This window comes from Solanum verrucosum, unplaced genomic scaffold (genome assembly GCF_900185275.1).
Source record: "Solanum verrucosum unplaced genomic scaffold, falcon-dt-bn FXZP01000181.1, whole genome shotgun sequence".
Classification (NCBI taxonomy): Eukaryota; Viridiplantae; Streptophyta; class Magnoliopsida; order Solanales; family Solanaceae; genus Solanum; species Solanum verrucosum.
The window spans coordinates 2,866,584-2,938,672 of NW_026020407.1; positions in this window are offsets into that span (position 1 = coordinate 2,866,584).

Below are 72,089 nucleotides of genomic sequence, written 5' to 3' on the forward strand. Positions count from 1 at the left end.
TTAGTGAGAGAAGAAATAGATTTATCATGGAGATGGCAAGATGTATGTTGCACGAAAAGAATTTGCCAAAGATGTTTTTGGCAGAGGCAGCAAATAGAGTTGTGTTCCCACAAAATCGACTTCCCTCAAAAGTTGTGAAAGATTAAACTCCTTTTGAAGCATGGTATGGATACAAGCCTCCGCTGCATGTTCTTAAAGTGTTTGGTTGTCTTTGTTTTACCGATGTACCTCAGGTCAAATGAGATAAACTAGATAAGAAGGCTGCCCCGGGCATTTTTATTGGGTACAGTAATGTTTCAAAAGCGTACAAAATCTTTCAACCTGAAAGTGAGAAGATAGTTATTAGCAGAGATGTCTGATTAACGTTTCAAGGACACTTAATCCAGTTCTAAGTGTCAACGATCGTCAGTCAGTATAATAACCCAACTAAATGAGTTGGGGTCGAATCCCACAGGGAGTGGTACGTGTTTAAAATTCAATAGGAAAGTACGAATATGTTCAAGTCAATCATAGGAATAGACATTTACGAATAAAAACATAATGTAAATCAGGGGGTGACACGAATGTCAAATAAATAGGGTTTTGGTTTTAACTATCAGCTACAACAACAGCAAATAACACGAAGATGATAGTAATGAGATGGGTTCTTGGGATGTGATTGGATTATAGGCTAAGGTAGATAAATGGGTAATTGCAACTGTTAGTAAATAGCTGTAAATTAGAGAATAAGCTAGACTTTAGAGGGGATAAACTTTCTCTCGAACAATTAACCCCAAATCAAGTCGGTTTCTCTCGAATACCAACAAGTATGTAAATAAGAACAGCATTCGCTTTAGTCCATTTACTCTCTCAAGTTGAACCCATGACAACCCAATACCCACATACCATCAATTCAGTATCTTGATTTTAAAACCTCTCTCTCGAGCAAGCCAAAAACACGAAGGTAGAACTGCATTTGCAACTACAATTCTTTAAATTGAACCATAATTATTGAATGAAATCACTTCTAAACAACATTTAAACTAACAATTAGCAATACCCACAAGTTAAATCAGCCCATAATCACATAATCACACCCCAAGAATTGGGGTTTTAGCTTGACATCATAAAAAGATAAAAATCGTTACCAAGTTGTGTCTCCATCAACTGGGTAAGATTAATTTCGTCTTTACAAAGGTCCAAATTGAAGAATCTCAAAGACCCACTTCCAATTTCTCAAAAATGGAAAACTTCAATTCTTCAAAGCTAAGGAAAACTTACTCTCAATACTTAGAGTTCAAACTCAAAAATTACTCTAATGAATGTTGAGAATAAAATTTGATACTAAACATAATGTTTGAAAATGTATTTATAGTCGCCAAAAATATGTTGCGAAGGGCCATTCGGCGTAGTAAGTCGGGCTTGGCGATCCGCCCTTTAGTCAGTTCTATCGCCTTTTTTCTTTGGCCTTCAGCTTCCTCAAGTTCTGTAACTTTGGGCGATCCAACACTACATCACGGAACCACTTGGCGACACGCCGACTGCTCCTTTCTCTCGCCAACTTGATTTTCTCCTTCAGGGCTTGGCACACTGGAACTTTAGGCGATATGGTGGCTATTCGGCGACTCGCCAAAGGGACTTGGCAATCACCAGGCCTTCAATTCTTTGCTCTTTCAGCTCACTTCGTTCCTTTTGCAAGTTAGTGTCCATGCGTTGTTCCTCAATCAAAATACCTGGAAATCAAGGATTTTACATTAGTTATTAGCACAAAAAAAGCATTTGAGGACACATAATCTATCCAAATAAATCCCTAAATGAGTCCAAATCTTGGACTCAACAATGTCCACTTCATAGAGAATGAAGAATGGGACTGGAATGACTCAAGGAATTTCGTCCAGAAAACAAGATCGTGGTTAAATGAAAGGGATGATGATTCACCAGTTAGGGGAACTCGATTGCTCTCTGATATATATGAGAGATGCAATGTTGCGATTCGTGAACCTGTTAACCCTAAAGATGCTCTCAAAGACCCCAAGTGGAGAAATGCGATGGAGGAGGAGTTGTTTATGATCGGAAAAAATGATACGCGACAGCTTGTTGACAAACCAGAAAAGTAATTGGGGTAAAATGGGTGTTCTGAACTAAGATAAATGATGATGGTTCAATCAACAAGCATAAAGCAAGGCTTGTAGTTAAGGGTTAGCGCATATTTTTGGTGTAGATTATTCGGACACTTTTCTCCAGTTTCTAGGCTCGACGCAATGAGATTGCTTATAACTGTTTATGTACAACGTGGCTGGAAAGTGCATCAGATGGATGTCAAACCAACATTTCTTAATGTCATTCTTGAAGAAGAAATTTATGTTGAGCAACCTGAAGGGTTTGTTATAAATGGAAAGGAAGATAAATTCTATCAACTACATAAAGCTCTTTATTGCTTAAAACAGGCACCAATAGCTTGGTATAGTCGAATAGATGATTATTTGCTTGGTCTCAATTTTGAAAAGAGTCTTTCAAAATTCACATTGTATGTTAAACATAATAGTAGTGAGATTCTTGTTGTTTCTTTTTATGTGATTGACGTTTTGATTACAGGGAGCAGTGAAAAGGTAATTGATGAGTTCAAGCAGATATGATGCAAGCTTTTGAAATGTATGATCTTGGTCTTATGACATATTTCCTTGGAATGGACATTACAGAAGGAAAATATGAGTTTTTCATTTGCTAGAAAAAGTACGCAAAGGAAATTCTCAACAAATTAAAAATGAAAAATTGCAAAGAGATTAGAATTCCTATGAAGCAAAAAGAGAAACTAAGTAAAGATGATGGAGCCAAAAAGGTGGATGAGACATACTTCAGAAGTTTCATTGGTTGTTTAATGTATCTTACAACAACAAGACCCGATATATTGTATGATGTAAGTGTTTTATCAAGGTTCATGTATTGTCCTAGTGAAGTACATTTGCAGGTAGCCAAAAGAGTTGTGCGATACATCAAAGGAACCATCACCTATGGAGTCAAGTTTTAGAAGAGTCAACCTGTGAAGCTATGTGTGTATTCCGACAGTGATTGGGGTGGTTCCGAGGATGATGCAAAGAGTACTTCAGGGTACTGTTTTAGTCTTGGTTCTGGAATTTTCTCATGGAGTTGTAAGAAACAATATATTGTAGCTCAATCTACTGTCGAAGCTGAGTTTGTGGCAGTTGCAGCAGTAAATCAAACATTGTGGCTGAAGAAAATTCTGGTTGATTTGCATATGGAACCAATTGGAAGCATCAAAGTGTTCGTGGACAATGAAGCAGCAATAGCTATATCTCACAATCTGTGTTTCATGGAAGAACTAAGCACTTCAAAATCAAGTTCTTTTTCTTAAGAGAAGTGCAAAAAGATGGAGATATAGCTCTTGTCTACTGCAAGACGAAAGAACAATTGGCTGATATATTCACTAAGCATTTACCAGTCAGCAAGTTTCAGCTTCTCAGATAGAAAATTGGAGTTTGCAGTTTCCTAAGCAAGGAGAAGTGTTAGGAATTTGCTTTTTCAATTGTAGTTAATTTTACTTTTACTATTTTATATTAGATAAGACTGAGTCAATTAGTTGTTAGCCATCTATTCCTTCTATTTATAAGGAGTAAGTTAGTGAGTTAGGCATCTTCTAGTCGTGGGTTTATTGCTTTCTGTTTTTCATTCCAGTCTTATAAAGTTAATTTGAAGACATCAATAAAAATGTTCTTCTACCGATATTCTTCTCGACTTCTCTTCTTTCTAATAACTCATACTTCTGAAATTTACCAACATTATCTTATTCTTTATTCAATTTCTTTGTTCATATATTTGTTATTAATTTTATAATTATTAGTCTTGGACTGAACATATATATAATTGTATTTTTCTCACTTTGCACCTTTTTTCATTAAAGCCCATGCTTTAGTTGCGCTTAAAGCCCTTACCGACTTTAAAGCTTTTTTGTGCTTTCACCTTTGATAACATTGCCACCCATTCATCAGCAATTAAAATGTGAGTTTAGACTTCATTGGTTATGCATTTATGATGGCTTGCGGGGGATTGAAAAATGAAAAAAAAAAGTTCCTATTTCATTATACATTTGTATTTTAAATTTTATCCTCTATCTTATGACGATTATTAGTAAAAGAGAAAGGAAGTCACAAATAAAGTATTTCTATTTTGTGTATAACATTCCGTAATACAACTTGTCAAGTTGTACCCCACTGGTAATAACTTGTATAAATGTAGAAGCGTTTTAGACTACTTACAAAGACAGAATAGTTTAGCATGTTATGATAGCAAAATTTAGACTCACTGTGTTGATAAAAGTCATTCGTTTCCCACTTAAAGGGATAACGCAATCGAAGGGACGATTTGTTCCTCTTAGAGAGAAACCCAACAATCCAAGCGAGGGAAGCCATGCCCTTCAAATGAAGACGGAAATAATATATATATAGTAAGCGTAACTTAATTATAGAATTAATTAATTAAATTCATACATGTTTTTTTAAATTTTCCATAGTTTGTGTGTTTTACTTCATTATGTACTTTATGTTCTATCATATGACAATTATTATTAGGAAAAGAGAAAGGAAGTCAGAAATGAAATATTTCTATCCAGCATTACTTGTACCATGTTTACGTTTGAAATCTCTAGTAATAACTTGCTTAAAATGGTATGACCTAGATAAAAGGGTTTTAGACTGCTTGCAAAAGAAAAGAATGATTTAAAATATGTTTATTTTATAGCAATTAGCTACTTGCCGAAGGGATAAAAGAAATTGTTGGACATGTTATGATGGTAAGATCAACTAAGTTTCACAATGTTATTAAGGGTCAGTTTTTTTGCCACTTAAAGCGATTAAGCAAGCTAAGCGATGATTTATTTCTTCACGATTAAAGTGAGAAAGCTTTAGAGAAGTGTGTACGTACTTCATATGATGATGCGCAAAATAATTGTAATGATAAGCGCTCAAGTTTTCGCTGAACTATGAAGAGTTGGATTAATATTAGGTTTAGTATAGCGTAATATTCATACATGTTTGGTCTTTTTTTAGTTTTCCATAACTTGTGTAGTTTACTTCACAGGACTGTATGCACTTTGGTTCTTGCTTTTTCCTTCAAGCCGATAGATCTTATTGCTTTTTTGTGCAATTAACATTAAAGAAGTGTGTGCTTTAGTTCTAGATTTTTGCTTCAATCCCATTGATCTTGTTTCCTTTTTGTACTTTTCACTTTTTAAAACATTGAAGCATCATGGTTTAAGCTTGTTTGATAGTGTGATCACTACATAAAAAATTATCAATTTCTCTAATATTATTTGGAGTCTAAGTCGCAAAAGCTTAACTACCATCAGTATAATGTTACTTCAAGCATTGGCAATCAAGGCTGCTAATATAATACAAGATATTTGCCTATGCTTACCTTGAATCACTAATGTATGAATAGGGGTGGCAATGGCGGGGTGAATGCGGGGTGGGGTGGGTTTAAGGCTATGCGGGGCGGTGCGGGTTGAAGTGGGTTGCAAAAACTAATGCGGGGCGTGTTGCAAGTATATGAAGTTTTATGCGGGTTCAAACTTAATTTTAACTTTTTACATGTTAGAAGAGTGATAGAGCATTATCTACTAATATATTTCTTTAACGTTACTAAAATGTTCAAGATAGTAAATGAAAATGATACTATAAAAAATAATATAATTTCTTACATGCTTCCCAGTTGACCTCTATCTATTAAACTAATATAATTTGATGAAAAAGTAAATTTATTTTTATGAATTTTATTTTTAGTATCAAACTTACCTAGAAAAGGAAAATATTAAGCAATTCATGCGGGGCGGGTTGAAAATGAAAACAATTGTTATGCCGGGCGGAACGGGGCGGCTTAAAATTTTTGCGGGTTAAACTCAACCCGCCCCGCCTCCGCCTTGCACCACCCCATTGCCATCCTTATGCGCATGAACTTGTCGACATTATATTCTCTTCAATGTTGAAACCTAAACCCCTATGCTGCATATAAAGGTGTTAGCAGCTTAAAATTCACCATCTAGGCACTGTACTTTAACTTATGCACTACAATACCGTCATCTTTCCTACTTCTAGGAAAGGTAAAGAGATATTCCTTGAAGAACTATTTCTCCTAAATATATGTATTGGTTTTTTTTCCATGTTTATTAATAAATATGTAGAAGCTATTAGTAAATTGGTAGCAAGCAAAAACATCTAATTTTATTCTACTCATTATTGAGTACTCATGAGCACAACCTGGATTAGAAAATGAAAATTTATAAAATGATGAAGAAGTAACCAAATTCATCTATTTTCATCCATGGCTATAGCCTACATATATTGTATAACAACTATTGAATTGTGATCTTTCTCAAGCTATCCCCTTCTTAATTCCATGCCAAGAGTTTGTTGATTAGATTAGGGAGTTTGTTGCGTCCCAGAGTCGAAGCCGATGGAACAGCCTGATAGGAAGATCAACAGATAATCTGATCATATGACTTTCTACTAAAATATAAAACGATTTAATTGATCTTCATGAGCTAATAATAGACAAATGGATCATCCATAACATTTTCACACGCTAAAAAAAGTTGACATTAGTATTTTGGTTCAGAATGCATTCTTTTATGAGTTAAAAAAAAGAATTTATTCACTTTTGTGATGACCAAATAATCTAGGCTAAAGAAACATTCAATTATGTTTCGAGATTTCTTGTATACTCCAAATTTAACCCCATCTTAGCGTAAATATTACATATCCTTAGAAATGGACATGAATGAGGATGAAACTTAATCCAAATACAATATTTGATGTTCATGATTAAGCTCATTTTGAATAGTATGCAACTAATTCCTCTAACAAGGAACTTTTCTGGCATAATTTGGATATCATCTTAATTCATGTTAAGTCAACATATATGAGTATACACTACTTAGGTGAGGTCACATGTGTTATGAAGATCAAAGACAACAGATTCTAAAACATAAAAGCAAAGTATTTGATACCAATACAACGAACCTGCTTCAGAAGGCTCAAGTACATGAAGAAGCTTAATCTTTTTAACGGTACCAGGATTTGGTTCCAATTGCATAGTTCGTCTAGAGCAAACCTCTTGCTCATCCTGGAAGGATAAAACCTTGTCAGTTATGTCACAAATTTAAAAATAATTGTTGTCGTCTTGTAAATTTAAACATACTTTGTCGTTCAACTGTTGAGGCATATTTGAAATCTTCTCCAACTGTTGAGTCATATTTGGAATCATCTCCAACTGTTGAGGCATATTTGGAATCATCTCCAACTGTTGAGGATTATTTGGAATCTTCTCCAACTGTTGAGGCATATTTGGAATCTTCTCCAACTGTTGAGGCATATTTGGAATCATCTCCAACTGTTGAGGCCTATTTGGAATCATCTCCAACTATTGAGGCATATTTGGAATCTTCTCCAACTGTTGAGGCATATTTGGAATCTTCTCCAATTGTTGAGGCATATTTGGAATCATCTCCAACTGTTGAGGCATATTTCGAATCTTCTCCAACTGTTGAGGCATATTTGGAATCTTCTCCAATTGTTGAGGCATATTTGGAATCATCTCCAACTGTTGAGGCATATTTAGAATCTTCTCCAACTGTTGAGGCATATTTGGAATCATCTCCAATTGTTGAGGTATATTTGTAATCATCTCCAACTGTTGAGGCATATTTAGAATCTTCTCCAACTGTTGAGGCATATTTAGAATCTTCTCCAACTGTTGAGGCATATTTAGAATCATCTCCAACTGTTGAGGCATACTTAGAATCTTGTCCAACTTTTGAGGAATACTTGGAATCATCTCCAACTGTTGAGGCATATTTAGAATCTTCTCCAACTGTTGAGGCATATTTGGAATCATCTCCAACTGTTGAGGCATATTTAGAATCTTCTCCAACTGTAGAGGCATATTTGGAGCTTTAATTTCTCCATTAAGCGGCTGAATGATACATGAACATCAAAAAGAGTTAGAGATCTTCTTACTTAGCAACTTCAACAATCAAACTGATACTTTTATTATGTAATATCTATTATCTAAGCAATAACTAGTCATCAAGAAAAATAACAGAGAGAATTTGATAAATTCAAGAGACTTCATAGTCATAACTGCTTTACATAAAAGACCATGACACTTTACTTTATGCTTTTCCTCTCTCTCTGGCCCTCTTTCGTATTCACTCTCCCTTTTCAGCCCTCTGAGTACACACACACTCCCTCTCTCTCTCTCTCTCTGCTAGTGACCTAGCTCTCTTGTGACCTAAACCCTACGATGACAAGTAAGTGACATCTTTCTATCTTCTTCAATCCTTCTTCCATTCAACTATACCATTCATCCGTGCAGTTTTCTCTTTCCCTTTTGCCTTTCCCCTGCCTTTCACCCTTCCAACCAGACCCAACCAACACAACCACTATCCTGGGCGGAAAGTATGGGAGGCCATGTAAGCATCAGATCTCTCCAGAAAGGGCCAAAAAATTTTAGTGACTTCTAACAAGTTCTAGCCAACATTGAAAATATCCACAATTAAGTTTCTTCGTCACACTACCAGCTAGGTTCTATTGTTCCTCCTTTTCTCTTTATTTCTTGATTTTCAGTAGTTAATTCCATAAATATTTCTTGTGGATTATTTATTCTTTTATTCTATGTGGTTATTGTTATTTATAAATCATGTTGCCTATTTCTGCCTTGCTACCCTACAAGTAGGGTAATTCAGAATAGAGTTTTGCTCAATTTATGCTCTATTTCTTATTAATTTGTGCATACCGTCAAGAATAGATTTTTGAGACATTTCTTCTTTCTTAACTCATTGATTCTTGCTTACTTTTTACAATTCCCGACTTTTAACCTTAGTTGCTCCCTGTTTAGTTTGTATCTACTTTAGTGTCTTTGGTAAACGATATCGGATTAGGGTCATATCTTTGGATAGGACCGAGGGTAAGGAAAAGGAGTGGTGAGTGGGGTAAGGTGTCTTCAAGGCTATAGGTGGGGTCTTGGAACATACGGTAGTCGATGGGGAAATCCATACAACTAGTGAAGATCCTAAAGAAAAGGAAGATTAATTTACCTTGTGTCTTGGAGACCAGATGGGAGGTACCAATGAATGGGATGTTGATGGATTTAAGTGTGATACTCAAGAATCTCCAGGTATAGGAATGAAGTACGTATTTTTGTAGATGAGGACTTAAGGGATCAAGTGGTGCAGGTTATTAGGACTAATGAGATGATGATGACAATTAAGCTAGTCATTGAAAGGCATAATTTGAACATTATTAGTGCTTACGCACCTCAAGTTGTCTTGGACGAGGAGGTCAAAATATACTTTTCGAAGGAGTTGGACAAGGTAGTAAGGGGTACACCACGCACCAAGAATATAGTCATTGGTGGAGAGTTTAATGCCCAAATTGGAGCAACGCTTAGTAGTTTTGGTGATATATGTGCATGGAGGCTTTGGTTTTGGCGATAGAAATTGAGGTGGAGCATCACTTTTGGATTTCACTAAAGCTTTTGCATTGGTGATAGCAAACTCGTGCTTTCTAAAGGAGTAGAACTAATTGGTTACCTTCCATAGTGTGGTGGCTAAACCTTAGATAGATTATTTACTCTTTAGGAAAGGTGATAGACGCTTTTAGAGGACTGCAAGATGATCCCGAGTTACAATCTTACTACCCAACATAAAATATTTTGTGATTGACCCAGAGATTAAGAGAAGAGGAGGAAGAAGACTTTGTATGATCGATTGAGGAATAAATTGGTAGTTTGACCCATGTCCTGTCAGGAGATGACAGAGAATTTAATGATGATTGGGGCTTAGAAGAGGAGTGGGAATGCAAACTATATGTGGGAAAACTCAACAAACTACATTACGAAAGTAGCTAAAGAGGTGCAAGGAGTTTCAAGGGGTAACTTTGGTGGTGACTGAGGGTATTGGTGATAAAAATGGAGAAGTCCAAGGCAAAGTAGAAACGAAGAAGGTTGCTTGTGTAAAATTGGTAGAGTGCAATGATAAGAGGGGGGGAGGGGTTAAATGTATGAATAAGAAAATATATAAGGCATCAAAGACAGGGGCTATGTTAATAGTTACAACATAAAATATGGAAGCTTTCGAACTCTTGTATGTTGAACTAGAGGATAAGGTAGATAGAAGAAATTGTACATGCTTGCAAAGGCAAGATAGAGAGGAACACCTGAGACCTTGATCAGGTGCATCAATGATGAGGAAGACAAAGTGTTGGTTTAAGAGATCCTCATTAGGTACAGACGACAAACATGCTTCCACAAACGCTTGAACGAAAGAAGGGATAGAGACATTATGTTGGGTGATTTGGACCACTCTAAAAATCATTGAGAATTTGGGTACAATAGGTTTATTAAAGTAGAGGATTTTAAGTGTGCTATTAATAAGATGACTAGGGGAAGATCCATCTAACTAGATGAGATATCAATGGAATTTTGGAAGAGCATAGACGTAAAAGGTATAAAGTGGTTAACTGGGTTGTTTAGTGTCATTTTTAAGATGACGAAAATTCCCCAAGAATGGAGGTTGAGTACAATTGTCTCGTTATGTAAAAACAAGGTTAATATCCAATACTATAACAATTACACATGCATGAAGCTTCTAAGCTTCTACAAAAGTTTTGGAGAAGGTGGTGAAGATTAGGGTGAGAAGGGGTGTATCCATTTTTGTGAATAAATTCAGATTCATGATGGGGTAATCGACTATAGAAGCCATCCATTTGGTGAGGAGACTGATGGGGAAACATAGGAAAAGGAAAAAGGACTTACATATTGTGTCGCCTATTTATGTTATGCTGCCTTACAAGTAGGGTAATTCAGAATAGTGTTTTGCTCAATTTATGCTCTATGTCTTATTAATTTGTGCTTACAAGCAAGAATAGATTTTTGATCAAAACTTTCTTTATTAACTTATTGATTTTTGCTTACTTTATACAATTCCTGACTCTTATCTTTAGTTGTTCCCTATTTAGTTTGAATCTACTTTAGTGTCTTTGGTAAACGGTATTGGATTAGGGTCATCTCTTCGGACGGGGCTGAGGATAAGGGAAAGGAGTGGTAAGTGGAGTAAGGTTTCTTCAAGGCTATATGTAGGGTCTTGGAACATATGGTAATTGATAGGGAAATACCATACAACTACTGAATATCCTAAAGAAAAGGAAGATTAATATACCTTGGGTCCAGGAGACTAGGGGATCGAGAAATGCTTTCGGGAGGAGTTGGAAAAGGTAGTAAGGAGTATACCATGCACCAAGAAGATAGTCATTGGTAGATATTTTGATGGCCACATTAGGGAAACACCTAGTAATTTTGGTAATATATGTGCATAGAGGCTTTGGCTTTGGGGATAGAAATTGAGGTGGAGCATCACTTTTGGATTTCCCTAAAGCTTTTGCATTGGTGATAGATAAATCGTGTTTTCCAAAGGAGGAGAATCAATTATTTACCTTCTATAGTGTGGTGGCTAAAACTTAGATAGATTAGTTACTCTTTAGGAAGGTGATACAGGCCTTCATAGGACTGCAAGATCATCCCAAATGAGAATCTTTTTATCCAACATAAGTTTTTGGTGAATGACCCGAAGATTAAGAGAAAGAGGAGGACGAAGACTTTGTATGATTGACCGAGAATTAAATTTGGTAATTTGACTAGTGCCCTCTCTCAAGAGATGATAGAGACGTCAATGATGATTGGGGCTTGGAGGAATGCAAACTACATGTGGGAAAACTCAACTAATTACATTACGAAAGAAGCTAGAGAGGTTCTAGGAGTTTCAAGGGGTAACTTTGGTGGTCATCAAGGGGATTGGTGATAAAATTGAGAAGTCCAAGGAAAAGTTTAAACGAAGAAAGTTTCTTATGTAAAATTGGTAGACTTCAATGTTGGGGAGGGGGGGGAGTATGAATAAGGAAATATATAAGGCATCAAAGACAGTGGCTATGTTAACAGTTAACACATAAAAAATGGGAGCTTTAGAACGTTTGTATGTCGAACTAGGGGATAAGGTAGATAGAAGAAATCGCACATGCTTTTAAAGTAAAGAGAGAGAAAGGACCAAGACATTGATAAAGCGAAGTGAATCAACAATGAGGAATACAATTTGTTGGTGGAAAAGACCCTCACTAAGCAAATATTGCAAGCATACTTTCACAAACTCTTGAACAAAGAAAGGTACAGAGACATTATGTTGGGTAATTTGTAGCAATCTAGAAAACATTGAGAATTAGTATTGTCACGCCCCGAGCCTACACCCTGGGCGGGACCGGCACCTGGAGACCATTGCTGGCCCCAGGCGAACCCTTGGCCTGACTTTCTTAACTCAGCGGAAACCTAACTCAACAGAATAACTCAACTTCATGCAAAGACATAAACAATTTAACTAATAAGATATATGGCCCAAAGGGCAACTCGAGCCTCAAAAATAGAATATTTACATATATATATATACATATACATGGATGAGAGACTCAAAACTAACTGACTGACTGACTGTCTGACTGTCTATTGAAGCCTCTAATATACTGAGATGGATGTGGGGACAGACCCCGCAACATCCTAATAGAACAAAACTAAGTACACAAAATAATTGAGTCCTCCGGAATGCAAGGAGGCTCACCACAGACTCTGGAGTGCTCAGCTGGATCAACGACGTGCAGGATGCTGATCCGGGGTACCTGTATCTTGATAGGGATCACCCCCGACGAAAATCCACAATGGTCTTGACAAATCTCCTCTTTCTTCTCTTCTTCTTCTTCTCCTTCTTCTCTTCTTCAATCTCAAGAACCCTAACTCTTTCTCTTTCAAAAATGGGACAAAAATGATCCAAAGATCATCCTAATACAACAATATGAGCTCAAAAGAATTGGCTAGGGAAAAGACTAAAATGCCCTTAATGATTCCCGGACGGATCTCCTTGTCAACTGCCCAAATTTCAAAGGTCATAACTCCCTCATACGAACTCGGAATCGAGCAAACTCGGTGGCGTTGGAAAGGTCGTTCCACGAACTTTGCAACCATAAATGGAATTCCACCTAACTCATCCAAAGCTAGAATTTGTGGCTGTTCAAAGTTGGCCAAAATTTCACATTTTCCATACTTAGCCAAAATTTCCAAAACTTTAAATTCTTTCCAAAAAAATGAAAATTTCCAATTCTAAGCCTCTTCAATTATTTCACATTGCCGGATGTTACAATATCTCCCCCTTGGGAACATTCGTCCTCGAATGAGGTTACTTTTACAAAACTAAGGGTGTAACATCAAACTCAAACACCCAACGAGCAATCATGCAAACAACAACAACAACAACAACATGCCCATTATATATTAAAGAGCACTAAGAAGGATTAATACCTTAATCCGCATTCCCTCCGGATTCAAAAAGATGAGGATATCTCTTCTTCATGTCTTCTTCGGCTTCCCAAGTGGCTTCCTCAACAAATTGGTTCCTCCAAAGGACCTTGACTGATGCCACATCTTTCGTTCTCAACCTACGAACTTGGCGATCTAAAATCTGAACCGGCACCTCCTCATAAGATAAGTTATCCTTGATCTTAACACTTTCAGTCGGTAGGATCAATGAAGGATCACCTATGCACTTTTTCAACATAGAGATGTGAAATACCGGATGGACCGCTGCTAGCTCTTGTGGTAGCTCTAACTCGTAAGCCACACTGCCGACCCTCTGGACTATGCGATAAGGTCCGATATACCGGGGACTAAGTTTCCCCTTCTTACCAAACCTCATAACCCCCTTCATGGGTGAAACCTTCAAATATACCCAATCATCTACTTCAAACTCTAACGCCCTTCTCCTAACATCAGTGTAGGATTTCTGGCGACTCTGTGCCGTTTTCAACCTCTCTTGAATCACTTTCACCTTCTCCATAGCTTGGTGAACTAAATCTGGTCCTATCAACCGTGCTTCACCAACTTCGAACCATCCAATAGGAGATCTACATCTTCTCCCATATAGAGCTTCGTATGGAGCCATCTGGATGCTAGAATGATAACTGTTGTTGTAGGCAAACTCAATGAGAGGTAGGTGATCATCCCAGTTGCCTTTGAAATCGATCACACAAGCTCTCAACATATCTTCTAAGGTCTGAATAGTGCGCTCTGCTTGCCCATCAGTCTGAGGATGAAATGCAGTACTTAAGTTCACCTTTGAACCCAAACCCTTCTGAAAAGATTTCCAGAACTGTGCAGTAAACTGTGCGCCTCTATCTGAAATAATGGAGATTGGCACTCCATGAAGTCTCACTATCTCTTGAATGTACAACTTGGCATAATCTTCTGCCGAAAGGGTAGTCTTTACCGGTAGAAAATGGGCTGACTTTGTCATTCTGTCGACAATCACCCAAATAGAATCATGATGTCTGCGAGACCTTGGCAACCCTGTTATGAAATCCATATTGATCATCTCCCACTTCCATTCCGGAAGCTCTATATTCTGAGCCAAACCACCGGGCCTTTGGTGTTCAACTTTCACTTGTTGGCAATTTGGACACTTAGCAACGAACTCTGCAATGCCCTTCTTCATGCCATTCCACCAATAAAATTCTCTCAAGTCACGGTACATCTTCGTGGAACCCGGATGAACGGAATATCTGGAGCTATGAGCTTCCTCCATAACCCTTTCTTGGAGTCCATCTACCATAGGTACACACAATCTACTTGATATCTCAAAACGCCATCTCCCCCTTGTTCAAATGCTAATACTCTTTGCTTTTGAACATTTGCCTTCAACTCAAGCAAAATGGGATCTTGATCTTGCTTCTCTTTCACTTCTGACATCAACGATGACTCGGCCTTGCTCGTCACCGCAATTCCTCCTTCTGCGGAATCTGTAAATCTGACTCCCAGATATGCCAGTCTGTGCACATCTTTTGCCAACTCTCTCCTTCCTTCTTCAATATGGGTGGTGCTACCCATAGACAACCTGCTCAAAGAATCAGCGACAACATTAGCCTTACCTGGGTGGTAAAGAATACTCAGGTCATAATCCTTGAGTAACTCTAACCACCTCCTCTGTCTGAGATTAAGCTCTTTTTGAGTAAGCACATATTGAAGGCTCTTGTGATCAGTGAATATGTCGACATGCACACCATACAAGTAGTGACGCCATAACTTCAAAGCAAATACTACAGCAGCTAGCTCTAAGTCATGGGTTGGGTAGTTCTTCTCATGAACCTTCAACTGTCTGGAGGCATAAGCGATAACTTTGCCATTCTGCATTAAGACACAACCCAAACCAACTCTAGATGCATCACAATACACCATAAAACCTTGAGTACCTTCTGGTAGCGTCAAAACTGGAGCTATAATCAATCTCTTCTTCAATTCCTGAAAGCTTTTCTCACAAGCTTCAGACCATTGAAATTTCGCGGCCTTCTGAGTCAAATTTGTCAAAGGAGATCAATAGACGAGAACCCCTCAACAAACCTTCTATAATAGCCAGCTAAACCCAAGAAACTCCTAATTTCAGTTGGAGATGTGGGTCTAGGCCAATTCTGCACTGCCTCAATTTTCCGAGTATCAACTTTAATTCCATCACCGGACACAATATGACCTAGGAACGCCACATACTTAAGCCAAAACTCACACTTAGAGAACTTGGCATACAACCCTTGTCTTTCAAAGTCTGAAGAACTATTCTAAGATGGTTAGCATGATCTTCTTCATTCTTTGAATAGATTAGTATGTCATCAATAAAGATAATAACAAACATATCTAAATAAGGTCTGAAGACTCTATTCATCAGGTCCATGAAAGCAGCCGGCGCATTGGTCAAACCAAAAGACATGACTAAAAACTCATAATGACCGTATCTGGTTCTGAAAGCTGTCTTTGGAATATCACGTTCCCTTACTCTTAACTGGTGATAACCTGATCTGAGGTCAATCTTCGAAAAACAGGTGGCACCCTGAAGCTGATCGAAAAGATCATCAATCCTCGGAAGAGGGTACTTATTCTTGATGGTAACCTTATTCAACTGGCGGTAATCTATACACATCCTAAGGGAACCATCTTTCTTTCTCACAAACAAAACCGGAGCACCCCAAGGTGAGACACTCGGTCTAATGAAACCCTTCTCTAGAAGATCTTTCAACTGCTCTTTCAACTCTTTCTAATCTGCTGGTGCCATTCTATAAGGCGGAATAGAGATAGGACGAGTATCTGGTATGAGATCTATGCCGAAATCTATTTCTCTCTCGGGAGGAATTCCGGGTAGATCATCAGGAAAAACTTCTGGAAACTCTCTTACTATAGGAACCGACTGAAAATAAGGTATTTCAACACTAGAGTCATGAACTCGGACTAAGTGATAGATACAACCCTTTGAAACTAACTTTCTTGCCTTAAGGTACGAAATAAAACGACCCTTGGGCACTGCTGAACTACTGCTCCACTCTAAGATTGGCTCACTCGGAAACTGAAACTTGACCACTCGAGTTCTACAATCTATCGATGCATAACAAGCATGAAGCCAATCCATACATAAAATGACATCGAAATCTACCATGTCTAACTCAATCAAATCAACCATGGTGCTCTTGTGATTGATAGAAACAGGACAATCACGATAAACTCTTTCAGCTAGAATAGATTCCCCAACAGGTGTAGAGACACAAAAGGGTTCACAAAGTCTTTCAGGAAGAACATCAAACTTATTCGCAACATAAGGAGTTACAAAAGATAAACTTGCTCCTGGATCTAACAAAGCATATACATAAAAAGCAAAGACTTTGATCATACCAGTGACAACATTCGGAGAGTTCTCTTGCTCATAGCGACTGGTGATAGCATAAAGGCGATTTGCTCCTCCACCGGTACTAGAAGTAGCTCCTCTAGGTGCCATCCTGTCTGGGGGAGCAACTGATGAAGATTGGGTCCTACTACCCAAACTTCCACTACCTTGATTATTCTTAGGGCACTCCTTCACGAAGTGACCCTCTTGCCCACACTTAAAACATCCTGTCTGGCCATCACGACATTTGCCTGGGTGGGTTCTACCACACCTAGCACATGCAGGAAACAAACTGCTTCTTTGTGCCACACTACCTTAGGACTGTACTGGTCTAGCCTTGAAGTCCTTCGAATTCTGGCCATTATGACCACCTCTGTACCTTGGTGGGGTGCGCTAACAGATGATGGAGCAGGTCCCTTTTGCCTTTCTTGGAAGGACGGACGATTCACATTACCTTTCTGCTGCCCAGGCTCATTACCGGTCTTGGCTCTCTTACTCCTGAACTCTTCCTATCCCTCAGCTTCTCTTCCTCAACCTGCTGTACATAGACCATTAATCTGGATATGTCCATGTCCCCGATAAGCATTGCAACCCTACCTTCCTTACTCGACAACCGAGACAGCCCAGCAACAAACAAGCTCATTCTATTCCTCATGTCCGCAACCATCTCCGGAGCATAGCGGGAAAGTTGGGTGAACTTCAGACTGTATTCGCGAACACTCAAGGGCTCCTGCTTAAGGGTAAGGAACTCACGTACCTTGGCCTCTCTCAATTCTCGAGGAAAGAAATGCCCCAAGAAATCTTCCTCAAAATCGGCCCAACTCGCCGATGGTGCATTCTCAACTCTACCCCCTTTCCACTGGTCAAACCATGTTCTAGCAACATCCTTCAGCTGATACGCAGCTAGTTCAACCCGCTTAGTGTCTGCTACATGCATTACATCAAAAATCCTCTTCAACTCCTCAATGAAGTTCTCTGGGTCCTCAGTAGTGCTTGATCCCATGAAACTCGGAGGATTCATCCCCAAGAACTCACGGATCCTTGAAGTGTCAGCTCCTTCATGTCGAACTCCCCTTTGCTGACCCACCTGATTGGCTACAGCTTGACTCAACATCCTAATTGCCTCTCTGAACTCGGCATTAGAAACTTCCCCTTGATCTTGCACTCCCGGTGCATAGGGTAACTCTTGCTCATCAACATAGCGTCTAGGAAGACGCCCTCTACCAACTCTTCGTGGAGGCATGACTATCTGAAACACGCGCAAGAACAGATTAAAAGGAAACTCTTTAGAGATCAACTCTAGCGTACGAGATGAGTATGGAAAAAAATGGGAAACCTTCCTAAATGCTGTAGCCTCCCAATTATAGATGTGGCGCGCTTCACACCGATAACTAGGACTCTACAGACACGGCTTCATAGACACCCTAGGACTCTTGAACTCTGTGCTCTGATACCAAGTTTGTCACGCCCCGAGCCTACACCCTGGGCGGGACCGGCACCTGGAGACCATTGCTGGCCCCAGGCGAACCCTTGGCCTGGCTTTCTTAACTCAGCGGAAACCTAACTCAAACAGAATAACTCAACTTCATGCAAAGACATAAACAATTTAACTAATAAGATATATGGCCCAAAGGGCAACTCGAGCCTCAAAAATAGAATATTTACATATATATATATATACATATACATGGATGAGAGACTCAAAACTAACTGACTGACTGACTGTCTGACTGTCTATTGAAGCCTCTAATATACTGAGATGGATGTGGGGACAGACCCCGCAACATCCTAATAGAACAAAACTAAGTACACACAAAATAATTGAGTCCTCCGGAATGCAAGGAGGCTCACCACAGACTCTGGAGTGCTCAGCTGGATCAACGACGTGCAGGATGCTGATCCGGGGGTACCTGTATCTTGATAGGGATCACCCCCGACGAAAATCCACAATGGTCTTGACAAATCTCCTCTTTCTTCTCTTCTTCTTCTTCTCCTTCTTCTCTTCTTCCAATCTCCAAGAACCCTAACTCTTTCTCTTTCAAAAATGGGACAAAAATGATCCAAAGATCATCCTAATACAACAATATGAGCTCAAAAGAATTGGCTAGGGAAAAGACTAAAATGCCCTTAATGATTCCCGGACGGATCTCCTTGTCAACTGCCCAATTTCAAAGGTCATAACTCCCTCATACGAACTCGGAATCGAGCAAACTCGGTGGCGTTGGAAAGGTCGTTCCACGAACTTTGCAACCATAAATGGAATTCCACCTAACTCATCCAAGCTAGAATTTGTGGCTGTTCAAAGTTGGCCAAAATTTCACATTTTCCATACTTAGCCAAAATTTCCAAAACTTTAAATTCTTTCCAAAAAAATGAAAATTTCCAATTCTAAGCCTCTTCAATTATTTCACATTGCCGGATGTTACAATATCTCCCCCTTGGGAACATTCGTCCTCGAATGAGGTTACTTTTACAAAACTAAGGGTGTAACATCAAACTCAAACACCCAACGAGCAATCATGCAAACAACAACAACAACAACAACATGCCCATTATATATTAAAGAGCACTAAGAAGGATTAATACCTTAATCCGCATTCCCTCCGGATTCAAAAAGATGAGGATATCTCTTCTTCATGTCTTCTTCGGCTTCCCAAGTGGCTTCCTCAACAAATTGGTTCCTCCAAAGGACCTTGACTGATGCCACATCTTTCGTTCTCAACCTACGAACTTGGCGATCTAAAATCTGAACCGGCACCTCCTCATAAGATAAGTTATCCTTGATCTTAACACTTTCAGTCGGTAGGATCAATGAAGGATCACCTATGCACTTTTTCAACATAGAGATGTGAAATACCGGATGGACCGCTGCTAGCTCTTGTGGTAGCTCTAACTCGTAAGCCACACTGCCGACCCTCTGGACTATGCGATAAGGTCCGATATACCGGGGACTAAGTTTCCCCTTCTTACCAAACCTCATAACCCCTTCATGGGTGAAACCTTCAAATATACCCAATCATCTACTTCAAACTCTAACGCCCTTCTCCTAACATCAGTGTAGGATTTCTGGCGACTCTGTGCCGTTTTCAACCTCTCTTGAATCACTTTCACCTTCTCCATAGCTTGGTGAACTAAATCTGGTCCTATCAACCGTGCTTCACCAACTTCGAACCATCCAATAGGAGATCTACATCTTCTCCCATATAGAGCTTCGTATGGAGCCATCTGGATGCTAGAATGATAACTGTTGTTGTAGGCAAACTCAATGAGAGGTAGGTGATCATCCCAGTTGCCTTTGAAATCGATCACACAAGCTCTCAACATATCTTCTAAGGTCTGAATAGTGCGCTCTGCTTGCCCATCAGTCTGAGGATGAAATGCAGTACTTAAGCTCACCTTTGAACCCAAACCCTTCTGAAAAGATTTCCAGAACTGTGCAGTAAACTGTGCGCCTCTATCTGAAATAATGGAGATTGGCACTCCATGAAGTCTCACTATCTCTTGAATGTACAACTTGGCATAATCTTCTGCCGAAAGGGTAGTCTTTACCGGTAGAAAATGGGCTGACTTTGTCATTCTGTCGACAATCACCCAAATAGAATCATGCTGTCTGCGAGACCTTGGCAACCCTGTTATGAAATCCATATTGATCATCTCCCACTTCCATTCCGGAAGCTCTATATTCTGAGCCAAACCACCGGGCCTTTGGTGTTCAACTTTCACTTGTTGGCAATTTGGACACTTAGCAACGAACTCTGCAATGCCCTTCTTCATGCCATTCCACCAATAAAATTCTCTCAAGTCACGGTACATCTTCGTGGAACCCGGATGAACGGAATATCTGGAGCTATGAGCTTCCTCCATAACCCTTTCTTGGAGTCCATCTACCATAGGTACACACAATCTACCTTGATATCTCAAAACGCCATCTCCCCCTTGTTCAAATGCTAATACTCTTTGCTTTTGAACATTTGCCTTCAACTCAAGCAAAATGGGATCTTGATCTTGCTTCTCTTTCACTTCTGACATCAACGATGACTCGGCCTTGCTCGTCACCGCAATTCCTCCTTCTGCGGAATCTGTAAATCTGACTCCCAGACATGCCAGTCTGTGCACATCTTTTGCCAACTCTCTCCTTCCTTCTTCAATATGGGTGGTGCTACCCATAGACAACCTGCTCAAAGAATCAGCAACAACATTAGCCTTACCTGGGTGGTAAAGAATACTCAGGTCATAATCCTTGAGTAACTCTAACCACCTCCTCTGTCTGAGATTAAGCTCTTTTGAGTAAGCACATATTGAAGGCTCTTGTGATCAGTGAATATGTCGACATGCACACCATACAAGTAGTGACGCCATAACTTCAAAGCAAATACTACAGCAGCTAGCTCTAAGTCATGGGTTGGGTAGTTCTTCTCATGAACCTTCAACTGTCTGGAGGCATAAGCGATAACTTTGCCATTCTGCATTAAGACACAACCCAAACCAACTCTAGATGCATCACAATACACCATAAAACCTTGAGTACCTTCTGGTAGCGTCAAAACTGGAGCTGTAATCAATCTCTTCTTCAATTCCTGAAAGCTTTTCTCACAAGCTTCAGACCATTGAAATTTCGCGGCCTTCTGAGTCAACTTTGTCAAAGGAGATGCAATAGACGAGAACCCCTCAACAAACCTTCTATAATAACCAGCTAAACCCAAGAAACTCCTAATTTCAGTTGGAGATGTGGGTCTAGGCCAATTCTGCACTGCCTCAATTTTCCGAGTATCAACTTTAATTCCATCACCGGACACAATATGACCTAGGAACGCCACAGACTTAAGCCAAAACTCACACTTAGAGAACTTGGCATACAACTCCTTGTCTTTCAAAGTCTGAAGAACTATTCTAAGATGGTTAGCATGATCTTCTTCATTCCTTGAATAGATTAGTATGTCATCAATAAAGATAATAACAAACATATCTAAATAAGGTCTGAAGACTCTATTCATCAGGTCCATGAAAGCAGCCGGCGCATTGGTCAAACCAAAAGACATGACTAAAAACTCATAATGACCGTATCTGGTTCTGAAAGCTGTCTTTGGAATATCACGTTCCCTTACTCTTAACTGGTGATAACCTGATCTGAGGTCAATCTTCGAAAAACAGGTGGCACCCTGAAGCTGATCGAAAAGATCATCAATCCTCGGAAGAGGGTACTTATTCTTGATGGTAACCTTATTCAACTGGCGGTAATCTATACACATCCTAAGGGAACCATCTTTCTTTCTCACAAACAAAACCGGAGCACCCCAAGGTGAGACACTCGGTCTAATGAAACCCTTCTCTAGAAGATCTTTCAACTGCTCTTTCAACTCTTTCAACTCTGCTGGTGCCATTCTATAAGGCGGAATAGAGATAGGACGAGTATCTGGTATGAGATCTATGCCGAAATCTATTTCTCTCTCGGGAGGAATTCCGGGTAGATCATCAGGAAAAACTTCTGGAAACTCTCTTACTATAGGAACCGACTGAAAATAAGGTATTTCAACACTAGAGTCATGAACTCGGACTAAGTGATAGATACAACCCTTTGAAACTAACTTTCTTGCCTTAAGGTACGAAATAAAACGACCCTTGGGCACTGCTGAACTACTGCTCCACTCTAAGATTGGCTCACTCGGAAACTGAAACTTGACCACTCGAGTTCTACAATCTATCGATGCATAACAAGCATGAAGCCAATCCATACCTAAAATGACATCGAAATCTACCATGTCTAACTCAATCAAATCAACCATGGTGCTCTTGTGATTGATAGAAACAGGACAATCACGATAAACTCTTTCAGCTAGAATAGATTCCCCAACAGGTGTAGAGACACAAAAGGGTTCACAAAGTCTTTCAGGAAGAACATCAAACTTATTCGCAACATAAGGAGTTACAAAAGATAAACTTGCTCCTGGATCTAACAAAGCATATACATAAAAAGCAAAGACTTTGATCATACCAGTGACAACATTCGGAGAGTTCTCTTGCTCATGGCGACTGGTGATAGCATAAAGGCGATTTGCTCCTCCACCGGTACTAGAAGTAGCTCCTCTAGGTGCCATCCTGTCTGGGGGAGCAACTGATGAAGATTGGGTCCTACTACCCAAACTTCCACTACCTTGATTATTCTTAGGGCACTCCTTCACGAAGTGACCCTCTTGCCCACACTTAAAACATCCTGTCTGGCCATCACGACATTTGCCTGGGTGGGTTCTACCACACCTAGCACATGCAGGAAACAAACTGCTTCTTTGTGCCACACTACCTGAGGACTGTACTGGTCTAGCCTTGAAGTCCTTCGAATTCTGGCCATTATGACCACCTCTGTACCTTGGTGCGGGTGCGCTAACAGATGATGGAGCAGGTCCCTTTTGCCTTTCTTGGAAGGACGGACGATTCACATTACCTTTCTGCTGCCCAGGCTCATTACCGGTCTTGGCTCTCTTACTCCTGAACTCTTCCCTATCCCTCAGCTTCTCTTCCTCAACCTGCTGTACATAGACCATTAATCTGGATATGTCCATGTCCCCGATAAGCATTGCAGCCCTACCTTCCTTACTCGACAACCGAGACAGCCCAGCAACAAACAAGCTCATTCTATTCCTCATGTCCGCAACCATCTCCGGAGCATAGCGGGAAAGTTGGGTGAACTTCAGACTGTATTCGCGAACACTCAAGGGCTCCTGCTTAAGGGTAAGGAACTCACGTACCTTGGCCTCTCTCAATTCTCGAGGAAAGAAATGCCCCAAGAAAGCTTCCTCAAAATCGGCCCAACTCGCCGATGGTGCATTCTCAACTCTACCCCCTTTCCACTGGTCAAACCATGTTCTAGCAACATCCTTCAGCTGATACGCAGCTAGTTCAACCCGCTCAGTGTCTGCTACATGCATTACATCAAAAATCCTCTTCAACTCCTCAATGAAGTTCTCTGGGTCCTCAGTAGTGCTTGATCCCATGAAACTCGGAGGATTCATCCCCAAGAACTCACGGATCCTTGAAGTGTCAGCTCCTTCATGTCGAACTCCCCTTTGCTGACCCACCTGATTGGCTACAGCTTGACTCAACATCCTAATTGCCTCTCTGAACTCGGCATTAGAAACTTCCCCTTGATCTTGCACTCCCGGTGCATAGGGTAACTCTTGCTCATCAACATAGCGTCTAGGAAGACGCCCTCTACCAACTCTTCGTGGAGGCATGACTATCTGAAACACGCGCAAGCACGGATTAAAAGGAAACTCTTTAGAGATCAACTCTAGCGCACGAGATGAGTATGAAAAAAATGGGAAACCTTCCTAAATGTTGTAGCCTCCCAATTATAGATGTGGCGCGCTTCACACCGATAACTAGGACTCTACAGACACGGCTTCATAGACACCCTAGGACTCTTGAACTCTGTGCTCTGATACCAAGTTTGTCACGCCCCGAGCCTACACCCTGGGCGGGACCGGCACCTGGAGACCATTGCTGGCCCCAGGCGAACCCTTGGCCTGGCTTTCTTAACTCAGCGGAAACCTAACTCAACAGAATAACTCAACTTCATGCAAAGACATAAACAATTTAACTAATAAGATATATGGCCCAAAGGGCAACTCGAGCCTCAAAAATAGAATATTTACATATATATATATACATATACATGGATGAGAGACTCAAAACTAACTGACTGACTGACTGTCTGACTGTCTATTGAAGCCTCTAATATACTGAGATGGATGTGGGGACAGACCCCGCAACATCCTAATAGAACAAAACTAAGTACACAAAATAATTGAGTCCTCCGGAATGCAAGGAGGCTCACCACAGACTCTGGAGTGCTCAGCTGGATCAACGACGTGCAGGATGCTGATTCGGGGTACCTGTATCTTGATAGGGATCACCCCCGACGAAAATCCACAATGGTCTTGACAAATCTCCTATTTCTTCTCTTCTTCTTCTTCTCCTTCTTCTCTTCTTCAATCTCAAGAACCCTAACTCTTTCTCTTTCAAAAATGGGACAAAAATGATCCAAAGATCATCCTAATACAACAATATGAGCTCAAAAGAATTGGCTAGGGAAAAGACTAAAATGCCCTTAATGATTCCCGGACGGATCTCCTTGTCAACTGCCCAAATTTCAAAGGTCATAACTCCCTCATACGAACTCGGAATCGAGCAAACTCGGTGGCGTTGGAAAGGTCGTTCCACGAACTTTGCAACCATAAATGGAATTCCACCTAACTCATCCAAAGCTAGAATTTGTGGCTGTTCAAAGTTGGCCAAAATTTCACATTTTCCATACTTAGCCAAAATTTCCAAAACTTTAAATTCTTTCCAAAAAAATGAAAATTTCCAATTCTAAGCCTCTTCAATTATTTCACATTGCCGGAAGTTACAAGTATATTGTAGGTGTATTAAAGTAGGGGAGTTTAAGTGTGCTATTAATAGGATGACTAGGGGAAGATCCATTTGACCATGTGAGATTCCGGTGGAATTTTGGAAAAGCACAGTCATAAAAGGTATGCAGTGGTTAATTGGGTTGTTTAATGTCATTTTTAAGATGACAAAAGTTCCCTAAGAATGGAGGTTTAGTACAACGGTCCCATTGTTTAAAAACAAGGGTAATATCCAAAACTATAGCAATTATAGAGGCATCATGTTGCTAAGGCACACTGTAAAATTTTGGGAGAGGGTGGTGAAGATGAGGGCTAGAAGGGGTGTGTCCATTTTTGTGAATAAATACGGATTCATGTTGGGGGGATCAACTAAAAAAGGCAACCATTTGACAAGGAGACTGATGGAGAAATATAGGCAAAGGAAAAAGGACTTACATATGTTGTTCATTGACCTTATAAAGTCATACGACATTCCTTTTGGAAGTTCTTTTGAGATGTATGGAGGCTAAAATCATACCGATGGTTTACACTAGGCCAATAGAGGGCATGAATGACGGATCCAACATTCGCAACACTTTCCAATTGAGATGGGGTTGCACTAGAGATTAGTTCTTATCCTATTTTGGTTTGCCTTGGTGATGGATGAATTGATTGATGTACTCATGATGATGTTCAATGGTTTGTGCTATTTAGGGATGCCACAATATTGATTGGTTAGAAACGCAATGGACTTAATGTTAAGATGGAGGTGTGGAGTAAAACTGTGGAGTCTAAAGAATTCATGTTGAGATGGACCAAAATGGAATATTTGGAATCCATATTTAACAATATAGTGCACGAGGTAGGTGGGAAGTGAGGTTTGACACCTAGTCTATCCTCAAGAGGGTTAACTTAAAATATCTAGGGTCAGTAATAAAGGGAAATGGAGACATCGACAACGATGTCACAAATCGTAGTGGTGCAACATGTACGAAAAAAGAGGCTTGCCTCTATTCTCATATATTATAAGAAGGTATCATGTAAACTGAAAAGTAAGTTCTTCTAAGTAGCAGTTAGATCGATGTTGTTGTATAGGGTGGAGTTTAACAAGTCAAGAAATCTTATGTTTAGAAGATGCAAGTTGCTGAAATGAGGATGTTGAGATAGATGTGTGGGCACACTAAGAAAGATAAGATTAGGAATGAGGATATCTGAGGCAAGAGGGAAGTTACCTCTAAGGTGGGAAACATGAGGAAAGCAATACTAAGATAGTTTGGACATATGATGAAGAGATGCAAAGATGCCCTAGTGATGAGGTACAATACATTGGATATAGTGGATATAAGGAGAGGCAGAGGTAGAACAAAAAAGTATTAAGGAGAGGTGATTAAAAAGGACATGGATTAGGTCTAGATTATCAAGGCCATGACATTAGATAAGAGGGTGTGGAGGTCACATATTAGGATAGCAGATTCATAGGTATGGAATGTTGTCTTAATTTACAAGTGTTTGATAGTATTCTTATAATGTCTTGCTTTTGATTCCACCATCACCGGTTGTTAATTGTATTTTGGTTATTACAATATTTTGTGGTTGTCTCTGTTTCCTTATTAGTTACTTTGTTTCTCCACTACTGTTTTTTATTCTTCATTCCTATTTTTATATGTTGTACTTGAACTGAGGGTCCTCCAAAAATTAGACTATTTACCTCTACGAGGTAGGGGTATATGATTCTTACACTATTCCCTCCCCATACCCTACTTGTGAGATTTCATTGAGTATATTTTTGTTGTTTGTTCTACTTGCATTGCATAAAACCCAGTGAAAACATGAATTTGTTCAAGAAAATAATGTAGAATTGTTATAACATTAAGTTAAGTGAACAAAACTCTATAAAATTCATCAAGTGCAGAATTGTTGGTCCACTTCATCAAAAAACCATAACATGTTACAACCTCTAACATGGACAATCCATTTAAAAACTAACCTTAAATCAAACATCAGTTCACCCTCAGGTGTCGTCGGGTGGAAGGCCAGTGCCACAGGAGAAGAGGTTGATATATCAGAAGGGAGATGATATACCTCATTGTGAGTAGCCTCTGCAGCCTGAGAATTTAAAAGAATGATGCATTAAGATTAGCATAATCTCTGGAAAAGATGAATTTAGCTTTGAAAGGTTTACGTAACACCTCAGCAAAGGATCATTGGGCCTTCTCAGCTTGATAAATGTTGTACATATCATACAAACCATCCCACCATTCCATTAGAAATCCCTCTGGAGATTCGATAACTAAAACAAATAATTACATTAGCACATTACCACAAATGATCAGTCAATTTCATAAAATTTCAGAAACACAAAAAGCACATTAGAGAAAAAAACAATTGACTTGAAATATATAGGTGCACTAAAAATTTCAAAGAATGGCATTAGTTACCATTCCATCCAATCTATTTTATATGGTAGTCTTTAGTTTTTAGACCATCTTTTAAAATTTTCTTAACTAAATTATATATATGTATATCATAAAAGAATTTTTTTTAATAGGTGAAACCTACTATAAATCTCTTTGGTATTACACTACCTTTATCTCAGTTTATGTAACACACTTTCTTTAGTGTCTGCCAAAAAAATGACTTATTTAATATTAGTCGAACTTTAAACTTTTCTCATTATACTATAGTAATGTATATTCATGCATATCTAAAGCTTATTTTAGACCAGATATTTCAATAGACTTCCTTCGCGTCTTAAAATCACTCCCCAATGACCCATAAATTTGAATTGCGAAGGTATAAATTAAATTTGTGTCAAAAGACTTGTCTATTTTCTTAAACTATGTATCCAGTTAAATACCATAATAATTAAAAGAGTTAATGGTGAAACATACACCAAAATTATTGCTTTCTTATAAACTTCATACTCTGATTATCAGTTGTGCCTTTACCTACACAAACTATATATCACCATATATGTGTTAAAATAGACCTCAAACTATAGTTATTCCCTTTTTCTACCTTATTAACAACTGGTAATTGGGTTTTGTTTAATACATCAATAGTGATAGTTCATGTAGGAAAAGAAAACAACCAATAGTCAGTGTGAAACTCGCAAAAAAGTGATAACTTGGATGTGTTTACTATTATATCTCAAACAAAACTAAAAGGCATAATGCATAACAGACAAACAAACTTGGCTTTAGCTGACAAATAAACACTTCAACTTTCAATATGCACATCTAGACATCTCAACTCATCTCTATTGCGTCAATGGAAAACTCAAATTTACAAAATGATTATTCAGACACCTTGAAAATTCGTATGTCACATTTCTATCGCTTGCTTATGAGACACAATGAGAATGAGTGACAATGTTTAATTGTCAGTTGAGATCAAATTTTGGTGTCCAGATAGGCACTCCAAAAGTTGGATTGTTACTTGCTAACTGAGAAGTGTCTATTTATGTATTATTATGCCAAAATGAAATAAAAGGAATAACAAACCACGAGGCATCCTAATGTAACAACCCGTATATTTTAAAGTTACTAAATAGCTAAGCTGAAGACATACAAGCCAAATTATTATTTTTGTCACTTTACGTTGTCGTATGTGAGTTGTCGGGAGAATAAAAATCCCAAATGGGTAATCATATCATGAAATGGATATATAGAGGTGATTAAATAATTCAATTAAAGGTTTAGCCTAAAGGGAGTTTGGAAACAAAAATTCTATTTGAAGGTTTTATTTCGAGGAAGTATTTCAAATAATTTCGGATGTAGTTTGACTTAGGATGATCATATATCCCGATATATAAAGAGTTAGAGGGCCTACAACCTATAAAATTGAATTTGTATGAGTCTAGTTTCTAACGCATTAAACCATTCTCCAATACAACTTCAAAGTAGAATGATATATGTATTTTTGTGAAACCGCACAAGCAGGCATGTGAAGTGGACCCTAGGTTGGTGGAGATGTATATATTCTGGTTTCTCTTTCGGGAATTTTATTTATTTGTTTTTCAAACGTTTTACCAAGATAAAAAATAGAGAATAACCTAAAAAATTCCCCTATATGTTCATGATCTTGGATTAAGTCCTTCATGGAAGTTGTTCTACACGTTGAGCTCATCGTTTTGTCCATAGTTGGTTTTGTGTTTCACTTCCAAGGTGTGTAAAACAGGGTTTTGAAGGGAAAAAAAGGTATATGGATGTATCTACAAGTTCTTTTAACAAGGTAAGCATTCTTAACCTCTCTCCATAATTAATTTGAAGTTATACGCTATTATTGAAGGTATGTCTACTGATTTTGGAAATTCTTCCATTTTGATTAGATTGTGGAAGATTTTAGATGGCTATGGGATGTAGGATTTTTTTTACATGTATCTATGAGGTATGTAAAGGCACCCCTTTCCTCAATTTTCAATCACGAATCTACATCATTGATAGGGGTAGTATTCCTACGTTATAATGTCATAATGAGGCATGGTATGGTTTTGTTAAAAGGGTGGAAATACATGGTGAAAGTCTATAGTTATTGATTTATTAAATACATATGAATGCGATGTGAATGACAATATATATATTTGTCGTCATAGTTGTAAACTGAGTTTGGAGACCCCTTATCATGGGAAATTTGAAGTTCCATATTTTCATGTGAGTAAGGGAAGAAAATTAAGAACTATTTGTGTTCATCGATATGATGAGTTGATAACGGAAATCCAATTGTATATTTTTCAATATTTGTAAAGAAAACACTTTATGGGCAAGATATATATGTATATATGCTTGTTCAAAATGCTATTGAATTGTATATAAATCGAAATATTTTTGCTCTTGTTCAATCTACACGTTAAGGTGACAAAAATATCTTTAAAACATCGTTTATAAGCCTACTAGAGTCCTCGTGTCATTTAAACCTTCTGAAGGTCGTTTAAGTTACTGAGTAGGTGTGATTATATGATGTTTGGAAGCAAGATATGTTTTATGTACATATTTGCAGTTGATGAGTCTTGAAAAGTCCTATTTAGGTCACAATCTCAGAGTCATCTTTTATATGTGCCATATGTATATTAGATAGACTCAATATAATCCGGGGCAGCTCCATTTGTGATAATGGACTAATGGTTATGGATTTATGTTACACCATCAATGCAGTAATATAAGTGGGAAGATAGAGTAACAACTACAACTATAGTTCAATGCATCACAAGAATGGATATGTTAGGCAACCAGATGCCTATTCAATAAATACATATCCAGGATGGCCATCACAACAAGGTATGATCATCATTATTGCTAGATTATCGTTTAGTGTACCATTAAGGCAATATGATTTATTTATGTTCTTACTTGGTTGTATTCACATGGAAATGTTAAGATATCATATTTCAGCTTTTGGAGTCTTAGGTTGTGTCTATCCCTAGCTCTAGTTTTGTATCTTTGATGTACTTACGTTTACAACTTTTAGCCTTATATACCAGTACATTTCATTCATTCTGATGTCCCTTTTCCTAAGGACATTGTATTCATGTTGCTCCGATCCCCAATTGAAGTATGAGTCCTGATTTAGCTAAGTTGGTATGCACTATTCTTCAAGGAGCCATATTCTAGTTTGATAATATTGAATTTTGATGTACGGTATGGGTTGGCCAAGGCTTTTTCCTATGCACACAGTTTTTTATTCTTTATAGGCTTTTGTGGATGTGTTTGTGTTGTTTAGTTCAATTTAGATTTATTCCCTTGGCGGTTTTTTGTTGCTCGACTTAGTTGTATTATGTCCTAGTTGGCCTTATGTTTTCAAATTTTATTATGTTGCGACCTTATCATTTCAGATTGTTGTGACAAGTGGCTTTGTCGGATTTCAGTATTAGATAATCGACTTCTCGATTCATTTACTATCAAGGACAATTGTGTCTTCTCAGTTTTGGGGCGTGACGAACTTGGTATCTTAGTAAAGTTGTATCCCAAGAAGTCCATAAAGCCATGTCTATTAAAGTATTGCTTATTGGTATATTGTGAACCATACTTATAATCAGGATTTAGGATTTGTTTCACATCTTTCATTGATAGTTCGTGCTAAAAGTAAGTCATAAGGTTATATGATATCTAAAGCAAGCTATTATTTTAGAATATGTATGTGATGAGGTTGATGGCTACTCACTTGATCGTCATGACTAGAGGAGTGGGTATGTTTCTCCCTTCTAATGAATGGGGAGATAGGTTCGAGGCTCATAATAAGTCTATTAGTCCAGGTATTATAGCCTTTATAGCTCTAACTAACTAGACTTAATTGCACATGAGGGTGACAGAGTTGCCGACCGTCCAGTACGTATTACACCTTTTGCAGCTCCAGAGGGATAACTCATTAAGAGAGTTATCCATCTGATGGCCCATATAACTGCTGGCAAAGTAGGACAATTGAAAGCAGTAGAAAGGGCTAGAGGTCATGCATTCAAGAGCTCCAAAGCCTATGATTTTTTAGCTTGATTTCTCCTATTTTCTCTGGATCTGATCTAAATAAAGACCCCTACAATTTTGTTGATCAAACTTATAAAGTTTGAAGGTGATGTGGGATACAGCTACAAAGGGAGAGGAATTAGTAGAATTCAAGATATGTAATGTAGGTATATTATGGTATGAGGCATGTGCTATTTCTAGGGGAACTAGATCACCTCCAACTAAATAGCAGCAATTCTCAGGGGCCCTTCTAGATTAGTGCCTACCACGGGACCTTTCACAGGCTTAAGCTCTGCAATTCTCACATTTGAGAAAGGGCACATTCTAGACCATGTCTTCAGGGGCAGATGTACGTTACAATTGTAGATGTTAAAGAATGACAAAAGTCCCACATCGGTGGTTAATGAGATAGGTGAACTCTTTAGAAGGCTTGGGCAATCCTCCTCCCTTTGAGCTAGCTTTTGGGCTGTGAGTTAGGCCTAAGACCTAATTTAACATGGTATCAGATCATTGGTGAGAAACTTCAAGTTACCGTGTCAAATTCCGGGGACGACGGTTGGGATTGATTTGTGTCATCTTTCATTCTGAAGGTGTTGTGCGAAAGACAACACCATCACGAGGCTCGGGAAGCTCAAGCGACCGAACCCCAAGAATTTCCATCGAAAAACAACCCCCCACGCGCCGGAGGTGGAAGTTTTTCGACGAGATCTGTTCACGCGCCGGCGCGTGAGTACTGCTCCGGTCATCTTTTTCGAGCTGTTTTCTTCTGTTGGGGTCGCCCAGTATTTCCGACCAGAACCCATTCAGTTTTCTCTAGATCCGATCACCAGAATTAGGGTTCCGGTGGTTTTCAGGCAGTTTCCAGCGAAATCACAAGTTTTAGGCCACTGTGGGTAGATTTCGGCAGTTTCCAGCGAGTTTTTTACTCTTTTCAAGTCAAATTTCGAAAAAATGTCTTTCGGGTGTGAGGTTTTTGGCTCCAAAAATACGGGGATTGGAAGTTCAAGCCTTCAATCACTTCAGAACCATTAATGGGAAGTTCAAACTATCTAGCTTGGGCTTCTTCAGTTGAGTTGTGGTGCAAGGGTCAAGGTGTTCAAGATCACTTAACAAACAATGCTTGCGTTGTAGATGAAAAGAAAAAGTCTAATGACGAAGGTGCAAAAGCCAAAGCACAATGGGAGAAAGTGGATGCCCAATTATGTAGTCTTATTTGGCGCTCTATTGATTCTAAGTTGATGCCCTTGTTTCGCCCATTCCAGACATGTTATTTAGTTTGGGAAAAGGCACGTGCTTTATACGTTAATGACATAACTCGATTCTATGATGTGATATCTCGGATGACCAACTTAAAGAAACAAGAATCCGACATGTCTACTTACTTGGGACAAGTACAGGCAGTCATGGAGGAATTTGAAACGTTGATGCCTATTACTACAAATGTGGAAAAGCAACAAGAGCAAAGGCAGACATTATTTCTAGTTCTTACACTTGTTGGACTTCCTACTGACCATAACTCTATGCGTGACCAAATTCTAGCCAGTCCTACAGTTCCCTCAATTGATGAATTATTCTCTCGTCTGCTTTGTCTTGTTGCACCTCCCAGTCATAAAGAAATTTCATCATCCATTGTTGACTCATCTATTCTCGCATCTCAAACAACAGAAAAGCGTACATACCAGTCTATGGAGAATCGGTGAGGGGGAGGGCGTTTTGGGAAACCTCGATCCAAGTGTAGTCATTGTAATAAACGTGGACACACTCGTGATATATGTTATATTTTACATGGTCCACCACCCAATTATGATCTTATTGTTCTTAAGGAATATAATGAGTTTCTTCGAAATCGCGCAAGTAAACAGACATCTCCACCAGTAGCATATGGTGCTCAACCTAATCAACCATCCAATAATGTTCATATTGCTCAAACAGAATATGATGAGTTCCTTCGGTATCGTGCAAATAAACAAACGTCTCCACAAGTAGTTTTGGTTGCACAACCTGATGTTTCTATTGCGGGTAATTCTTTTGCTTGTGTGTCACAGTCTAGTACTCTTGGATCATGGGTCATGGACTCAGGGGCTTCTGATCATATCTCTGGTAATAAATCACTTTTGTCTGATATTGTTTATTCACAATCTCTTCCTGCTATTACTTTAGCCAATGGGATTCAAACAAAACCAAAAGGGGTTGGAAAAGCCAAACCTCTATCTTCTGTCACCTTAGACTTTGTTCTTTATGTCTCTAGTTCTCCTTTTAATTTAGCATTTGTTAGTCGTTTGACGAAGGCTCTACATTGTAGCATAACTTTTTTTGATGACTTTTTTCTCATGCAAGACCGCAGTACGGGACAGACGATTGGAACAGGACATGAATCACAAGGCCTTTACTACCTTGCCTCTTCAAATTCCTTAAAAGAATGCTCCGTTATAGATTCCCCAGATCTAATTCACAAACGTTTGGGACATCCGAGTTTATCGAAACTGCAAAAGATGGTGCCTAGTTTGTCTAGTTTATCCAAATTAGATTGTGAGTCGTGTCAACTTGGGAAACACACTCGTGTTACATTTTCACGTAGTACTAAGGATCGTTCAGAGTCTATTTTTTCATTAGTTCATTCTAATATTTGGGGTCCTAGTAGAGTCAATTCCACCTTAGGATTTCGTTATTTTGTTAATTTCATTTATGACTATTCAAGATGTACTTGGGTTTTCTTCATGAAAGATCGTTCTGAGTTATTTTCTATATTCAAAAGTTTCTTTGCTGAAATACAAAATCAATTTGGTGTTTCTATTCGTACTTTTCATAGTGATAATGCCTTAGAATACTTATCCTCCCAATTTCAGGAGTTTATGACTTACCAAGGCATTATTCACCAGACTACTTGTCCATACACCCCTCAACAGAACGGTGTAGCAGAAAGGAAAAATAGGCATCTTATTGAGACTGCTCGTACTCTTCTCCTTGAATCCCATGTTCCACTGCGTTTTTGGGGAGATGCAGTTCTTACATCTTGTTATTTAATAAATAGAATGCCCTCATCTTCTATTCAGAATCAGGTTCCACATTCCATATTGTTTCCTGAGTCACATCTCTATCATATCCCCCCTCGTGTCTTTGGAAGCACATGTTTTGTTCATAGCTTAGCCCCAGGGAAAGATAAATTAGCCCCGTGTGCCCTCAAATGTGTCTTTCTTGGTTACCCTCGAGTTCAAAAAGGGTATTGTTGTTATTCACATGATCTTCATCGTTACCGTATGTCCGCTGATGTTACATTCTTTGAGTCTCAGCCTTACTATACGTCTTCTGATCATCCTGATGTATCTATGTGTCTTACCCATACCTCAGGATTTACCTATACCAACTTTTGAGGAATCTATGGTTACTTCTACATCTCCAGCTGTAGTGCCACCACTCCTAACTTATCATAGCCGCCCGCGTCCAGCGCTAGTCCCAGACGATTCATGTCATGCACCAGACCCTGCTCGTACTGCGGACTTGCCTCCTCATAGCCAACCGCTTGCACTTCAAAAAGGTTTACGATCCACTCGAAAATACTAACCCTCATTATACCTTGTTGAGTTATCATCGTCTATCATCACCCCATTATGACTTTGTATTGTCTTTGTCCTCTATCTCCATTCCTAAGACTACAAGTGAAGCACTTTCTCATTCTGGATGGAGGCAGGCTATGGTTGATGAGATGCCTGCTTTGCATAAGAGTGGTACTTGGGAGCTTGTCTCTCTTCCTGCAGGTAAATCTACTGTTGGTTGTCGTTGGGTTTATGCAGTCAAAATTGGTCCAGACGGTCAGGTTGATCGGCTTAAGGCTCGTCTTATTGCCAAAGGATATACTCAGATATTTGGGCTAGATTATAGTGACACTTTCGCCCTTGTGGCTAAAATAGCATATGTCCGTCTTTTTCTATCTATGGCTATCGTTCGTCATTGGCCTCTTCATCAGTTGGACATTAAGAATGCTTTTTTGCATGGTGATCTTGAGGAGGAAGTCTATATGGAGCAACCACCTGGTTTTGTTGCTCAGGAGGAGTCTAGTAGCCTTGTATGTCGATTGCGTAGGTCACTCTATGGTCTGAAGCAGTCTCCTAGAGCTTGGTTTGGGAAGTTCAGCACAGTTATTCAACAATTTGGTATGACTCATAGTGGAGCTGATCACTTTGTGTTTTATTGGCACTTTGCACCAAATCAGTGTATTTATTTGGTTGTGTACGTTGATGATATTGTTATCATTGGTAATGATCAAGATGGTATCAGAGCAGGGCCCGTCTCACCCAATATTGGGGGCCCCAAAATTAAAAATTGCCCACGCACCAAATGCTAAGCACTGGGCATGAGGTGGGGTGTTAAAGAATGACAAAAGTCCCACATCGATAGTTAATGAGATGGGTGGACTCCTTATGAGACTTGGACAATCCTCTTCCCTTTGAGCTAGCTTTTGGGGTGTGAGTTAGGCCTAAGATCTAATTTAACAGTAGACAATTAGGGAATATTAGGTAGTAGTATTCGAACATACAGAGAGGTCATAAAATTTAGAGAATAGGATTATTAGTGTCTTCGTCACCTCTAATTCACCCTTGGAGACTCGTTCCTCAGTCGACTTTAAGTTTTGGTAGGGATAGAGGCATTTGGTTCAGGAGATGTGTATAACCAATTTTCTACATTAGGTTGTCTCAAAGACATAGAGGCATCACCTCACGTTATCATAGGTACATTGATTATTCATTCTCATACCGTATATGATTTGCTTGATCTCTGCTCTACCCTCACTAGTGTTACTCCATTGGTTGCAAGCTAGTTTGAAATAGTTCCTAAATTATTATTTAAACTATTTGTTGGTTCTATGATAATTGGCGAGTCTGTGTTAGCAATTGGAAGGGTTTATCAGAACTGTGGAGTGTTGGTAAGTGATAGATCTACCCTAGATGATCTAGTAGATCTGGAAAAGGTTATTTTTGATGCTTTATGGGCATGGATTATCTAGAAGCATGTTATGCTAATGTCGATTATCAATCCAAGATTATGAGATTTCACTTTCTAGACGAGCCAGTCTTAAAATGGAAGGGTAATGTTGTTATGCCTAATGGCGCATGCGTTTGTTTCATACCTTAAGTCTAGAAGCTGATATCCAAAGGTTGTATTTATCATTTTGTTGGGGTTAAACACATGGAAAACAAACTTGTGATGCTTTCATCGGTTCCAGTGGTAAATAAGTTCCTACCAGTTTTTCGAGAAAATCTACCTAGAGTCCCTCCTGAAAGGAAAATAGATTTTTCTGTTGATTTACTCCCATGTACTCAATATATATTGATACGTCCTTACCGAATGGCTCCTCTTGAGCTAAAAAAGTTGAAGGAGTAGTTGAAAGATCTGCTCGACAAAGGTTTTATACGGCCTAACATATGGTTGTGGGGTGCGTCAATATTATTTGTGCGAAAAAAGGATGATTTTTATGAATGTTCATAGATTATAGATAGCTTAACAAAGTGACAATTAAGAATACATATCTGCTACCCAAAATTGATGATTGGTTTGACCAGTTACTAGGAGCTAGATGCTTTAATAAAATTGATTTGAGGTTTAGATACCACCAGTTATGAGTTAGGTAAGTTGATATCCCTAAGACTACTCTTAGGACCTGATATATAGTCATTATGAGTTTCTAGTGATCTCGTTTTGAAATATTCATGCCCCAACAACCTTTATGGATTTGATGAACATGGTGTTTGCGCCCTTTCTTGATGTGTTTCTTATCCTCTTCGTTGACAACATCTTGATTTACTTTTCAATTAGAAGTTGAACATGCATGTCACCTAAGAGTTGTGATATAACTCTCAAAAGGCATAAGTTGTATGTTAAAGTGAAGCTTATTAAAGTAGGCTTCAGACTACATAGAGCCAATAGAAGTTGTAACGACCCTCAAGGTCATTTATCTGTTTATACATTTTGTTCAATGTTTAGAGATTTCCTATAGTGACCCTGGGACTGACAGTTTAGTCACCTAGTCGTTCGTTTGGGTTTAATGTGAATTTATGTGTTTTGGATCTTTTGAACCTAGAACGGTTGTTCTCAATCAAAAGTTCAAAAAGATTTCCTTAGAAACTAATTCCATCAGCTCTTGAAGGGTCATTTTAGGCTAGTAGCATGGTCAGTACGACTCCCGAGACTTTCGATGCGAGTTTGTGAGATTAGGCGTTTTAACTTTCAAGTTAAGGCGTAAGTTTGACCTTGGTCAATATTCATGGTAAACATACTCGAATGAGAATTACATCAATGCGGTTAGCTCTAGAATGTCATGTTTGGTCTAGAATGACCCTTCGTGTAGATCCCGAGCCCTCTTGTAGACTTTGACTTAAAATAGAGTTTGGGTGTAGGACCCACTTTTTATTAAGACGAACTCGTATGGAAATTTTGATGCTCCGTTGAGTCTGGAATATCAAATTTTGTAGTGTAGCATATCTCTTTGCATGCACGTAGTTGTAAACAAATTCGAAACACCCTATCGAAGATTTGAAGCATGCCAAAACCAGTTGATGTGCATCAGCTGGTGCATGGTGATTCACTCTTCACATTCGTGGGCCCCTTGGTCGCGTTCATGAGGGTCTGCCACTTGTTCATCGCAAGTGCATGGCCCTTGGCCGCAATTGCGATGAATCATTGGCTAAGTTGACCTTCCTTGGTTGTCCCCACTTCGAGGTCTGACCTCTAGGATCACAATGGTCAGCTTTTAAGTGAGCTGCAATCATGACCCTTGTTTTCGCGATCGCGATAAGGAACTTCTTATGTCTTCTATATAAAGACTACAACCCGATCAACATTGAGTTCATATCTTCAAGTGTATTTTTTTTTTCTCATTTTATCTTCATTTTGGGTGATTCAAAGTATGGTGTGTTCGTGGAGTTTGGGCTTACACTATGGACTGATCGGAAGTGTTCAGGGCCTTTATTCGAGGTAATTTTTTGGACTACTTAATCTTGGTCCTTGTTATTAATTTGTAGAATTTATTGCATGTTGTTGTTCTTGCTACTCCGAGCCCTGAATTGTGTTCCATTTTGGAACACAAGTTTGGGGTACTCTTTAGGACCTTTTGATGGAGTCAATTTCAGAAATTCTAGCTTAGGTCTCATGATTCTCATTTGACTCCAAAATTGGTCTATTGCTAGTTTATGTGATTTTGGTGTTTGAAATGATTGTATTGACGTTTTGATCCTATTTTTGATAGCATGACAACGTTATGAGGCTATTTGGAAGGGAAAAGCTCTAGAATAGTGATTTGGGAGCACATACAGTCATCCTAAAGGTAGGCTACAACTTTCCTTCTCTTAGATTGAGCTTGAATGTGTAAATTCATGTTAATTAGATTGAATTGGGGGTGGATACCTAGTTGTTTCTATTTCCGTTCTTGGATACCATGTTTTAGACTTGATCGACATTATTTCATGTGTAGTACCATGTTAGTTAGGGTTACATGCTTACTACTATCTTGTGAATTGACTTGTATGTTTTTGTATGATATATTTGAGCATAATTAGCATTAGTCTAAGATTAAGCTAGTGTTTGCTTTAGACTTACGATACTTGTGGCATGTAGGCCTTATTTCATCTCCTACATCGATTCAGACGGATTAGCTCCCTATAGATTAGAGTAGCAGACTTTAGTTTGATAGAATGAGCCTTAGTTTAGGTGGTGACACAACTTCGCCGATCATCTATTCACTCTCCCTATTTTTGCTATCTCATTGTGATATTGGAGGTTTCGTGCTTCTCTAGGCGACTTAGGATTAGAGTGGTTCAGGCTTGTAGTCTGGTCTTGATTTATTGTGAGTGGACCTCGCTCCACAGTGGGCATTTTATTTGATTGTGATGCAATCATTTTCGTAGTCGATATACCCCCGATTATACTCTTAGTAGTTGGGTGGTTGATGCCCCTAGGAGTTTACTAGTTGGCTGGGTGGAGCTATTATTTCTTACTTCTGATTTGAGGCAGATGATTATGATAAGAGGTTGTTACTTCTGATTCGAGGCCGATGCTTATGGTTCGAGGTCGTTACATCTGGTTAGAGGCCATCACTTGGGGTTCGGTGCCTAGCTTACACTAATTGGATCTGGACTAGTGGCATTTCACTCTTGTAGTTTTAACCATTCTGAGTACCTGTCGGGCATATGGGGATCCATGCGTGTTTTACTTAAACTTGCACACGCGTGCACCTTCTAGGCTTATGGGGATCAAATTAGGTTTAGTATAGTTGTACTTAGTTTTAATTTTGGTATGCTTGTGTGGTTCTTTTAAATACCGCTTGGACCTTTGTTTGTGTCTAGATTCTATCTTTCCATATTGTGTTTACCTTTCTTGCTCAATCGGCATATGATGCCAATTGAGTACCTTTGTTTTGGTACTCATGCTACGCTATGCATCTGTTCCGTGATTCAGGTCCAATACTAGCTACCAGTGGTGATCGTTCGTACTAGCAACAACTTTTAGATCAGAGGCGAGGGTGAGCACTTGGCGTCCTGGACTTGACTTCTCCTTCTATTTATTGTATAGCTAGTCCTTTGTATTTTGAGCTAACTTTCTTTTTGGTCCAATTTTGGGACTTGTAAGTTAGAATAACTCTGTACTTGTGTCTTCTAGGTTCTAGGAGGGATCTTTATGTATATAGTTTTGGTTTACTTCCACTCTTTTCTTGTTCTGTTGTATAAATTATTGCTCCCACTTAATTCTACCCTTATACTCATTACTTGTCATTCTTGGTTACAGGTTGGCTTACATTCAAGTGGGTTATAGTAGTTGTCATCATGACTCAAGGGATCGGGTCATGACAGAAGTCTTATGTTGATGTGTGCTATCAAGCCCAGGAGCTTGTGGTTGATGATTGGGTCTTCCTGAAGGTATCACCAATGAAGGGTGTTACGTTTTTAGCAGGAAGGCCAAGTTTATCCCTAGATAAGTTGGACCTTACAAAGTTGTTGCCAGGATAGGCAGAGTGGCCTATGAGTTAGAGTTACTAGTTTTTCATCATGTGTTTCAAGTATCGGTGTTAGGTAAGTACATAGCATATTTGAGACGTATTATGTCGCCTGAGGAAGTTCAGTTTTCTTAAGAAATGACTTATAAGAGGTCCCTCTTACTATTCTTGATTGTCATGTCAGGAAGCTCAGAACTAAAGAAGTTTCCTCAACTAAAGCATTATGGCAAAGTAATAATGTCGATGAAATAACTTGGGAAGTCAAAGAAGTAATAAGGGAGAAGTATCTTCACCTTTTTATAACACTGATATGATATCAACGTATGTGCTTAATTAATCATCCTCTTAAGTTAATTTAATGAATTTTGGAAATGTGTTAGGGTAAAGTAAACCCTCGTTCAAGGATGAATATTTCTAATTAGGGGAGGATGTAACAACCTGTATATTTGAAAGTGACTAAATCGCTAAGTTGAAGAAGTACGCACCAAATAATTATTTTCCCCGCTTTACACTGTTCGGTGATGACTTGTTGGGAGAATAAAAATCCCAAATGGGTGATCATATCATGAAATGGATATATAGAGGTGATTAAAGAATTAAATTAAAGTTGAAGGCCAAAGGAAGCTTGGTAACGAAAATTCTATCGGAAGGTTTTATTTTGGGAAAGTATTACAAATAATCTTGTATGTCATCTGGATTGGAATAACCATATATCCTAATCTATAAAGAGTTAGAGATTCTGCAATTTATCAAATTAAAGGTCTAATTCTAGTTTTCGACTCACTAAACCATTCGCCAAAGCCTCTTTAGAATAGAAAGAGATTTTTTTTTACATGAGACTACACAAGTAGACACGTGAAGTAGGCCCTAGGTTGGTGGGCATGTATATATTCTTGTTTATCTTTTGGTAATATCTTTTGTACGTGTTATATCTATTAGATAGACTAGATATGATTTTTGTTGGCTCCGTATGTGATAATTTTTATGACTTTATCTTAAATCATCAATGCAGTTATATTGGTGGGAAGATACAATAGCAACTGCAACTATAGTTCAGTATACCACCACAATGTATATGTTAGTTGAGCATAAATCTATTCAGTTATTACACCTTCGGGACGACCATGTCAACATGGCAGGGTAATTAATCATTATGGCTAGATTATCATACAATTTACCTTTAGGACAATATGATTCGTATATGTGCTTACTTCACATGAAAATGCTAAATTGTTATCAGATTTCAGCTTCTAGAGTCTCAGGTTGTTTCTATCCCTAACTTTTGTTCAGTAACTCTAATATACTTATGTTTACAACTTTTAGCCTTGTATACCAGTATATGTTATTCGTACTGATATCCATTTACCTGTGAATCCTGCATTCATGCTGCAGGTGCAGGTAGAGGCATCGATTGCCATTGAAGTAGGAGCCCAAATTTAGTTGAGAGTTTGTATGCTCCTTTTTCGAGAAACGATGTTCTAGTTTGATAGTATTGAGTTTTTATGTAAGGTATCGTAACGCTAGGGCCTATCATGTGCACTCAGCTTGTTATTCTTTAGAGGCTTTTGTAGATATGTATGTGCAGTCTCGTTCAATTTGGTTTTATGATCTTGCCGACTTTTTGTTTCAAATTTTATTGTATTCGACCTTGTCGTTCGAGATGGTTCTTACAAGTAGCCTTGTCGGCCTAAGTTTTACAGTTTCAGATGGTATATAAATGTTAAGTATTTAGACCAATCGCGCCCTCCCACAATTTTGGGGTGTGACAACTACATTCACCCTCCCAAAGTCCGCTAAAGGCACGTAGCCAAAGAAATATGACCTAAGCAACAACCTATCCCAACCCGAGTATCAATAACTAATATCACGTCTACAAATCAATTATGTCACACTGAAACAACTTTTAAAATTTTTATAATGAGTTCAAATCAGCCATAAGTTAATTTTTTAAAAAAATAACTTACCAACATATATGGGATTTACAACATGAGCTTCAACGGCAAATATCTCAGCAGTCGTATGCAACCCCTTCGTAATCAAGTAATTATAGATGTACTTGTCCAACCTGAAAATTTTAAATAGATAGTTATAAAATAAGTTGGTTTCTTGTATGTAATCTGCATTTGATAAATAAGTTTTAAAATAATATTATGTCTAGTGCATCTTTATATGTAATCTAGAAGAAAACAAAACCTATTGAGGTTAGTGGAATGGTTAAGACGTAGGGGTTGGAGGTGTTGGGTGGCAATATACAATAAATATAAAATGTCATTTTATGAAGAAGAAAATATTTTTGAAAACTTTTATCCAACTAAATATGGAAGAAAAAAATATATTTTCTACTAAACCCACTTTAAAAGGTAAATAGTCTGAATTTACAGAATTTTCCCATCTACTATTTTAAATTTGTTAATTATATCATGCATTATACTTTTGTGTCTATTCACGGCCTTGAAATTAACGAATTGTGGCATATTTACTCCTATCATTCATTGAGCTCTTATGTGAATAAGTGGACTTCATGTATCAAAATTATTTGGGAAAAAAGAGTTTCTCTTTCAAATTTTGAGTTTTGACTCAAACTCTAATATTTTCTTTGATTTGATTTATTTGTTTTATTTTGAATTGACATGAGTTTTTTTTAAAAAAAATATTTTTTAAATCTTATGGTCTTAAATAAAAATATGTATAGGATACACAAAATAATATTTGATTTAGTGATTTAAAATTGTTATATGGAGAATTGAAACTATAGAGTTACCTATAAAAATGTTTTTTATAAAACTGATTTTAAAAAATTAATTAATACACATGGAGTAAGAGGCAAAGTTCCTCACTTCAGGAGTGTATAGGAGTGTCTTTTTTGTTTCACTTCATTAATATTAAAATTAATCTAACCTGTTCAGATTTAAACATATTGAATTTGATTTATATTCATTTATAGATCATTTTTGGCGTGATCCAAGTTGTATATCTAGAATTTTGGCCAAACTTGAATTAGATCTATAACCTAAATTAACTAACAAGAATATATACATAAAAATAAAATAAAATATAAATATTTTAGTTTTTATTTTATTAGTCATGATAAATAAAAGAAAAGGAATTTAATAGTTTGATATCATATGAACAAAGTAAACTAAAAAAATAATCAGATGAAGAACAATTTTGAGTTGGCCAGCTTGATTTATGACCTATTATTATTTTTAATAAATTTGACCACTATTTTTTTTCCATCGGATGACCCTAAGCAAAAATTTGAGGAATTAAATAGAATAAAATAATTTTATTCAAAAAAATAAAGATCCTTATGTCTAATATAAAGATCTGTAAAAAATATATAAAACTACACAGAACATATAAGTGATCTGAAAAATCAATTCATCTATAAAAAAAATGACAAGTTCTAATCAAATTCATTTGTTGATCAGATTTATTTAATTTGTTTAAATGTACTGTCTTCATTCCCTTAATAATAACTAGTGAAAAATCATTTTTTGTTTTTATCATTTCTTAAGAGCACTCATCATTTTTTTTTTCCCTTAATGACCCGAACTCATAACCTAAGACTTGAAATGTGGGATGCTTAACTTCTGAGCAACTCCCTCTTGTCTCTATTCTTATTACTTGATCAATCAAAACATATGTGTTCCATACTTATTTCAAGCATGTTTCACATAAATTACTTTGATTAGGAAAAAATATTCAAATTTAAAATTATGAGAACACTAAAGGGGAAAGAATACATATCAAAAAAGAGTCATAAAACTAGAGTTAAGAAAACTAAAATTATGAAAACATAAAAAGGAGAAAACAACATCAAAAAAACTAATTAGGAATATAATTTTCATTGAGAAACTCACATCATTTGAGCATTCCATGACTCCATTATTATTTTTTTCTAGAATAAGTCTCACTTGAACAAGAAAAGAAAAAAAAGACAAAACTTAATAAGAAGAGACTAGAAAATGAGAGTGAAAATAATTTGTGCAAAACTTAAATACAAGAGAAAACACAAAAAATAAATAAATAAAGTTGACTTGAAAATAATGATAGCAAAGAGACAAGATTACAACAAAGATTTTCTTTAAAATCAAAGAATTTCATTTATCAGTCAATTAATTCAAATTACACTTCTTTTCCTTTATAAATTTCCATTTGTTTATTTTGTTTTTATGTCTTTAATTCATAAAGCCGTTAGAGAATTTTAATCAACAAAAGGATCTTGCATGGTAGTACTACAATTTTATTTCTACAAATTTCATTTATTTCTGAACTCAAAAGAGGACAAGTTTTTTTAAAAAGTTGACTCAAAGAAATTTTTTTAACTTAAAAGACCAGAATTAATTTTAAAAAGCTGAATTGAAATAATTATTAACTCAAAAAAGGAGAATTAATTGTTAAGAAGTTGAATTAAAACAAAATCAAAAGTGAAATAAAAAAGTATTTTTTTTAACCAAAAGATCCACTGGATCTTAAATTTTATTAGGAATATGGACAACCAGCTCACTTCATAAAACAAAATATTTACAACACATAAAAGAAATAGGAAAGTGGAAGGGCAAAATAGTAGCAAAAAGTAGAGTGGAACTTGTCTCAAATTCAGGCTTACTCCTTCCATTCTTGTTCATCTCTCAAATGCCATTTTGATTCATCTTCAAGGGATAGGTATGCTCCTGATCTTGATTAATGGTTATTTTGAATTGGTGATTAGATTTGAACTTCATCGAGTAGTAGATCGATAGATCTAATCTCCCATTTTAATTCATCTGGTACATTCTCAACCTAAAATCAGTTAATCCTTACCCAAATATAGGTTTAAGTGGGTTGAATCCAACCAAGGGATTAATACCACCACCTATTTCTGAACTCGGGTAAATTTCACTGATTTTGTTGGTTGTTGCAATGTCTGTTGTAGAGCTTGTGAAATTTTTTCGACTTCATCTTCAATTATCTCTTTAGGCAGCATAACCAGGTATGTTTACCCAGTAGCACTCTTTCAGATTTTCTTCATTATTGGACTGAGATTGCATATATATCGCCATTAACAAAGAGTGATCTTGCAATTCCTATAAGACTTGAATGCCATTACCTTCTTAGTCCTAGTTTTATACCACATGATACACCTCAGAGCTCTCACTAGGTGCATGGTATATTGACCAAACAAAGTTACTTCAGACTCTAGAGGAATTGAGATATAGTTTTAATCTAGTTTGCTTAAAATTTCACCATGAAACTTAGAGATTAACTCACAGTTTTAGTAACTTGTAACATTTTACTGTCTAATTCTCATATTTGGAATCTTCTGCCTCTGATTTGACCTCCTGGAAATTTGTAAATTCATAGTTACGTGCAAAACAAAATACCAGCAAAAAAATCAGCAAGAATATTTCCCTCCCTTAAGGAGTATTGTACTCTTACTGATAGTATATCCTTTAGCCAGTTAATGGAGTTGACTTTCAAAGCCACACTCCATGGTATATCCCAAACACCATTTAACATATGTACCAATGCCAAAGAATCAGTTTCTACAATAATGTTGTTATATCCTTTCTCCCAAGAGTATTGCAAAACCTCTCTAATAGCCACAACCTCAGCAACTAGATTAGTAGTGTCTGATAATTTCGACCTTCTTGCAACAACTAGGTTTCCATTGTTATCTCTAATACAAAATGTTGCAGCACTAAGACCTGGATTTCCTTTTGAAGCTCCATTAGTGTTCACCTTCCACCAACCTTCATTAAGAGGATTCCACCTTACTCATCTGGATATAAAACATAGTTTGAAACCATCTAGAAATGCCACCATAAAAGGCCAAGTATTAGGGACATCCTTGTACCCAAATCTACATGTCATAAACTTTTGCACCATGCTATTTGTATCATAGATAACCTTGTTGATCGAATAAGAACCAGTATGAACCAGTGTATTCCTTCTCTTCCATAAGAACCATAATATTATAATAGGAAGTGCTTCAAAAACTATTTTTTGCCTAGCATTCCCAGTAGCATCCCACCACAACCACAACTTTACTGTTTGCTTAATCTGAATCAAAGGGTTAATGATAGCAGCCGCAGATGTGAAGTATTTCCAGACTCTGTTGACAATCTCCCTTTTTATAAATAAATTATCTAAGGTTTCTCTACTAGGATCACTACAACGGTGCATAATTGAGAAATATTGGGATTCCAATTAGCCATTACAATAGCTATAGGAACTATATTTGACCATACTCTCCACCCAAAGAATGCAACCTTAAAAGGAAGACCCTTGCCCCCAAATTTGCTTAAAGTTCACATTTACATCCTCTCTTTTTTCTTAACAAATCCCAGGCAACTTTCCGGTGCTTGTTTTGTCCACCAAGGCTTGTTCCCTTGATCAGCCATCAAAATATGACTCATATTCAATCTAACCTGGTTAACCACATTCTCTGGTAAATGATGTTCCATATTAACATAATCCCAACTAGCTTCCTTCAAGAATTTATCAACATCTACCATTGGGTGACATGTGTGCACTTTTGCATGTTGAAGATATAAAGGACCTAGCATAGTCCAATTATCATACCAAACTGAAGAAGTACCCCTTTAGGTTCCCAGCATAAGAATTGTTCAATACATTCTCTATTTTGCAGCATATTCTTCCACACCTGAGAGCCCCCTTTACATTGAACAAGTGTAGGACTCTGCTTCTTACAATACTTGTTCCACATGAAATTTGCCCATAAGGTGTTTTCCATTCTGAATCTCCACCGGAGCTTTGCATATATGGCTTTTGAGATATCAAACATGGACCTAAATCCTAAACAACCTTCTTGTTTAGGCAAGAAAACCTTCTCTTAAGTATCTCAGTGCTTACTCCTTCCTGAGACTTTATTACTCCAAAAGAATTTAGCAAAAATTCTATGAAGATCCTTTAAGACAGAGTTAGGAGGAACTATAGCAGAAAGAACATGAATGAGAATACTTTGTAACACATTCGTAATCAATGCGTCTTTACCTCCATATATTAGCATATTTCCTTTCCAAGCTTGCAACTTGGCCTTCACTTTTTGAATTAGCTCTGCATAGTGCTTTTTTCTTTTTCTTGAATGAGTAATAGGACAGTCTAGGTATTTAAAAGAAAAAAATAAAATAAAATAAAATAAAATAATATATATATATATATCTTTTGGTTTGTTTCCGCTTATTCTTATGTTTCTGCATTTTAGTTGTCGCTTCCGCTTTCTTTCTACTCTTATACCCATTACTGACATTCTTGGTTACGAGTTGACTTACCTACTGGTGGGTTATAGTAGGTATCATCATGACTCGAGAAATCGGGTTCTGACAAGTCATGCCCTAGATGACCTACCACCATTAAATCACTCTAGAGGCTGCTAAAGCAGTCACACCAACATCTTTGGAATCAGCCAAAGGCTAAGGTGAAAACTTCTCCAAATAGGTCCTCAGGATTCATTCGGAACCCCGTGAACGCAAACAGACTATGCTATCCTACTAAAAACAACATTCCAAACTCAATAGAATTGGTGAAATAGCCAATGGAGGTCCTCTTGATAAAATATTGACCCAAGTCAACACTTGCAAAAAAAAAAAAAGACTAAAACCAACAAAACGCAAACTCTACAAAATCATCCCGATCACCTTGGGATCTAAACCAAAGGTCATTCTAGAACAAACTCGGCATTCCGAAGCTAACTATGCTGACAAAATTCTCATTCAAACACGTTTACAAATGTTGACAGACGTCAAATATTTATCAAACTTCCAAAAAAAATTTGACTAAAGGCTTAAACTTACATTGAAGGTCTCGATACCTAAACCAATCATGCCACTAGACTAAAATGGACCTTCCGGAGCTGATGAATTTCATGGAAATCACATACGACACCAAATTCTCTGGATGCTGGCAAAGTTAATTCTTCCAACTTAAGGGCTTCCAAAATGAAAAAATTCACACTAAATTTTCATGACTATCTCGAGAAGCGTGTCACTCATCCCAATATCACACAAACATTACATAAAAGCTACAGAAATAGACAAAACAGTAAAATTCACACAAAAACAAGCAAATGACCACAAAGGTCATTACAACTTTATACATGTCAAAGCCAAAAAAAATAAATCAAAACATTCTTCAAAATAGTCATAAGTGAAGCAAAAATACCAATACAAGTAAAATTATACAATAACACAACTTTCTTTCCGACATTAACATTATGCCTCAAAAAAATTATGTTTTGTATGGAATACATCTAGTTTTAAATACAGAAATTCCCTCATTTAATGTAGAATTAGTAGTTAATAGTGCGAATGATTTGGGTTCAAAAACTGTGTGTTTTAAATTGTATAAATAAATTCACATTCCTAAATTTCAGTATTTGTAATTATCTTCAAGAGTATTTTGAGGAAATATAGTTCCACAAAAATAGGCTAGATTGATTTGTGTATTCTCTTGGTTCATTTTGAACGTTTTTGTTTGACTTTAGTTTAAAAAATGTTCAAGAATAGTGTGTTTTAATATAGATGTATTTTTGAATATTTTTTATTTTGCTTTATCTAAATTTCACCTCTATCAAAAAATGGGGAACGTGTGTGAGGGTTTGGGGTGGTGGTTAGTTTACATATTAGAAGGTCTCTTTTAATAAAAATTAAAACTGAATGTTACAACTTACAACTATACAAATTTTGAAACTGGTTTTTCTTTTTATCACGATAATTATTTATTTTTACTGTCACAATTATGGATATTCAAATTGAAAAGTTGTAAAATTGTTTTTCCTTAAAAAGTAACTGCAAAATTTAATTTTTAAAAGTAACTAATAAGCAATTAAATTTATTTTAAAAATTGAATTTTAAAACTGAAAAATTAAAAATAAAAAAACGGGTGCTGACATGTGGTACTCGTTGCCTCTCCTATTATATATATATACTAGTATACGTGCTCGCGCGTTGCATGAATATTTTAAAATGATTTAATTTTATAATTTAAAAATAACTAATATGAATTATTATTGAGTAATAGAAATGCATAGGGTATTGTATATAATATTTTGATTTTATATAAACACTTGATGCTAGTAAAATTAATTTTACCCTAATTCTTTTAACGTGTTCTTTGAGATAAGATAAAGTAATTGTGTGTCAATAAAATAAAACAAACATATATGTTTATTAGTGAATATATCATAGTATGATTTATTTTAGTATATTAATTGCTTTCGTTATCATTTTTTTATTTTTTCTATTTATAATTTGCTTACGTACATAATATTATCCATAGTGTTTCATTTCTTATGACATTTCAAAATTTTCTTATCTCAAATTCAAATAAAAATAGATAAGCTATTACAAGTAACACTTTATCCACTCTTTAGAATTAATCAAATCTGATTTGTATATTTAGATGGGATAAATGAATTTATTTTTTTAACAAAAAAAAAACCGGAGAATCTATCATATAATGTTGGCTTAAATTCTGTACATTTATTAAAAAATTCACTATATAATGTAAATAAATAAATCTAAATCTAATAAATTGAATGGGTGATATAGAATTTTGAACTTGAACCCATAATATTCAAATTTTGAATTTATATGTGTTCAATAGTCTAAAAGATGTAGTAAATAATTAAATTTTTGTACATATGATAAACAATATCTCTCTCTCTATATATATATATAAAGGCAAATATGAAAATGTTGATGTGGCACCTCCCAATGGCCTCTATTAATATTTATCTATTTTGTTAATTTTTTTAGCTTTAATCTTATTTTTAATTACAAATTAAAAATGTATTCATGATATAAGAAAGACATTTAACTCCTATAATTAAGAAACTGTGTAACAACTAAATAAATAATGGTACAATTAGGATACATCATAAACACAATAATTAAGAAATTGTGTAATGGCTAAATAAATAATGGTACAATTAGAATACATCATGAACATAATTTCTTCAATTAAATTATTGTTAAATAATATTGAAATTAAGTCATTGATTAATAACTCAATGAAAATGGCAGTAACTAGAGTATGAATGTTAATTTTGCTGTTTCAACATAATTGATTGACTAAAAATTTGTACTAATTATGGAAGTTTAATATTTTTTTTCCTAATTGCAAAATTAATGAAAAACTAACCACTTAATTCTTTTAATTACACATTTTCTTCTCCCTTAATTGTAACTTATATCTCATTTAAACCCATTAAACCCCTTTAATTATTCCCCAAACATTCAACTTAACCATCAATATATTCTGCTATCTTTTTCCACAAATTCAAAACATGGGAGAAGGTAATCATAATGATATGTATTCTTTTTTCTTTTTTTTCGGATTATGATTTGAACGAAGCAAATATTGTTTTATGTCATTTATTCCAAGGCCACCAATTAAAAATGTCTAGATTTGCAACATAAAGGTTATAAAGAAGGACATCAATACTCAAAATGAGAACAATATTTGGCTTTATTTTATTTTTATTGTTGTTGTTTATTTTGATCATAAATATGTAAATGATATTTCTTTTTGTCAAAATATTACTATCTTACAAAGTTATTTATTTTTGAAGGTTGTTTCTTCTTCTACAACATGTTTGTTCGCTTCATGGGTTCCTACAGAGAGGAAGATGAAATTCATAAACAAAGCAGGATCTACCTAGAGATAAAAATTTGGTATTTGTCTGTAAGTTTCTTGTTTAATTTTATTTTGATACATTGTCTTATTAAAGTTTATACAAATAAAATTTCAATAGTTCTCTATTATATATCCACCAAAAATGAAATACTTGACTTGCTAATTTTACAAACTCTTATTTGAATATAATTTTCGTAATATATCCATTTAATTTTTGGAAGACATGACTGAAATTAGATGAAAAGGATAAATAAAACTCTAATTAATGTAAAAATAAGAAGTAGTTAACCTTTATATATATATTGTAATCTCTATATAATTAAATAATACATACATAACGAATACCCGCATAACTAAACCATGCATAATTAATATATGCATAACTAAACCCTGCATAGCTAATACCTATATACTAATACCTGCATAACTAATACCTACATAACTAATATCTGCATAACTAATACCTGCATAACTCTAAGCAGTAACCAAACGGCCCCTAAGGTGTTTATTTTACTCCTGCAATATATAGTAAGGTCTTTTCTTATATTTTTATTTTGTATTTTTATATTTTGGGTTGTTTGTCTTTGTTTTTTTTTTTTTTTTTTTAATTGGCCCAAATGACCCAATGTTGATTAAATTGGCTGATTTAGACCCAATTCTGATAGCCCAATCAATTTTAGACCCAGTCCAATAGTAATGGTCAAGATTGAATCTCAACCATTTATAACATTTTGATCCAAGGACCCTTATGTGACCCTACCCAAAAAAAAAACTCCAAAAATCAAAACTTTGGCCTTATTTTAATTTTATTTTTTCTTTTTCCCTTGTTGCCACCTACCACCATCACCGCCGGCTAGCTGCCGACGGCGGCCACCACCCCTTGGTTGGAAAAATCTCCAAAAGATTTACCATTTCTTCCTTTCACCCTCCTCTACACAAATCCGCAAACCATTCATCCTTATCCGTAGCTAAAATTTGTAGATCTAAGAAAAACAAAATACAAATCTTCACTTTTTTTTTAGATTTATGAAGTTCCAATCATCTCCATTCTATACCATTTACATAAATGTGTAGAACTCTTTAAGGGCTATCTTTCGATATAAATTTCATGTCAAAATTTCATCAAAAAAATTTCCGGTGAAGTTTTTTCGACGACCCCCATTCACCCAAAAATTTATGTCAATCTTTTCCCCCTCTCCTCTATCCAAATTCGTCACTATCACATTCTTTTTTAACCATATAAGTTATTTTGGTGCCGAATTTTGTATTATTTTGTTAGTGTTCTTTTAAGTTTTATCATGTTAAAGTTTTTGCTTGAATTTTATTTTCTGCCTTATTTGTTGTGTTTGATCTTTAAGATAGGTTAGAAATTTTGTGTTAGTGGGTTGGTTCTCCTTTTGAATTTTGGGTCTTGATCTTTATTTTGGGCTAATTTTAAATTTTCAGATGACCCATTAAGCTATTATTCAATTAATGAATAAAAGAAATGGGTCATCTAAAAGGGCAATGCAGTCTTTTTAATTAATCTTATCTTGATAAAAGAAAAAGAAAAAAAAAAGAAATTACATTGGCCTTCTTGGGTGGCACATTGGAAAGGTAAAGAGTCCAACGCGTGCATTGGCTCTTAAGTTTTCAAGAAGAGTAGGGGGTTTAATACTCAACGCCTATATAAACTCCATTCTTCTTTCATTTTTAGGGAGAACAACAAAAACAAAAGAAGAAAAAAGAAGCGAAGAGGGAAAATTAGAAGAAGAAAAATCATAAAAATAGAGAGTAGAAAGTCTTCTTCTAAAAAAGAAAAAAAATAATTCATTTTTGTGTGAGTTCATGGTTCAACTAATTTTCTTCCACTATTTGCTTGTTATCACTTTTAGGTATTTCTTTTTACATTTCACAATGTAATCTTAAATTAATGTTTCATGCTCATTTTATATTTTGATTAAGTTGATTATATTAAGTTTGTTTTGATTTAGTTAAGTCTATTGTGATTTTTATATGATTATGTTTTATTATTATGTACATATATGTTTATTATTAATGTGGTGTTTAGTTTAATTTTACCTCATCGTAGGATTGATAAGTAAGCTCATGTTTTGCTAAAGAAAAAAAATAACAATATCAAAGTCTTCTTTTTTCTTTTCTTTTTTTAGTTTATGATCATTTTAAGAAAAGAAAAAAGAGGCTGTTTTTGCAAAAACAAAACACAAAATTAGTCATTTTTTCCAACAATATAAATCTGGTTATTTTGTAAATCCTTTTTTTTTAAAATAAATATATATATATATATAGATTTTTTTCTCTTTCTTTAATAAATATATGAAGTGAGTTATTGAAACAAAAAGTGCAAAATCGGCTACTTTTGGTTAGTAATTTAACTATTAGATAAAATTGGTTATAATTGCAATTTTCTTCCAAAAGAGAATAATGTGCCTGTTTTGCACAAAAATGAAAATTTCACTAAAATGATCATTTCCGAAATTGTATCAATATGAAAAAAAAATTAGTATATCACTACTTGTTTTAAAAGGGGATTAGTCATTATTTTGTTTTTTAAAAAAATACTTTATTTTCCTTTTGTTGTTATTGTCAAGTAGTGATGCTTACATGTGTGTGTGTATATATATATTAGTTTCTTTTTTAGAAAAAAAAACACTAATTAGTAATTTGCAAAAAAAAAAGAAGATCATTTTCATGTCTGTTTGTTGCAACAAGTTCATTTACTCATTAATTTTTTTCATTATTAAATAAAATTTGAGTAATTAATTATCAATCTTTTTTAATTATTTTTTAAAATACCACTAAGTGTTCGGTTACGATCCTTGGTGTGTATTTTTTCTAAAAAAGAGGTCTTGTGTGCGGTTACGCTCCTAGCCCAATCATTTTTTTAAAAATAAATAAATTAGTACCTAACACAAATTTATATTTTTATCCAAAGAATTATTTTTAGCCAAACATGAGTTATTAAAGCGACCGTGCTAGAACCACGAGACTCAAGGATGCCTCACACCTCCCCACGGTCAATAGAATTCTTTCCCCTATCTTAGTTTCATAGACTAAAAAATGAAGAGTTATTTCCTTTTAAATTAGGAATTACCAGGTGACTTGGAACACTGTAAAAACTCAATTTCAAGTGGCGACTCAAAAAATTAATAATTTTTTCTTTTACTTGTATTTTCAAAAAAAACCAGTCACATTCCTTAACAATTCCAGAATGCAATAGCTGTGACAGGCGGTGCCTGGGCTGATGCGCCAACACCACGCCAGAGGTAGCTGGCGCTCCATGCCAGTCAGTACACCAAGAATTATTCTCTGTAGTTTAGGGGCTGGCACCCCATGCCACTCAGTACACCTGGGTCGCTTGCCTCCACTTGTTCTTTGTCGTTTCGTCCGTTTGAGTTCTTTCAAAGGGTACATTTACTCCCCTTTGATTCTAAACACTCTAAACTACTTCTAAACACCAGGTAATCATTCATAACATGAATCATAACCTTGAATTCACAATTCAAATTCAAGGTAGAGTAAGAATCAAGTCTTGAGAGTTTATTCGAACTTTTCGAGAGAGTCCCTTTGAATCTTTTTGAGGAGTCTTCTACAATTTCTAATAACTTGTTTCAAGACTCAAGTAAGTGAGAATGAGAGTGAGGAGAATGTATTCATGAGTCTACACTATCACTTAGATCCTTCATATCATGAACCATAACTCTTGAATTCATAATTCACATTCAAGAGATAATTAAGAGTAGAATCCAAAAAAATATTTGAGTTCAATTGTGAATCCTTTGAGATCAACTATCGATTTAAGCTAAGTTTTGAGGAAGTAAATATGAGAATCAAAAGAGTCATATACATGAGTTCTTTATTGTTATGTAGACCCTTGAGTCGAGTCGTTCATGCCCATAAATTCCGCATGAACTCCATAAATTGAGTATCATTGAGAGGAGTAGTATCTTCAAGTTCTATGTCTTGAGTATCGAGTCCCTAACATATTCGAGATTATATTCCTAATCATGGGACTATTACATGTTACCCATGAAGTCCTTGAGTTGAGTAGATTATGCCAATAATTCCACATAAACCCTATAAGTCGAGTAGTTTTGAGATGAGAAGTATCTTGAGTCCTTGAGTTGAGCAGTCCATGCCCATAATTCCGCATGAAACCTTATGAGTTGAGCATTTTTCAAATGATTAGTATCATTGAAGTTCTTGAGTTCTGAGTTGTTGAGTTTCGAGTATCGAGTTTTTTGTATGATTATTGAAAACCTTGAATTGAGTCGTTCATGTCCATCATTCGGCACCCTATTTTGAGAAGTCTTTTACAAATTTTTCTAAATTTGTTTTAAGACTTGAGCACTTGAGCACTTGAGTTGAGAAAGATAAGAGTCGAGTTTATTTTTTCTAAAATGATATATGAGAACTAAATATTCCCAAGAACATATGTTATCACATTTAAAAGAGGAGGAAACTGAAATTTCCAAAAGAGTTTTGAGCAGTTTAGTGACATCTCTTTTTAGAGAGATTTTGAGTAATAATCTCAAACCACAGAAAGAGTTATTTTTTAAACATATGAGCTGAGTATATTTTGGGAGTAGTATTGAGCACCGATATAGGGACGAGTTCAGATAACTCAAGTCTCCATAAACCATATATCCGACGTGGGTAAAAAGGGTTATACTTTTTAGATGATTCCTTAATGAGTTTTAGCATAGACTAGTGGATCCACTTAGTTGAGAGGTCTTATATCGTGGCAAGTATAGGACAATTCTGGCAGCGTGGGCGAGACGTTGTATCATCACATAGCTTATAGTGATGGTTGTCGGTTAGAGAAACTCCCACAGAGTAATATTATATTTTATATAAATTGTGTTGTTATTTCATTCTTCAATACACTGAGTTGTTTTCTACTGTTTTAAAAGTTTTTCATATATTGTATCTTTTATTATTGCTTATTATTAAGTATCTTGGATTGAGTATCTTGAGTTGAACTGTGCTTCATTGAGTCGCGTACCTTATTGTTGAGTTGAGCCCCATTTCACTGAGTTGAGAACCTTATTACTGAGTTGAGTATCTTATCCTTGAGTACTTCTGAGTTGAATAAGTTTGAGTAGTTTTGAGTATCCTTTAGTATTCCTTGAGTTGAGTAAGTTTGAGAAGAGGTAAGTATGTTTCTTTACTACTAGTTCAAGCTTATGTTTATGCTTTAGAATTCCCCTTGCATGCTCATACATTCCAGGTACTGAAGCATTTGGCCTACATCGTTTCATGTTGCAGATACATGTATTTAGGGTCATCAACAGGAGCTTCGTTGATACCACATGAAGTTCGAGTTAACTATGGTGAGCCTCCTTGCTTTCAGAGGATTCCACTTTTTCTTTCAGTTATATCAGTTGTTAGGATGTCGTGAGTCTTGTCCCGACTTTCATCTTTGTCATTTAGAGGCTTCATAGAGAGACAGTAGAGTTTCAGAAGTCTATTAATTTATTTTGTTAAATGTTTTAAAGACTTAAGTTGCCTATTTTGTGCCAAGTTGATTATATTATTTTTATTCAGAGTTTTTAATTTGAGTTAAAGCTTTGTATTTGAGTTTCATGAATTTTTATTTAGTTTTTAAGCTTTGTATGCTTGAGTTAGTCTTCCGCTTGTAGTCAGCCAGGATGAGGGTTCGCTTGGGGACCAACAATGGTTCTCGAGTGTCGGCCACGTCCAGGGTGTAGGCATGGATCGTGACAATTATCAATAGGTTCCTATATTTATTTTTTAATTCATGAAATATATATATATTTTTAATGATTAATTGACATATTCTTAGGGTTCAGTTGGCTTTAGGAGAGAACTTTTCCCATCCTTTTAATTATAATATATATATTTATATATATTAGAAGATTAGAAGAAGAGTTTGAGACACTTTCAACATGGCTGTTTTTTACCATATTTAGAAAGATTCAGGGCAATTTGGTCATTGCCCCTTGCTTATTTAGAAGGGACACAACAAAATTGCAAGATAAACTTGCTTAGAAAATTTGTACTTCTTGCTTTGTTATTTGGACCTCAACAAAAGCTCTTTAAAAAGTTCATCCTTTTCTATTTTTTTTACAAACCATGCCTGCCATTAAAGAATATGATGGGTCCTACTTTTTTGTTTTTTAATTAATGTCATAAGACACGAGTCCCGTTGAATATTAAGTACTTATTACTTTGTCATAAATAAATATTCTCCTTATTTAATTTTATTTGTCTGTTATTTAAGAATATATTTTTTTTATCTATTCAGTTTCACATTTTAAGAAATATGATTTTTTTTAATCCATATTTTGCTTTCAGCATTAATTACTTATTATTTTTCAAGATCTAATACTATTAAAGACCAATCAATAAAAATAGTGTGGTAAATAGTTATATCAATTACTATTTTCTAAATTGGTGTGCCAAATTCAAATATGACAAGTAAAACTGAATAAATAAATAAAGTAATACATGTTATTAGCTCTTATATTAAAAATATTTTCTTTTATTTCACTTGTTATTATGATAAATTAAGAAAATTAATTATTTTCAAGTAATTATCTGAAATACTAATAGTTAATTCAAAATTTTGCAATATAATAATAGTTTCAACATGTCAGTTTTTGATCATTAAATGAAAAGATTGTGGGTATTATATTTTTTAAAATATTTTTTAATATCAGCTTGCTTGAAAAAAATTGTTATTTCTATTTTGTCATGTGGACTGTATCAACAATTTTTTTTAATCACTCTTTTCAATTAAATTATACATTATGCCTTACCCAGTATTGAAATGCATTAAATTTGTAGGGCATTGAACTTTCTAACTCGACAAATGTAAAGATGCTCAAACTTTTTTTTTTTTTTTTGGTTCTAATGAAAATGGTTATTCTAATGTCTTCCATATAATTTCTCATTTGAATCACATGAAAAGTAAATAATTTCATCATTATACCTTTCATTTGAAAACTCAGATTATTATCACTGTTAAATTTAGTATTCCTTAAATTTAATATAATTAGGTCATTTACAAGATGATAATATATATTAATTAAAATTAAATAAATATTATATATTTTTAATTTTGTTCTTATACCAAATTTTATTTTTATTTTACCAAATTAAGAGAAATTATTTATTTTTTCTTAATATTGACTTTATGATTAAGTAACTATATTAAATACTAATAGTCAAATTTAACTTTCAATGCATAATTAATAAAATTAATATATGATAAATAAATTTCTTATGAGTTACGTGTCAATATAGGACCAAGTAAAATGAAATTCAAAGACATATTTATTAAGTCGGGTTCATAACTATATGTTTCAATGTACAAGATTTTGATAAAATAAAATCTTTAAAGTTAAATTATAATGTTTTTGAAATTTAAATTATTAAAACATATATAATGATTTTATAGAAAAAATAATATCATATAAAATTAAATGAAAAGGATAATAAATTCAACTTTTACCATGATAAGGTTGAAAAATATCTTACTCTTGCTATATTCCTTAAATAATTAAGAGTTTAGACTTTAGTTAGGATATTAACAGTTCTTCATTTTTATTTGAAAAATAAATAAATATACATATTTATCTTAATATTTGTTGTTTTAACAAGATATATATTAACAATTTCAATTTTTTTATAACATTGGGCCCGTGTCACGGGGCCACTCCTAGATAATTGAGAGTCTAAAATTAAATTAATTAGTAGAGTATGCACATTTTCTTTATTTTTATCCTAATTGTTATTTTAACAATGATATATCAATAATAAATTTTAAAATATAATTAATAAAATTATTCCGTAATATGTTTTTGGTAAAAAAACTAAAAATAAGAACCTTGATGACTATTGAAAAAAATGTATCATCTTTCGCTAATATATAATAGTAATACTCTATATGTAAAGTGTTGCTTTAAGTATCTAATGGTATAATGTTTCTATGAGTATAATAATTATTATTTGACAATCAACATCTATTCATGGATCGAGAGCGTATTCAATTTTAGTATGCAATACTATGAGTATATGATTAATAATTACTTAGGATGTGTTTGTTAAGATTTAAAAAAAAAAAAAAAAATTGGAATGATTTGTAGGAAAATAAATATGTTTCTTATTTATTTTCTTGTTTTTGATAGGTTGACAAAATTATGATCCTAAAAGCATTTTTATATAATTTAGGCAAATACTATAAGAGGTGAAGGTAGAGGGTAGGGATGTATGTGGTGGTGGAGATGAAGATGGGAGGAGCTCCATATTATGGGGTAAAGATGAGGTGTGGTTGAAAACAGAGGAAGACATTATCAATGTAGAATATCATGTGTAATTTTTTTTCATACATCTATTATAGAAATCATTTCCTCATCTTAAAAGGATAAAAAAAATATTTTCTAGAGAAAATATATTGCAAAGATTTTAACTGATCAAATATAAAAAAAAAAATTAACATTTTACATAACGAACTCCACCTTAGATCCATCAAAAAAAAATTTCCAATTTCACGTAAAAACAAACTTAACAAAACAAAATACTTAATAATATTGGGCCCGTGGTGGCACGGGCCATTGCTTTCTAGTATATATATAATTATTACTTTTTACTTTTCCTATTATATATAAGTTATACATTATTATTATTATATATATTATTATCATCATCTGCATTTTTTGTTATAAATAAAGATGTTGTATTTTTAAATTTTAAACTAATAACTAACCACTAGAACCACTCCTTAAAATTCTTTTAATCAACGTGATGCATAATTATTATATTTTTTTTGAATTTTAAAACTAATAACTATCCTCACTTCACAATTAAAAATTTCATATTTAATATTTATTTTTAAATTTGAAATTATTATGGGGCACTAAAAACCACCCCTTAAAATTCCCCACTAACTAAACTATCAGCGTTTATCTTTTTTTAAATTATATTTAAATTATTTTTTGAATTTTATAATTGTTGAATTTTTGTTGTGCTGACACATGACACATTTTCCTCTCCTATTATATATAGATAGACTAGTATACGTATCCGCGCAATGCACGATTAATTGATAAATACAATCATAATAGATTTATTGAACAATTTCAAAATCAAGCTTATTATAAAATGATATTTTAAGATTTATATGAAAGAATATTAGTATATTTAGCATAATTATATATTATAACAGTTAATAATAAATTAATTTATCGGGTAGTATTTAACAACCAATATAAAATAATAATGAAATAACTATTATACTCCAATCTAAACAAATTCAAATATTATGAAACACAAATAATAATAAAATATAAATTTATAACTAAAGGACACGACTCAAATAAAAAGCATACATTTTCGAATAATTTGAAATGGTAACTCCATCACTTATTTTTGACACACATAATTTGCTAAATAATTTTTAACTAAAGGACATAACAATGAGCATATAAATTGGTGGATATTTAAGTAGAAGAAAAAAAACAGTTCAAGATGTGATTTTGTCCTTGAAAATTATGAATATTTAGTCATTCACTGATGTTTTTGTTCTATTGAGAAAACATAAAAGTTTTCATTTCCGGTCATTTCATAGTTGCTAACAAAAATTCAAACCAAAAGATACTATTTTTTTCTTCAAAAATCAATTAGCGAATAATTAAGTGATAATAATAATAAATAGAAAATACCTTAAAAGTACATAGTCATGCTTCATTTGAATTTTACATGTGTTTCATAGTTTATGAACATGAGTTGGTGGATTGAACTTTCTACTTCTCTAACATGAAAATTATCATCCATTCTTTCATCGTTCATCTATTTTAGAAGTGGATCACCCCCAAAATGGGGTAGGTTTTCATTCATTTCCTCCGCAAAGACGTTGGAAGTTAAAGATAAAAAAATATCAAATATAATGAATGATGATTTAACGTTTAAACATAACATTTGTTAGAATGTGACCGTTTTTCATGTTTCTTTGACTTCTATCTATATCTCTACGATGAATTTTTAAATTTAAATCTTGACTTTTTGTCATTATTTTGTGTTTTTTCTAGTTTTTAAGATGAATAAAAGAACATCTTATATGCACAACATCTTCAAAATCTCCAAAGCACAGAAGGATTAGTAGTAAAGCAGAACCACAACAATGTGTTGAAACCTTTAAAAAAAAAGAATTGTTGATTTAACATGAAGACAGTATATAATTTGTATACTAAGTACTTTATATAAAGGCACTCGACTTTTATTGATTTCACGCATCAATCCTTCAAAAAATCATGTGGATCAAACCACATCAATTTTTTTGTAAATAATGGTAATCAATAAAGGAAATTAGACCAATCATAAACTTCAATCAAACAAACATTTTGTCCTATTTATAAATTAAGGAAAAACATTCAAGGAACTACATTTTCTAGTAGATATATGAACAAATTTCACACAACTAAAAAAATACGAATCAAGTTCATTTTTTTCGCGTGAAATATTGTACTGCAATTAGAATTAAAGTTGCATGTTGTACACATTAAGTATTTTCGATATAATATGCTAATTATATAAAATACAACTTTTCATGAAGACAAATCTTTATATAATTAAAAAAAAATACCACATAAACCTCTAAAAATTACATACTCATGAGAAGCAAAAAAATAAGTGTTAGTTCGTACTTTGTGCTTTGGATATATATTATGAAGCATACTTCCCCTTCTTCATTGCTCTTTGCTTACTTCTGCATTTTAGAGCTTCTTCTCCAATTTAGTCTTATGACACCAGTATTTTGATTAAAACATAAAATATGCACATTAAAAATCTACAAATCGTAAAAATTCAAAATTGGATATGGTTAAAATAATATATACATCAATTTTAGTACTGTAATCGTTGGGGTTAGTAATGAGAATATTATGTATGATAATGCATGAGAAAAATGTGGAATGAAAAAAGGTATATTTGAATTTGAAAACTCCTGTAAAAAAATTGATATAAGTGAGATAAAACATGTGAAGTTGTAACCATTTTTAAACGGTTTTCAAATTAAATTTTAAAATTTTATCTAATAAAACTGATTAATCACTCTAAATTCAAGTTGGTAAACAATTAATATAAACAATCTAAAAAGAAATTGATATAAAAAATAGTATTAAATAATTAATTTAAATATTTAGCATTAAAAATATATGATAACTTTCCACAAAAAAATAACTACAAACAATAATTCCTAAAATATAGCATCACTATTTGTATATGCAATTATCTCCATATATTTTGTGGAAATATAATTACAGAAAAATAGGCAAAACTGATCTGTGTTTTAAAATATGTAAAAATAAATAAATTTGCAATTCTAAATTTTAGCATCATTATTGAGGTAGTTATATACTTTTTTTTAAAAAAAACGTCGGAAGTTATTACGATTATTTTTTTAAATCGGGTTAGTTAGATAAATATAGACTTGTATGATGTAAAATTTCGTACTTTTAAAAACTTAAGCATTTACTTTTATTTAAAATTTAAAAAGTATCCTTTTTCTTTGAAAAGATTTTCAAATTTCAATAATTTTAATTTTTAATTTCATATTGTAAATTAATTTTGTTAAATAAAGTATAAATTATGTTTAAAAAGACCCCATCATGCATAAGTACTCTTATCATTAAAAATATTTTCAAATTTAAATAATTTTTAATTTTTAATTTCAGAATCTAAATTAATTTGTTAATTCAGCTTAAATAAATTATGGAACTGTCGTTTTTTTTTAAAAAAAAGAGTTTATAAATTTGTTTTTTTTTTTTAAAAAAAAGATTGAATCTATCATAGATTAAATGGTTTTTAAAAATCAATTTTTTGCTAATTTATAAATTAGATTTTAGAAAATATTAAATTTGTTTTTAAAATTGTTAAAATTTGTAATTATTTGTGTCAGTTGATCATGTGTCTATTTTTATTTCAAATTTTGAATTTGTAATATATAATTAGATATATAATATTTTTATTATTTATTTTTTAAAATTTTAAAAATTTGTGGCGCTGATATGTGGCGTTTTTTCTTCATTTATATATATAATATGAGTCTCTGCTAGTATGAGGTCTAATATGTTACTTTTTGTCTTAATTTATGGTACAAAAATGTAATTTGGAGATTCAGTCAAGTTTGTCGCTAATTAATACTAGTTCAAGAGGGATGTTTGAATTTTTTTTCATATTTGTTATTTTATTTAATGGAATTTGATATTTTCTGGGAGATAAATTGCTCTACATATAAAATTATATTTATGATTTCACAAAGGACAATAGTGGAAAGTATGATTTAAATTTTGTCCTTAAATGATTTTCTTAATAAGTGTGCATTGTCTCACAAATTCAGTTAATATGAAATAGAGTGAGTATAATTTATAAAATAAAATTATGTATTTTTTAAATTATACATGTTACTCCCTTTGTCCCAATTTATGACTAATAAAATTTTGAGAGTCAATCGAACTTTTTTTATGCATTTTAAATATTTGAAGTTACTATTGATTTTATAGTACTTTTACTTAAATATCAAATAATTTATAAGTCTCTTTGTCCTAATTTATGTAGCACAAAAAGATTATCAAGAGTCAATTAAATTATTTGTTTATTTTTAAGTTGTTAATTATTGAGATTTAAAGTATTTTTTTACATAGTTTTCAAATAATACATGTTACTTCTTCTGTCCCATTTTATGTGACATCAATAGTATTTCTAGACTCAACCAATCTTTTTACATGTCTTTTAAATATTTTAAATTATCATGATTTATAGTATTTTTATTAAAAATTAGACCAACAAATTAAAACAAAAACCGCAAAAAATTACCAAACTACCCTTTAAATGCCAAAGCAAGCATGTCGACACGCTACCTGCTTTGGCACTTGAAACATCCCCACTTATATATTACTACTAGTAAACTTAGCCGCGCTATGCGCGGTGTAAAAAAGTTTTAATTTTTTTTTAACTTTCAAATTCAAATAGATTAGATAACAAATTTTAACACTTATATTTGTAATTTTAACTTGATTCATGAATTGATTTTATCAAAAAAGTTATAAAAAAATCCTTAAATTAGCACTGTCTAATATCTTTACTTTTTTTTTGGGTTGAATAGTAGCTATTATTTTATGTTAGTTATAATATATTAATTAAGAATTTATGACTTTATTATCCATTTGAATGAGTTCTCAAAATTAAATATGGTCACCTTTGATATTTTGTAAAAAATTTAAAGTGGGACTTTTAGTCTTTTAAATATTTTTAAAAAAAATATCAAAAGAATTAATTCCACCACTATTTTTCGATTCTCCCTTTTTCGTATTTTCTTTTTTCATTTTTTTCATCTTTGCTTATCTAATTCCACTAAGAAAACAGTAACAATTAGCATCGTATCTTAAAACAATCAAGTTAGCTTGTCTTTAACTTTTTTACTAATTCATATTTAAAAAAAAACAGTAACAATTAGCATCGTATCTTAACCTAATCAAGTTAGCTTGTCGTTAGCTTTTTACTAATTTATGTAAAATGTCAAAAATGAATTCTCTTAATTATTTTTTTTATATTTTTTATGATTCATATTTTATTGAAAATTTAAAAATAACTTTATAATAATTTTGACTATCTCCCGCCACTAAGTTTATCCACAAACATATTTTACTGTTTTTCAAGAATTGTTTTTTATGCTAACTTTTATTAATGATCTTGCTCTTATAATTTCATTTTAAAAAATCCAAATCAATTTTGCTCTTTTATATATCTTATTTTGTATCCTCCTTAATAGAAATACAAATAATTACAATAAGTAGTCTTTATCGATAGCTTTTGCACTATAAAATTAAAGTAGAGGACAATTAAACTCAAAACAAATATGTTTGGATAGAAATATTATTTTGATGTGATTTTAAGATGTCACAAGCTTGAACATTAAGTAATTGAGGGTTATGAAGGTATACAGTTGGAAGTTATAGATATTACTAATAAGTACTAATTAAGTATAGAGGTTAATATGAAAGATGAAGAGGTGTGAGTTTAGGATAAAAAATTAATAAAAATAAATAAATAGAAAGAATAAGAGAAAAAGTAAAAAAACATACGTATTTTTTTAATAAACAAAAGTATATTTAAGTAAAATCCTCCACCATTTTTTATGGTTTAATTTTATTATATGGCATATTTTCTGTTTATCTTGTTTTAGAAATTTCAAATTAATTAAAAGTCTCTCAATATGCTTCTACTAATAAACATTACTTTTAATAATTACTATTATTTTGAACAACATATTTTGCATCAGAAAGAGATTGTTAGACGAAATTGAATATCAGATCAGTAAAAATAAGATACACTGGCGATTTTCCAATTAACTAAGTTGATAAGGAACCAATCATCTCTTGTTGCATTGGATATTTGGCTGGAAAACTATAAACAATTCTTACAATAACAACAACAACAACAACAAAAAAACATAAAAATAAAGTTAATTAATCAAGAAAAAATATTTAAAAATATTTAGTTATTATTTGAAGAGGAAATAATGATCATGTTCTTGTAAGAGTTAGTGTTTCAATTAATTTTGAAACAAAATTCATCTGTTAAAAGTTTTGAAATAACAAAATAATGAATGTGAGTTGTAACATTCATTTTTTGTTTTAATTCTACGTTATAGGATTTTGAAAGAGGCTTTTTAATTCATGAACCTATAATAAATTCTATTTAATTAAAAATCTTTTTCTTGCAAAACTTTTGTCCTATAAATTGAGTTTCTTTTGGTTGAAAAGATAAGCATTCAAACAAAACTACTTTCCCTTGAAAAAACACTTGTGAGACATTAATCAAAAGATTAAATCACCAATTCAAGAATAGAAGAGCAACATTCTTGAATGCTACTTGTTTTGTGGCTTAGTTGAATCCCGAAGATAGAGTTATTATTTATTCTTCCGATTGCTCGTGGGAGAGACTCCAACTATCTTCAAGAAATGTATTAACGTGCCTCTAAGCCAAGCAATTTTTGTTTTGGATTCCTTGTAGTTTTATCATTCTTGTTCATTTGTTTTAACAATCCACATCAATAACAAACAGTGTTTCAAATTTGCCTAATTCTAATTTTGAAATATTTGATGGCAAAGACTTTCCTAGATGGCGTGGAAAGATGGAATTCTTTTTAAGACGATTAAAGTTGACATATGTTCTTGAGAAATATTGTCCTGAGGCTCCTAGTTCTGAGGTAGCAACGAACGAGGCTACTTTAATTAAAGAACAAATTGCCAAATGACAAGATGATGATTACTTATGGAAGAATTATATTCTTGGAGAAATGTCCAATAAATATTACGATCAATATTATATTAAGTGCAAATTTGCTAAGGAGATTTGGGATACTCTTAAAAGCTATTCATTTAGCAGAAGAGGCAAGTTCAAAGAAATTTCTTGTTTCAAATTATATGGAGTTCAAAATGGTTGATGACAAGTCAATCACTGAGCAAGTACAAGAATTTCAACTTATAGCTAATAAAATTGCTATAGCTGGAATTGCTCTTGATGAAAACTTTCATGTTGGTGCTATTGTTTCAAAATTTCCTCCATCTTGGAAAGAGTACAGAAGCAAACTTTTACACAAGAAGGAAGATTTTACTCTTGAACAATTATTGCAGCACTTGCAAATTGAACAAGAGACACGATATCGTGACAATAACATCTTGAAGGAACCCATCATGAAACCTCATGTTGTTGAAGAAAAATCGATCAAGAAGGAACCTGCCAATAATAAATTTTTGAAGGCAAAGAAGAGTAAAAATTTCAAGCGTACTAATTCTAATTCTAAATCGAATGAATGCTATCATTGTCATAAAATTGGTCACTATGCACATGATTGTAAAATTCTTAAAGCTAAAAAGAAGAAAGAAATGGCAAATAACAATACAAAAAATGAACTGGCGGCAATGGTCACAGAAGCATTTGTAGCGGGAGATCAAGTGGAATGGTGGATAGACACTGGTGTAACTCGTCATTTATCAGGTAATCGAAATTCTTTCACGACCTATGAATTAGTGGGGGGCGATAAATTTTTGCATATGGGAGACTCATCCTCTGCTAAGGTTGTGGAAAAAGGAACTGTTGAACTGAAATTCACTTCCGGAAAGATGGTCATATTGATAGACGTATTGCATGTTGTTGATATTTGAAAGAACTTGGTGTCAGGTACGCTTCTTTCGAAGCATGATTTTAAAATGATTTTTGAGGCAGATAAATTTATTTTGTCTAAACAAGGCATGTTTGTTGGAAAAGGTTATGCTACAAATGGAATGTTTAAACTCAATATTGAAAATGAAAATATTTCTGCTTATGTTGTGGAGTCTCTAGATTTATGGCATGAAAGTCTTGGTCATGTGAATTTTAGATCCATTCAACTTATGGTGAAAAATGGATTAATTAAAGACTGTGGAAAGGATCATGTTGATAAGTGTATTACTTGTAGTAAATGTAAAATAACAAAGAAACCTTTTAAGTCTGTTGAAAGGATATCCACACTTTTGGAGTTAATCCACACTGATATTTGTGAGATGGATTGTTAATCACGTCATGGAAAGAGATATTTTATCACTTTCATTGATGATTACTCAAGGTATACATATGTCTTTCCATTAAAAACAAAAGATGAGGCATTTGAGACTTTCAAAACGTATAAAACAGAAGTTGAAAATAAATTGAGTTTGAAGATCTGACAGAGGTGGAGAATATTTAAAATCATATTTTATTGATTTTGGTGAAAAAGAAGGCATTGAGAAACAATTGACTATGTCTTACACACCACAACAAAATGGTGTAGCAGAAAGAAAAAAATAGAACTTTCATTGAAATGGTTAACTCTATGCTTTACGGATCTGGTATCACTCAAATTTTGTGGACTGAAGCCTTATTTTCTGCGTGTCATATTTTGAATCGAATTCCTTCCAAGAAACATAATTCATCGCCGTATGAACTTTGGAAGAATCGAAAGCCAAATATAAACTATTTTAAAGTATGGGGTTGTTTGGCTCATGTTAAATTACCAAATCAACATTTAACTAAGATTAGCTATAAAGGAGTAGATTGTGTATTTATTGGTTATTCACAAACCAGTAAGGCTTATAGATTTTTGAATCTTGAGACCCCAAGCCCTCAGACAATTATTGAATCATTGCATGCTAACTTTTTTGAGCATATATTTCCTAAGAAAAAAGAATCTTTGGAACAAGATACAAGTTCTTCTATATCTCCTCTTAAAAGAAAAATAATTGAGCCTTTGGAAGAAAGTCAACCAAGACGTAGTTCAAGATCAACCAAACCAAGAGCCTTTGGACCTAATTTTCAACTATATTTAGTTGAAAAGGATCCTGAAAGTTATACTGAAACAATGTCTTCACATGATGCTTCTTTCTGGCGTGAAGCTATTGATGATGAAATACACTCTATTATGTCAAATAATACACAGATTTTATCAGACCCCCTCCTGGATGTAAGTCTATTGGTTGTAGATGAATCTTTAGAAAGAAATTAAAATTTGATGGTACCTTAGATAAGTACAAAGCTCGCTTGGTTGCAAAAGGTGAAAAATATTGATTATTTTGATACCTTTGCACCTGTAACTCGAATGACTTCTATTAGACTCTTGATTGCTTTAGCCGCAATTCATAGTCTGATAATACATCAGATGGATGTGAAGACTGCATTTCTGAATGGAGATCTAGATGAAGAGGTTTACATGAAACAACCAGAAGGATTTATCGTTCTTGGTCAAGAACACGGAGTTTGTAAGCTTCTTAAATCTCTTTATCGATTAAAACAAGCTCCAAAACAATGGAATGAGAAATTTAGAAGAGTAATGATTTCTAATGGCTATTCAATCAATGGTGGTGATATTTGCATATTTAGCAAATTTCAAGAAAAATCTGGTGTTATAATATGTCTTTATGTAGATGATATGTTGATCTTTGAAACTGATAATGAAAGAGTCAAAGAAACAAAATAGTTTTTAGCTTCTCAATTTGAAATGAAAGATCTTGGAGAAGCTTATGTAATTTTGGGCATTAAAATCATGAGATCATCGAATGGCTTGACTCTTACTCAATCAAGTTATATTAAGAAAGTTCTAAAGAGATTTGGTCACTTTGACGACTAACCTGCTCCTACACCATGTGATCCTAGCATCAAACTAATGCGGAACTCTAGTGATATTCTTGATCAACTGACATATTCCCAGATTGTTGGGAGTCTTATGTATGCCATGAATTGTACCAGGCCGTATATTGGTTACGCAGTAGGAACTTTGAACAAGTTTACTAGTAATCCTGGAATTGAACATTGAAATGCCTTAATTCGTGTTTTAAGATACTTGAAGGGTACAATTAATGTTGGCCTACATTATTCTACATTTTCAGTTGTTCTTGAAGGTTATAGCGATGCTACTTGGAATTCTTATCCGAATGACTCTAAATCTATTAATGCTTGGATTTTCACTTTGGCTGGAACAACGATCTTTTGGAAATCAAAGAAGCAGACATGTATTACTCACTCAACCATAGAGTCAGAATTTATAGCTATGTCTTCTGTTGGAGAAGAAGCTGATTGGCTGCGATCTATGTTGATAGATATTCCTTTGTAGAGTAACCAGTACCACCTTTAACTATTTATTGTGATAATCAAGCTGCTATATTTCGGGCTTCAAGTGATTGCTACAATGGCAAGTCGAGACAAGTTTGTCTCAAACATAATCATGTGAGAAGATTATTGGAGGAAGGCGTGATATCGCTTCAATATGTGAAGTCCAGTTTTAATTTAGCGGATCCTTTGTCTAAAGGATTAGGCAAAGAATTAGTGGTGGAAACTTGTAATGGGATGGGAATAAAAGCCTGTTGTAAATTAATTGTACTTTATGGTAACCCTACCTAATGATGTAATCTTGGGTTCAAAGGGAAAAACAAATAAAGTTACAATTGTGAAGCACATCAATAAAATTCCCATTTTCCAAAATAAAATGAAATAAGCAGATGTGCATGATTGAGATTCTTTTCTCGAAATAAATTTATAAGACCGATCTCGATTGGAGTTAGTAAGAAAACTCTTGATAATTTTTTTTGATATTTCTACTAAAGAGAAGGATGAGATTATATTCTCTTAATAAGTCTATAAATCGATTTCTATTGGAGTGTGTAGGAATACTCTTGATAGATTTACCGATACTATGTTGTAAAGGAAGATGAGATTAATTTCTCTTAATGAAGTTCATAGACTATTTGGTCGGAGTATGCAAAGTTACTCTTGATGAATTCACTGCACTAAGTGCGAAGTGGAGGCCGCTTCAATAAGATTTTAACAGGAAAATCATATAGCACTTGGTTAAAAGGATTCAGGACACATGGCCGTAAGGTGTTAAAGGATTTCAATTTTCACCGGAACATAGTGATATGAGTGAAGTATTTTTCTATTTCATTCAATGAACCACTTAGTTCAAGATTTGTTCACTAAGTAGTCAGTAATTTAGAAAGTCTTCACTAGCTAATGGTTCAAGTCCAAAAGACACCATTATTGATGCATGTTGCTAGATTAATGTCTCAAAATATTTTTTGGATTTGTCAAAGATAATTTTTTTTTTCTTGAAACAAGTGGGGGATTGTAAGAGTTAGTGTTTCAATTAATTTTGAAACAAAATTCATCCATTAAAAGTTTTGAAATAACAAAATAATGAATGTGTAACATTCTTTTTTGTTTTAATTCTACGTTATAGGATTTTGAAAGAGGCTTTTTAATTCATGAACCTATAATAAATTCTGTTTAATTAAAAGTCTTTTTGTTGCAAAACTTTTGTCCTAAAAATTGAGTTTCTTTTGGTTGAAAATATAAGCATTCAAACAAAATTACTTTCCCTTGAAAAAACACTTGTGAGACATTAATCAAAAGATGAAATCACCAATTCAAGAATAGAAGAGCAACATTCTTGAATGCTACTTCTTTTGTGGCTTAGTTGAATCCCTAAGATAGAGTTGTTATTTATTCTTCCGATTGCTCGTGGGAGAGACTCCAACTATCTTCAAGAAACGTATGTGCCTCTAAGCCAAGCAAGTTTTGTTTTGGATTTCTTGTATTTTTATCATTCTTGTTCATTTGTTTTAACAGTTCTCAACATAACATAATTCAATTCTCCAAAATGTACAAAGAGATGAAGAAAGTAAAAATAATCAGTCTTTAGAAACTACAAGAATAAGCAAAGAAAAGATCTTAAGAAACTACAAAGTGAAGCAAAAGAGAAAAAAAAACAAATTATTTTTCTATAAAAAAATCATGATTAGTATCATTAAGAATCCAAAAAAATAATATTAAATGTATAATTACAATAGAAAAAAGTAATAATTATAAGTATTAGACATGTCAAATCATTTTACCTCGTAAAATCAAACTATGCAAAAATATCTAACATTCTTCATTTTACATTTCTCTCCTGCAAAATCAGATCAAAGAAGACAAAGATGAAGAATAAGAGTAATAAAAATAAAATAATCATCAAACATGTCAAAGTAGATTTTTATAGTGTAATATTTAGGAGTTACAAATTTGTATATTAAATAATTTGAAGGTTTTGAATATGAAAGGTTAGGAGTTATATATATTATTAAATTAATTAAGATTTGAATTTATGTAATTGAAGAGGTATGAATTAAAGAGATGGTTTTATATAATAAAAATAATTGAAGAAAATTAGAGAAAATGTCAAAAAAAAAAAACACACACACACAAAGATATAAATAAAATCCTTGGTAATTGAGAGGTGTCACATCACTTCTTTTTTATCTAGCTTTATATAT